Below are 60948 nucleotides of genomic sequence, written 5' to 3' on the forward strand. Positions count from 1 at the left end.
TGAAATGAGACATGTGGAACTAGAAGTTGAGCGTTAGTGTACCTGCAGATCAATCTGATATATGGGGTCTTTCAAGGCATCTGGATCATCCTCCTCATCATCCTCGTAATAATCATCATCTGTAAGACAAGAACACAGCGGGAAACTTAGCGACCTCAAGACAAAGTTCTACGCTAACAGTATCAGCCAGAAGTGGAAACTGAGGACGAGATGCAGAAATAGCTGAGGCACTGGGGAGATGCTAGTACCGTATTTGTTGGAAGCGATGAGATCAGAAAGCAGCTGCCCTGCAACGCCTTCATCCTCCTCCTCATCGTCATCCCCGCCGTCTTCCTCCTCCTCCCACATACCGCTGGAATCTGCTACAAACAACAGCTCGTGATTGAAAATGTCTGCCGTCCTATTCTCTAGTTTACAGGCAACAAATACAACTGTGCAATCTTTCAGCAAGTCCAGCGTAGGGATGTGACGGTGAAGAAAATGTCCCACCGGTTAATAAACTTGTGACATCACCGGTGTTACTGATGACACAGGACATTTTACAAGAATAGATGACGGTCAAATATGTGTAGTGCGTTTACTTTGATCTTTAACGTCGGGTGTCTGACCTCTCCAGTCCAGCTTTTGCTGCAGGGGTCTACCTGGTGCCACTTTGCCTCGGACACCGCCTGTGCCCGCTCCGTCCTCCTCGTGGCGATTACCTCATTAACGTTATGGTTCCCTTATAGCATTGAGTTTAAATCTGAAATATTGCCAGATAGGCGCTTTTGCTTTTCGCTTCGACACAAAATCTCCGGTGGGTACGTAATGTAACCGGTGTGTGCCCGACCACCGTGTAACACCAGTAACACCGACACCCATGTTTTGGAGTTCATAACTGAAAGCATTTGTGTTATTTGATTTATCACCTTGACTCCAGTCGGCGGCGTTCGCCCTGCTGGCATTTGCCTCCACTACGGTCGACAGCTCATTGATGATCAATTTAAAAATTTTCACTAGCAAAGGAATGTTGGTCCACCTCTCTGGATCTGTGGAGGAGAGATAAACAAACAGTGAAGAGCACGAAGACACAGGGTTCAATATAATAACAGCACGTACTGTCCTGCAGTACATCTCCTAATATCGCTGTGTGGACGTAATGTGATGTACAGATTCAACCGTCTCTAGATCATTTGACGCCTTACTCTTGGCAGATTTGGAGCGTGTGCGGATACCGTCTTCAGGGCCGTAGATCTCTTCTCCCTTCACCACGATGTCCTGGAGACGTTTGTCGTCAGAGTTGAGACCTTGCTGCAGCAGCTTACAGAGAGCCACCGTGCTGCAGGAAGAAAAACAACAAAAGGTTGAGATATGAGGCGCGGGGGGAAAAAATATAGAAATAGGTAGAGCTGTACAGGAAGCAGGAACTGTTATTATTAATTAATGCCGGCTGATCAAAGTCCCGGTGAAACGGAATATTTGAACGGTGTACAGTTACAAAAGGGATTTATATCAATCCTTAGCATTTGATTGGACCGCTAAGAAGTGGGCGGGCTTAGAATGTAGCGCCATACAGAACTACACCACTGTGGCTCCACACACACCTCCCTCGTCACTAAAGGTTGCAGATTGATTGATGGATGGATGATGTCATGATATTATTGGTTGAAATTGCTTGGTACTAGCTTACGAAAGCACACCGTATATTTTTTTTTACAGGAAGAAAAAAATATTTGATTTAAAAAAAGAAAGAAAAATACAATAATTTTTTTGGTATATGTTTTTAAATAGGTGCACAATATGACCGGGGATGTGACCTACAAGGGTTAAAAGGGCATTTTCATTTAATTTCGACTTAAAACTAGTTTGTATAGTACGTGTTGTTTAACCTCGTCAAAAACCAGCTGTGATAAAAAGGGGACGGTGCATAACTGTGCACATTTGCAGCCAGTCTCTCTTACAAGGCATTCATAGTGTTGCACTCATTTGTACACAACAAAAGTGACAGAAATAAAGAATGAAAAAAGAGAGCCAGAGAGACGTGCCGACACACACAGCTGGCCAATCACTGCATCAAGTGGGTTGATTAAGGGATTGTCAGTTTTGGAAAGATGTTGGACTGTAGACAGCCCCCCCCCATAATTCTGACATAAGAAAGCCCTTTTCATGGAGCATGCTGTAGACGTAGACATGTTGATGTCGCCATCTACAGGCTAGAAAAATAATCACAACTGCAATTTTGACAACGAATAACTGCAGTTTTGTCTTTCACATTTAGTGTGTGCACACATTTTTGTAGCAAATAAAACAACTACTTAATGATTAAGATGAAAATAAATGTTAAGGAAAATGTGCTAAAACTGCAACAGTTTTCACTTTCTTTGCCTATAGATGGAACAATGGCCCCTTTTTCTATTGTGGGGCTTTTCCATGGGCAGCGCCAATTTGCGTTTCCATTACCAGATTTTGCTGCTTCACAGCAAAAGAGTTTAAATAAAAAAATTAGGGGGGACTTTTATTGTGAAGAATTTATAGGAAATGAAATGTATTTATTACCGAATTAGCAGAGCTCTGTTAGCGGCTGTTCTTTAATAAAAACAAGTGAACTTATACTGCAGGGACGAACAGTACAAGTAGCAAAAATGATGGGGGACTTTTATTGTGAAGAATATAAGGAATGAAATGTGTTTATCCACCGTTTTACAGCCGCTCCTTTGAGTGGGTAGCCCTGTTGTAATGGAGATGCAAATCCCTGCATCCCATACTGTATGTACGGAAAAGGGGCTTTGGTGGTTCAGGTTAGCATTTGTAGATTGCTATGACGAGCATGATGTGACTGACAGAGCGAGTGGTGTTATTATCACTAGCATTAGTGAGCAACCGACACACCACTAGCTTATAAACAAACCTTTGGCTGTAGGTTCAAATTGTTTTATCGGTTTACATTTTAAAATGTTGTAAATATAAATGACGAATGAAAATGTTGTCTGACCTGACTTTACCCTCGTACTGCCCGTAGAAGAGGTGCTGCCTGCTCATCCACTCCGTCATGACGAACTCCAGGGCAGGTTTCCCCGTCGGGCCGGGCAGACTGCACAAGAACTCCAGCAGAGGATCCAGCTGGGAGTGAACCAGGTGGGCAAACACCATGATCAGAGACTAAAGAGAGAGAATAAAGACTAGGTTATCAAACACACATCAGGAACAGGTTTGATGGTTCATCCTGTTGGTGAAGTGTCCCCCTCCTACCTGCATGACGCTCAGAGTCTCAGCTTGCTGCATCTTGCTCAGAATCGCTCGGAGGATCTGGTCCAGCTGTTCCCCGAGCTGGGTTCCCGCCCGAGAGATGAGGGTAGACACCAACCTGCCCACGAAGGCGGCCGTGAACTCGGAGGTACGGGGGTCCAGCAGCTGGTTGACCACCTGCATGACGTACCAGAGGCCGCTGTTCCCCTGCTCGTCCCTCCACTGAGCGATCTGCTCGAGGGCAACAGAGACGTACGCCCGCAGACACTCGCCTCCGTTCTGGAGAGGGGATGAAAGCGCAGAAGGAAAAGGAGAATGAGAGGAGATCGGTGCTGCCACATACTATAGTTTTCAAATGCAATATTTATTCTACATCAATATCAATGAGCTTGTGTCTGGACAAAATGCAAAAACGTTGTTGGGTTTACCTGCATTATCGTGTTGTCGTCGGTGCGTAACGTGCACTGTGCCACCACAGGGAACGCCTGGCACACCAGCATCTCTGAGAGAGGGGGTTTGGTGTTTCGGACAACTGTGGTCAGGATGTCGATAGACGTCTGTAGTGCAGACGGAGGGGGAGAACAAGTGGTCAGATTCTGTTATGAATCTCATGAAACTACTGATGATTACATTGCAAAGCAGAACTGATTATTTGGGTTTGGTCCCATAACACTTCCAGAGGTGCCATATATAGACAAAGCGAAGTTTCAGATGATTAATGTCAACGTGCCAGTATCTACTTACAGCACAAAGTCCAGTGGGGATCTTGTCGGAGGGAGCCTGCATGATGCTGACCAGCGTGGGGATGAGACGCATCTGCATGGGGCCCTGGCAGCCTTCGATCTGTGCCAGCTCCTTAAAGATGTCCTGAGCCAGGGACGCCACCACAGGGTCTGAGGAGAAGAGAGGAGACGGGGCATAAGATAAGAGATAAGAGACAAATCAAATCTACGTGTCTCTTAAATTAACATGTCTATGTCTTCTCTGGAAAAGTCTGAAAAGCTGCTACACTTTGCTAAAAGGAACTGATTCTGATGTCAAAGTATTAGAGACAAGCTGGTGTCCTCTAGTAAAAGACAAAAGGATAAATTAAGTAAGAAAAAAACATAGAAAGGAAGTTGAAATGTAGAGTAGGGTGTAATAGTAGTAAAAGTCTGATAAAGGACTTGGTTAGAGGAGCTACAGTAGTACCATTGTTATATTTAAGGAAAATAGCAATGGTGAGGGGGCAGATTTTGTTCTCGGCGCTGGTGGTGAAGGCCGGGTCGACGGTGCAGACGATACACAGAGTCTCCATGACCAGGGTGAGCACCTCGGAGCTGAACTGGGCGGCCAGTTGGACCAGTCCCTCGAGGATGCTGGGTAGGAACGGCTGAAGGACATGGGTGCTCTCTGACAGCTTCAGCTGATCACAATACCTGGAGAATGATAGTAGGCAGCAATGAACAGACAGTACTATCCACCCAACATGTCTATGATCAGCAACGATGATCATCGTAGAGTGTAGTAGAAAATACATCTCCCAGCATCTCTAAAGCTCAGTAATTAACAGGTTACATCTCGTTTGTTTAATGCGTGTAAAAAAAACGACGTGAAAAACGTGTCTAATATAGTTTTTGAGTTTTTAAAACTTTCAGCATGAATAGTGAGAAGATCCAGGTGTCTTGATGGCTGTACTGTGGTTTTCTGGATTTCAGATAAAGTTGTTCATGCTCCGCTGTGTTAGATCACTAAAATAACAGAACAACTCTGTGTTTGTGTGTCGGCACAGTTAAAAAACACAGCTCGCTCACCCCCAGATGGCCCTGACCGCGGAGATGCGGACGGAGGGCGGCTGGCTGTCGTGGAGGCCGCTGACGGTGGCCTGGAGGAACTGCTGGATGAGCTCAGGAGACATGGCTGCCGTGAAGCGACTGGCCGCCCACAGAGCCCGGCCGAGGAGGAACGGAGACGCCGCTGGTCAAGGAGAAAGAAAAACAAGAGAGAAGACGAGTAAGAGAGACAAACAAACTAATATGGTCTCATTTTTGTTCAATAAATACATGTTTTGTAGCAATGTGTTCTGTATGAGGAATTGAGGCACGTACAGAGGAAAAACCAATACAGATCACCAGAAAGCTCTGTGGTAGACAGATGTTAGGGTTCTTTGTGCCGTGTAGTTGATCACTTCCAACTGTCAGTTTAGGACTCACCTGGCAAGTTGAGATCAGCGAGGATAACGCTGGCCAGGAAACCATGCATGTCAAACTGGATACGACCGTTTTTCACGTTCTCTGTGATGATGGTCTTGACAGAGCCGAGGGCCAACATGCAGGCCTCATGGATCTTCCACCTGGTTAAAAAAATACAAATAAATCAAATTTCTGACTTTAAAGCGCAGGTGAAATAACAGCAGGAATGTGGCTCAAATTTGGCAACGGTTTAAGACCAGACACTGAGATGTAGTCAGAGAGAGAGTCAGGGAAGTGTTAGTGCAGAGCCTCTCCTCACCAGTGCTCGTTGCCACTGTTTTTGGCCTGCTCTGCCTCCTGGAGGTGTCTGGTTGCTGCCGCCGCCAGCGCTGCTGCGCTCTCATTCTGAAACTCTGCAGCCACGGCCTGCAAGCAGAGGTCAAAGGTTACCATCATTATACACACTCTTCAGAGGCCCGCAAAGTGAGCCGATGAGCTATGAAACCACTGCAAACTTATAAAGGCTGGACATTTATGACCCCTGTTTTTACATGTGACCGCCTTGCTCAGCGTTTCTACGATTCAACACTGCGTAGAAAAATCACTGTTCATAAGTCGTTTTCAAAGACTACTAGGGCAACAGATGCCTCGAGTGTTTGTAGGAGAGGAAAAAGGAGAGCAAGAAGGCATATTTCTCCGAGACAATGTGTAGAAAGTAACAGTGAGCATTATCAGACCAGACTGTAACTGGACCTTGTTTAACATACGTTTACATGCACATTAATATTCTACTATTATTCTGAATTTGATACGGGTCGTGTAAACAGCATATTCTGTTTGGATATTCTGAATTAGGCCTTATTCCGAATGGAGACATGTGGGATATGCCGATATTATTGTGGTATTAGGAGCATTATTTGGACATGTTTACAGTATATTCAGAAAATGCGTCTCAGTTGGGGTTTTTACGGCGGCTTGCAAACACGGCCTCTTGCCCGTTTACGGCCAGCTCTGTGCGTTGTACTCAAACCAACTAGCCGACAGTTTGCAGAGATGCACGCCTAAAAGAAAAACCCACATTTCTGGTCGGAAGGAGAAACACACCTATCATTAAACATTGTGAAAGACTTGGATATCGACAGGTTTTTGGATATGTGCAAATATCGCAACGGCAACCATTTCAAGAATGCGGTTGAAGGAATAAAAGGGGGAGCCTGTGTTCACACAGTCGAACAAGTCTGCCACCGGATACGTTAATCTGAGTATGCACAGCAGCATTTAAACAGGAATATTAGAGGAATATTCATTTTCATTAGCATTTTTTTCAGAATAAGGGCAAAAAACTGAATATTTTGTGCATGTAAACATAGTCAGTGACTGACAGATAGAAACAAACGGGTTCCTTTTATGCTAAATGTGATTTTAAGGAAACTCTCAGCTATACAGTTACACAAGACGGGATTTCACCCAAAAAGAAGAAGAAAGCACAAGCCGTAGTGGTGTTATTTTAATTTGTGCTTTAAAATGTCACACTTTGGCCATCACATTCTTCTACACAGATTTGTTGTGAATTTACAATGAGAGAGGTAGGTTTGTTTTTATCTCACCAGCAGCAGGTCCTGAGCAGAGATCCTGACAGAGTAGGAGAAGGTGTCATCATCCTCGTCCTCTACAAACTGCTGGGGGTTCGCTGTCCACACTTTGATCTGACAAAAAAAAACAAGAAAACAAACACTATTTATACAGCTCATACTTCCATCCATGCAACCACCCACTCAACGGCCATTTCAACCTCATGTGTTAATAGAGAAATTGGCCACTTTTTATGTGGATGTCCAATCAGTGTTGATGGCAAATGTGGTCGATTGAAGCAATAAATTCCTCGGTGCGTGCTATATTGACCGAGAAAGCTGCAGTTTTCCAGCTGTTGTTCTTCCGTATACCAGTGACGTGACAGTGGCGTACGTGGTGTATGGAAGAACTGCAGAGTGCTACTCCAGCTTTGGTAGCTGTGGGGCACAATGCTGCTCAAAAACGTTATTGTTCAAATGAAAATGAGCATTGACACAATGGTGTGCTGTTGTGTGGTGTGATGAAAGTTTCCTTCTTCAGGGTCTTGAAGATAAACTGGAAAAGACAACTAAGCCCAGTAGGGCGATTTTGTGGCAAATTTTGTCACTGTATTTAGCAAATGTAATGGTCTGCCTCCGAAGAAGGAGTGAGAGTCGCCAATGAGCTGCTGCGGCGGGGCACCTGCTCCACGGGCAGCCACAAGGCAGAGAGATACAGCCGGGAAAACAGTGTGTAGAAGTGGCATATTTTCACATCTAACTCGGTGAATTGAGGATTTATTTTGCCAAAACCAGAGTTGTTGGTTGGTGGAACAGTGGAAAGACTAAACAAGATGTGTTTGGTGGGTTTTATTTATTTTCTGTCCAGTTTGAATGATTTTATGATTAACAAGGCAATTAAGCCTGTCTTAGTTCGGTGTAAGAGAGAAACATGAATTCAGGTGTACAGTTATATTTTTATGTTTAGGTCTAAGAATATTTCCTTCATTGACATTGTGTGAGTTTATTTTGTTTATTTAGCAAGCGTAGAAAAAAGTTTGCACGCTATGCATCCTGGTAAATGCAGTAACAGCCGGCACGGCTCCACAGCAGGAGAGATCAGCTTTCTCTGTCAATCTAGCACCACACACTGGGGAATTTATTTCTTCAGTGGACTACATGTGCCATCAGCACTGACTGGACATCCACATAATAGGGATGTGCATTCCAAGCAAAAATAGTATTCGAAAATCACAGGTGAATTAGTCGATTATTTTTCGAAAATCGCAGCATACCACTCCAACCACCCCCATCCCACCACACCAGCTGGTCCGTGGAGAGACACACAGTGGGGGAAAACGACATGTAGCGTCGGCACATTTTCCCATCTAACGCTATGGATTAAGAGATTATTTCGACCATATTGTTTGAACAGTGGAAGAGGCCAGTGGAACGACAAACCATGATGGTTTTGGTGAGTTTTATTTTGTTTCTGCGCTGAGAGAAAAGAGGCGAGCTGAACGTGCCACACACGTTTTACTGTTAGTAACGTTACTACCAGCGCCTGCGACGGTTAAAACAAGGGAAAAAATATATTTTTGAAGACAGGACAAATAGTCACATAAACTAGTCAATTTTTTTTAATTTAACGACTATTCGAAAAATCATAACCCATCCCTACCACATAAAAGGTGTCAAATTTTCCCTTTAAGGTCATTCCTCCTCACCTGGTCCTCGGTGATCTGCATGTACAGGATGACGTAGTAGATGAGTTCGGGCAGGGCTTTCTTCACTGTGCTCTTAAACTTGTTGTTCTCCAGCAGCGTGTGGACAAACTCAAAGATGCTGAACACCAGATTCTCGAAACCCAAAACCTCGCCTGCAAAAATGAGCCAATAAAAAAACACAACAGACAGACGATTGAAAAGTTGTTTCAAATGCTGCAAACTCTCAAACCAATGTTACATGTTAGCAGTGAAGGCATTCTGCTCACCATCCGAGTCTACGGGGTCATCCACTTCCTCCGTGTAGTTGACTTCTGTTCTCACATAAGTGAACGTATGGTTAAGGAATACTCGCCTACAAAAACACTTTCAGTCTCCTTAGCTTTTAGTTGTCATGTTTTGTTAGTGCTCATCTCACAGGATCTTTTCATTATTATTATTATTTGGTTCACTCAGTCGGAAAAAATCGGATGAGCGACGTACACAAGATTCATTTCAGTTCTAGTTTCTGTGTTTTTCTCAACATGAAAGTGTTTTGATCTTGCTGAGTAAGCAGAGAGGCTGATTAGTAGGTCAGAGAGGATATTCTGCAATCAAAAGGCCACAAACTCCAGTCTCACAAGTGTCCAAAAGGAAGTAAAACCTCTGGTTATATATCATGTTTTTTTCACCTCAAATGGAAGCTGGTTTCACTCACTGGTCTAAGCAATACTTTGATAACACAGACAGCAGTAGTTTAGTCCAGCAAGAAAGTATTAGCTAATACGCAGTTTGGCATTGTGAAGGATATAAAGCAGCACTTTCAGTCAGTGTATTCCACACAATGGGTAATATCTGCTGCATGGAGGACACCATGGGTTTGGGGAAGTTCTTCACTAACGCTGTTACTGCCTGGGGGAGAGGATGAAAAAGAAACATAATTACAAACCACTTCTCTTATCTTGTTTTTCTTGAGAGAATAAATATAATGTGACTCACAAACTACTGCATGTCATGATCACCCTTAAAAAAAGGACAAACACCATCATTTGTGACTCTAACTGCAAAATGATTTACTGCTTAAACAAAAAACATTGTTGAGACATTTGAAGGTTACGCTAAGCTACTGCTCGATGACTCTTTGGTCTGACCTTGAGGACTTCCATCTTGAGACCGCTATCAGACGAGAGTCCATCAGGCATCTGCAGAGCGTGCACAAACGCTTCTGTGAACTGCTGCACCACGGGGAAGATCAACGCTTTGGCTGCACCCTACACACACACACACACACAGAGGAGGTACAGTTACATTACAAACACGGTATTGACAGGTTATACGTGCATGCCACTTCCATTCTGTAAAAAGTACAAATATAAATGTGACACAACATGAGGACAATTTCACAAACACTGATTTAAATAAATCTCCAAACAGTCCCTCAGAAAAATGATCTCAGAGATGCAACGATTGCAATTTTTTTTTGGGCCAATTCGGATTCAGTGCCTGCCAATACTAATTTCTTTTCTTTTGAAGAACTATAATTGAGAGCATACACAAACATTTTTTTTACTTTTCTTAAATGGAAAATATTCTATACTGTGTATGTAGGCCTATTATGAAGAGTCAAAACGTATCTAAAACTATGTATTTATTTATATAAACCTATTTAGAAGAATGAAAAGGTGTATGTATTATATTATATTAACTTCCACTCCCGCGGCGAGCAGCGTCCTCCTGCCTGCCCCACACCTACCGCTCAGGAGCAAGAGGAGAGGGAGTGACGTTGGCCGAAGCGCCGATCACCGCGAATGAATTACAATATAATAAATATATGAATATATTTCTTGCCTTTTCCCCGATAGCCTGAATAAGTCGCTTTTTAAAAAAAAAATTCGCTAAGAGGGTCTGAAAAGTCAATAAATCTAGCGAGAAAGTCAGCAAGTTGGCAACACTGTGTGTGTGTGGCTGCAACAATAGTCGGATACCGTCTGTGCCGCTGTGCGCGCAACGTGAACCACAATGCAGTGATTGCATGTAAATTTGACTATCGGCTATATCTGAAACTGATCGGCCGGTCAAAAAATCTCTGAAACTGCAACTCGATAAGATGAAACTTTTTCCATGTCAAAAGAGGTTTAATCAAAAATAAAAATGTTCAATTATATAATTAATTCAAACTAAATCTATTATGTGATTTTTCATGTGATAAAATCATCACGTCTTGTTGTGACTGTCTCACCTTCTCAAGCTCTTCAATAGCACAGATGAGGTTGGCACAGGTGGTGAATATCTCCACTGCTCTGGATCGGGTACGAATACTGTAAACCTGTAAAACAGTGAAGGAACATTTAAAACTTCATATCAGACAAACACAGTGCAGAACAAATAGGGATATTATCAGTAACATAGGACAGTTCCCACTGGTGGATGACCAAATGTGTGGATCCAGAATAAAATAAAAAGCTCAAAAAAACAACTGAAGAATAATTCAACTGTGTTTTAAAACAATGAAACATTGTGGTGTGCAGAAGTACACTGTAACCCTCTTGTTGACCAGTAGAGATAAGAGATGCAGCCATACCTCGGCCATGGTGAAGATCTTGTACATTTCAGGTAAGATGACTGGAGCCACCAGCGGCATCTGTGTATCAGTCACCTCCCGAGTAAACTCTGGACACAACAGACAAACAGGTTGTCACATACAAATATGCATGGTTACTCTCTGGTTATTGTTTTTCAAGGGGAGGATTTCTACCACAAGTGTTTACTTCTATTGAAAAATAGACAAATAGGGCAGGTTGGCAAAAGCAATCTGATGGTAGACATGACAGTTTGGTGTTTCTTATCTACAGTAACACCCAGCAGTGACGCATGTTATTTTTAAAACTCAATGTATTGAATAACGAGGAAGCAATGATCCCAAGTGTTCTCTCCTGATACCTAAACATGAGGTCTTGGTTGATACCCAATACCATTGCTCTTTTATACTTTTCCATTTAAATATTTTATAAACACATCAGAATCTGATAAGATCAGATCCAGCATGGAGTACAAAATGGTTCAAAAACTCATCTTTTGGCACTGATGATATTGCTAAAAACTTTATTAATGTTAAATAAACTGCCTCTGCCCTTGGAAAAAGTAACTTATATTCTCATGAATGCTCTAAATCTCCTTATAAAAATCTAGGTCCTTTTTTAAGGGCGTTATGCATCATGTTTTAAAGGGTGTACATGTCCAGCTTTAGCGTAGTGTTTATGTGCATCGTATTACATACCTGTGAGGACCCTCATGGCCCCGTGCACAGCATTGACGTCCCCGCTGACCAGCATCTCCATCAGCAGGGTGAACAGTTGCGGCCAGGCCTCGGGCCAGTCCCAGTGGGCGATGGCCGACACGGCGTACGCGACGCTGGAGCGGACTTTGCTGATCGCCTCCCGCAGACCGCTTGGCAGCAGCTCCCTGATGGCGGCTTTGGCCTTGAGGGGGGATGACAGGAGTTTGACAACATCAGCTCAAAAAAGCCCTCGGAGGTCAAATTAAAATTGTGCGCAAGAAGAATACTTTCGAAAAAAAAAAAATCTTCTGCCAGTAGCAGCATAACTTGCCAACCTTCAGACCATAAAAAAAAAGGGAGGATTTCAAAACCAACGTGGGTCTGGGGATCCACCCCCAGAAAGATTTGGGTACACTGCAACAACATTTTTATGTTAAACTTTTGATTTTACCTTTAACTCCCAGGAAAGAAAACTAAATAATTCACCCCTCTGGTGTGAACTTGCCATTTAAATCTCTGGCACATCCGTTTTTATTTATTTTTGCTCCTGCTTGACTATTTCTTTCTCTTAGTACTCTCCATTTCCCTCTCCTTCTCTCACTCACTGAGTGCAGTGAGTAACGCCCAACTTTGGGCGCTGCACACTGTGGTGAGCAAGGCTTAAACATGAGCTCAAACTGCGCTGTGTCCTGAGTGTAGACTGCTCTCTTCTCCCGAGAAACGACAGTTGGTGTAGCTCTACTGTCGTCTGTCTTGTCGAAACTGTAGGGATTATACACTTTGTTCAGTTCCAGAAACAGGTTAAGATAACGAAAAGGAAAAAAAAAGTGTGAAAATTTGTCCTAAATCGGGAGAAATACCGGAGAATTGTGACCCCGGGAGGAAACCGGGAGAGGGCAATGAAGAACGTGAGTCTCTCGGGAAAATCGGGAGGGTTGGCAAGTATGAGTATCAGGCAAAACTGTATTTACTGTATTTACAGGTAGTTAAGTATGGTTTACCTGGTCTGTAGTTTCAGGAGGTCTGAATTTCTCTGACTGGGAACACCAGTGAGTCTCCACATACTGCTTCAGGATGACCGATGCTAACTGCAAACACAGACGACAACAACACAGCCATGAGGAAAGGAACAGGTTAGTCACAGACGGGGACACAATCAGGACAACACATGTGCAGATCACGATCAATAACTGTCTGAAAGCCCTCCAAATGTCTACTTTTTTTTTTAACACTCACCTGACGGATTGCGAGTGCTCCCTGAGGATCAACTGTGAGTTCTGCCAAATGGACGCCAAACTCTGCAACATGAACATGTCGGAAAAGACAAAAAAATGTATTAATCAATGAATGTAAAAAATCTGAGAGTTCAGAACATATATTATACGATAAGAGCAGGCTCATCATATCACTAGGGCTGTCCAGAATACCATTTTCGCGGCTTTGAAGCTTCAGTGAGAAATATTTGAAGGTATTCGAAACTTCACGTTGCAGCGCGGCGCGGCGCGGCAGGCTGACATGTTCTTCTGTCTGTCTCCATCTCCCTCGTTTCAGTGCCCGGGGCGGTGCCAAACAGCGATATTCGTCTGAGAATAACTAATAATGACTCATGTTGAATATGAATAATGAATAATGTTGCGGGATTATTCCTTATTTCATGAGCTATTTGGGGATTTATTCATTATTATTACATAGTTATATATATATAAAAAATTACTAAAAAACGAAGCATTCGAATAGTGAATTGGAGGTCGAATACCATGGCAACGGTCAAAGCTTCGAAGCATTTGGGTCAGCCCTACACAACACAGAATTAAAGCGGTTCATTTGGGCTGGTGTGAAAGCTGTCAGTCGAACTCTGGTGCAGACTAAACAAGTGACAGTCCGTGTATCACGATACCTACTGGTCGTGTATCACACCAAGCGGACTCTGGCGCGGTTCGTTTGCGGCGTGAAAGCAAACAAACCCACCACAAGATTTTAGCTTTATAGCAGATATGTGGTTTTAGCATGATTTCAAAAGCTAATCTACTAATAAATCCATCTGCTGATTGTGAAATCTGATCAGGATCTGTATTTAAGGCCATGTATATAAGCACGTCAGCACAGGTATTTTCCTTTAAGTATAGGTCAAAAGTTGTTAAAACTGCTGTGCTTGTATCCGACTCAGTCCATTAAAAAGTGTGTGACAGCAATACCACAGTACGTCGATTATGTGCGCGCCCAGACGTTTGGACAATGCGTTCGCACCAGTCATCTGGGAGCGTTAAAGTGCTGCATAAACTTCTGTCAGTCACCGGAATAAGATTTCCTCACGTGGGTCCTGATTATGCAGAATGTCAAAGGTCAGTGAGTTACCTGTCGGTCTGTATAACTTCATGTTTACTCTCCTTGGATCGTTTGTAAAAAGGCAGTGTGAACAGGAACCGGACCAGAACTAAAATCCAACAATGTACCATTTTCCCCCCCTTGGTTCGGACCAAATGATTCCAACTACAGGTGTGGAGGCACCCAAAGACACTGACAAACAGGAAAACTTGTCTTTCAATCATATCTCTAAAAATTCCAGTGTCATGAGTCATGACACAAATCTCTCCAGACTCAAGAATGTAACTGCTGCCAAAGATGCCTCGACTAAATGACTTCAGCTATTTTGTGTTTTACGCTTGCTCTTTTGTGGTAGATGTTGTTATTGTTCAAGTTGTGTTTAGATCATTTGTTTTCACTTCAACATTAAAGAGTTTTTTCCTGTGTTTTTTCCTTTTATCCAGAAATCAAACTGGATGCCGCTTCTGGATCATGAAATAGCTGCTGCAACATGATGACCAAAAGGCACTGTGTGTGATGCAAAGTAAACACATATAGGCAGAACGAACGAACAAACAAACACGTAACAGTCTCTTAACTGGAGCTAAATATGACAAATGTCTAGGTATGTTGTTGTGAGCCTGTGTGCTACAATAACTGACAACATTGGTATAATTTGGTTCCAAGGCGAACAGCATTGGGCAACACTTCATTTTACAGGTCCGCACATTTTATGGTGATTAGATGATAATAAGCAAGTAACCTATTTGAAATGTCTTTGGAATTACTGCCAAATTACCCCAATATTTACCTAATTTATCGAAAATTACTTTATTATAAACATGATTTAATAATGATTTATGATTTATATGCTGAAATAGCATATAATGGTTAAAATAGGGCCCTTAGGCTTGAGAAGCGGCTGTGTGCTGCTCTTCATCAGAGGTGGAAAACCAAAACTAATAGAAGACACTTCTGATCAGCACAAATCTCACCACTGTGTGACTTATTGTTTACACAGATGTAGCCTGGTAGCTAATGTAATGATTCAGGGAGTTTTTTAAGACATTTAAAAGACAATTTTTTGCTAATTATGATCTATTTACCAGCAGACATGAAAATAAAGCATATCAATTAACTTTGTATTCTTTTCCTGGAAATGTATTAAATAAATTACCAGCTATTTATTACTGCTTACTGGGAAATAGCGGAATATAATTGTTAAATCATGTTTATAATACATATAAAATAATAATAAAATTCCAGAGTCAAGTCCCAATTAAAGACAGCCAAACAAAGTTATTTTTGAACAATTTTGAGGTAAATATTGGGAGTAATTTGGCAGTAATTCCAAAGAAATTTCAAATACGTAACTTGCTAATTATCACCTAATTACCATGGAATTTGCGGACCTGTAAAATGAAGCGTTTCCCAACAATGCAACAACCGATGAGCTGTAAAGCTAGAAGAGCCCACTGGTTTGAACCTGACAGGCATGCAGAGTGTCTGTGATAAATACAGTACAGGATCAACCTCAGCTCTGATCCAGCTCTCTCTCTCTCTCACTGGGTTTGTACTGAGAGTGACATCAGGCGCCAGAAGACAATGTTAGTGCTGACAATCCCACAGAGCGTCTGCCTTAGAGAGGGGCCAGCGGAAAGGGTCGGCCTCGCTGCGACGCTGCGGTGCAGCCGACAGACAGCGTGCACAATTAGCCTTTCACCAGACAGGGGCACGAGGATCGCAGGAAACACAATGGGAAGTCTAGTGGAGTGTGAGCTACAGCCACTAGGTACTGTATCCATCTGTCCCAATGAGATCTTTATCAACATATGGGGATTATTTCCTCAATACACCAACTGTCACCAATTGCTTACATAAGATATATTGTCAAGTTCATGTCCAAGCTGCTTGTAAATTCCATCAACTATATTTTGAGACCTTTAAAAACCATTTAATGGAAATTACAACAGAAAATAGACCAATTATGTCACAGCTGAATAAAAATAGAACTGTTTGTTCAACTCTTTTTTTGCCTTCCAGAGAATAGAGTACTTAACTGGTTTCATTTTGTGCTGTGCTAATAAATCACGCAATTATATTGCTTATATGGGTCGAAGGTACACCACAAACCATTGCCGGGTGGCATAAACTGGTATTTGAGCTAATACCAATGGAATATCTAACATACAGATTTAAATGTAAAATTGGTGATTTCTTTAAGGCTTGGACATCCTTCTTTAAATATGCTGGTAAAAGACCTACAAATATTGTACTAAAGGGTCTGATAGATTGCAATATTGAAAATTGGCAAAGTGACATTTTTGGGTCACGTAAGGCGAGCTATTTATTTACTGACTTTTATTTATCTTGTTTTTTTTTATTTTTCTTAAAATGTTGTTATTGCATCATTGTCGTTTGTAATCAACTGTAACGGACTGAGCGCCTCCGTATCCTCATACACGTATAGATGCTATGACATATTAATGTGATTGTGTACAATCATCTCTTCGGTTGTGTTATGTATATCATGTGTCAGGTATCGAAGTCTGGCGTTCTTTTTTGCCACTGTGTGTTGGTGTATTGTTGGTTTTGTCTGCGTTTGTGTTTAAAGGGACCGTTTGTAACTTCTTACGCGTATAAATCACCCGGGTCGGTGTCCCATGCACGCATATGCGCGCTCGCGTGTGGTTACGCTGTTCAGACTCAGACTCCAACACAAACTACACAGAAGCACCAAAACCGCAAAGTTATATCTAGTGAAGCCCGTGTGTTAAACAGTGTTGGCAGCGGTCGGAGGACGCGGGAGAGACCGTAGCTTTGGTCTCCAGGGCCGGAGTCTCTGCTGTACTCTGTTCCTCTGCTCCTCTGCCTGCTTGCCTTCACTCAGCTCGCTCCACCTCATGTTCATGCGCGCACACTCCACACTGCAGAAGAGTTAGTTTAGCTCTGAGAATATCTAGTGACGTTTGTGCAGAAATAAATGCTGCAGCTCCTCCAGACCAACAGAGGTTTCCCGTGTCTTGTGAAGTGACGGAGCTCTGCAGCGAGAAACGTTATCATCTCTGACCGGGTGCCGGTGTCTCCCCTGTTCCCTCCGGCCGCGGTCGGAGACGATAACGTTTCTCTGAAGCAGGAAAAGCCAACACTAGTATCAGCAGTGATTCATGGAGAGACCTTCGTCTGGTCAGCTAACATTACTGCCGAGCAGCTGAAATATAGAGTGATATTGTGGTTTTAGCTGACGTGTGTCGCCTCACTGTTTTGAGCGATGCTCGTTCATGTCTATGTAGAGCGAGCACAAGCGCGAACCCGACGCTGACTTTCGTTGACTTAACGGCCACAGGTGTCGCTGCTAACAAGCATTTCTGATTCTTACAAACAGTCCCTTTAATAGCATAATACAAAAAATGTAAAAAAAACAAAAACATGGATGTATACATGTGAAAGTATTAACTTTAACTCAAGCAACACAACTTGGACTGGGAGGAACAAGAAGGCTCTTTGTTACTGCAGTAACGGTCAGATAAAATGTGTTTTTGTAAGAATACTTTATAGTAGTATAAACTTTATATATATATATATATATATATATATGTATGTACTCTGGGACAGTTGGTCCTCTTTGTCTTCCTCTCTGTCTCTCATGGCATCCTGATGGAAGAGACATCTTCGCGGGCATTGGTTGCTATGGTTGCCATAGCGACCGTGGAATAAATTAATGAGATTCAGTTTTTGGGGAGTAACGTTAGTTAACATTAACATCCGGGACATGTGGGAGTCGGTTGCTGTAGCTACCAACTGTCCCCCTCTCTTTAACAGTTAAATGAACGGTTGGCTAACGGCTGTAGATAGAGCCGTTGCTGTCATAACTACACTTGTGACACAGTTAGCTAGGACTTGTCCGTTGGCGTCAGTTGGAGCAAGGCATGGCAACCACGTTACCAGTAGAGACAGCCCGTTGTCATGAGCTTTAACTCGGTACATCACTAACTATAACTTGTGTTAAACATGGCCTTAGCAGTGCGAGCTAACGTTGTGACTGTGACTACTTATACAGACAGTTAGCAGTGATATGTCCTCATGGTGCTCGTCTCTGAAGAGACCCACGTTACAGAGTGAGAGCCCCGGTGATGACTCCCTCTATAACTCTACCACTCACCCTCTGTCACTTCCAGCACTTTGATCTGCTCCTCCGCGGCGGCGCGCACCTCCTGAACCGGAGACAGGATGGCAGTCAGCGTCTCGATCAGAGCCTCTTTCAGTCCCTGCTGCACCGGGCCGGCGGCAGAACCGGACCGAGCCGCAGCACTCATATCCTGGCTGTGTGTTCACCCGCTACAGAGTCAGTCAGGCAGTCCACAGACCACCGGGAGGAGCAGAGAGAGAGCAGCCAGAGAGCCACAGAGGCGAAACGCGCCAAGGCATGGAACCGAGGAGGCGGAGCTATGAGGAGGAAGCAGCACGCTGTGGTCCGGTGAGGAACCACGTGGGTACTTTATATCTAATGTGTCTGTCTTTGTTTTTAACACGTGGCTCCCTCTAGTGGAGCGGGGGAACGTGATGCCTTCAACTGCTGGGTTATAATTGTGTTTAATACTTTTTTATTTATTTTTATTTCACGACTTCAAATTGACTTGAGGCCACATTAAAGCTGAAGTAGGCGATATTGGAGCAAATATGATTATGATATGATTTTTTGAAGCCTGAAAACGGAGCCATGAGGAGGTGCAGGAGTCTAGTTTTCTCTCAGAACACTTGAATTGCAATATGCTGAAAGGTTATTATGGAATTTTAGCACAATGATGCCAAAAATATTCTGCCACTTCAAATTTTTTCAAAATAAAACACGTCAATCAATGAAGCACGTAGGTATTCGCTTGCCTATATGAAATTAAAATCGTTGTGGCCATTATTTGCTTTAAAGCTGAAGTAGGAGAGATTGGAGCAAATATGATTAAAATTAAAATTGTCGCTATATCGTGACAGTAGTACATGAAACAGGTAACCTGAAAAAAATCATGTGCCTCTGTGTCCTCCGGTGCTCCTTACGGCATCTGCAAGATTTCACAGACCGGAGGAAAACAAGCAGTAAGAGCTGATCTTAGAGCCGGCTGTCAATCACTCGTGAACTCCGACCAAACGGTCAAGCTAGGCAGCGCTGATCAAATACGAATCATTATTATTTTATGTTAATGCCTATTTCGGAACCATGTGTTAATTTATTTATTTTGTCTGTCTTTGTTTTTAACCAGTGGCTCCCTCTAGTGGAGCAGGGGAACATGATGTCTTCAGCTGCTGTTTTAATTGTGTTTAACTTCAAATTGACCTGAGACCACATTAAAGCTGAAGTGGGCGAGATTGGAGCACATATGATTAAAAACAAAGTTATTTGTATAAAATGGTCACTATATCCTGACAGTTGTACATGAACAGGTGCAATGTAAATGTGTAATAACACGTTGGTCACTGTTTTGTGTCACTTTTGCAATGTAAATACTGTAAATCTACTGTTACGGATATGTGCAATAACATGCTGATCACTCTGTGAAATAATTATATAATTATCTGACGGACACTTTGTGCAATAATCTGGCAAAACTGTAATCTGGCACAACTGTCATCTCATCAATATACATATTGTATTTTTATATTTTGTATTGTATTATCTTTTATATATTTTTTTATATTGATATTGCACTATCTCTTTTTTTATTAAATTATCTTTTTTTAGCACCTATGGGATTGTCACAATCTAATTTTGTTGTACTACACAATGACAATAAAGGGCTTGAATCTTGAATCTTGAAACAGGAAACCTGAAAAAAATCATGTGCCTCTGGTGTCCTCCGGTGCTCCTAATGGCATCTGCAATATTTCACAGACCGGAGGAATACAAGCAGTAAGAGCTGATCTGAGGTCTGCTGTCCAGCTGCTGTCTATGAGAGCCGGCTGTCAATCACTCTCGAACTCCGACCAAACGGTGAAACTAGGCCACGCTGATCAAATATGAATCAATATTATGTTACGTTAATGCCTATTTCTCTCCTCATATGTTTTCAGAATCATCTTGTAGTGCACGGTTTAGCTGTAAAATTCGAAAGTTTGTGACGCCGCCGCCATTGTGAAATATGTTGAAGGAATGCCAAGTACCGGTAACATGACCAGAGCACAGCCAATAGGAACGCTCTCTCTCTGAAATGACCTGTGATTGGTCAAAGTAGATTTTTTAAAGCCTGAAAACAGAGCCATGAGGAGGTGCAGAAGTCTAGTTTTCTCTCAGAACACTTGAATTACAATATGCTGAAAGGTTATTATGGAAGTTTTGCCCAATGATGCCAAAAACATTCAGCCTACTGCAGGTTTAAATGTGAGTTCAAAGAAAATGTTGCTGTCTTATAGAAAAGGCTTTTGTATAGTATAGAAATTCAGTTGCATTATACTGAAACAGGACAATTGACAATAATGTGTAAATCTACATCAAATCGCAAGTTAAAAATCTGCTGCTGTAGTCCTCTCTATGGATCAAAACTTGCAGGCATGGTGCTGTTGTGGCCATACCCCAACAATTGCAAAGTCTTGCATTTGACAGGCGTGTAAAACACCTGCTTTGACATTACTGATTAGGTTGTAGCCGATGTACACTATACAGCCAAAAGTATGTTGACGTCCCAGTTCACACTTTTGGGCTGTTTTTCATGGCGTGTACGAAGCCCCTTTAGTTCCCATTAAATGAAATCTCAACGCCACCACACACAATGGTATTTTAGACAAAAGTGTGGATTTGTTTGGAACAGTTTGGGGACTACCCATTCTTGTTTCAAAAAGGCAATGCCCCTGTGAGGTTCATATACAAATGGTTTTCCCAGTTTGGTGTGGAAGAACCTGCCTTCACAGAGCCCTGACCTCGACTCCATCCAACACCTTTGGGATGAATAAGGAAGCCGACCAGGCTTTATCGCCTAACAGCAGTGGTGGCCGACCTCAATGGGAGCAAATTCCTGCAGCCAGGCTCCAAAATGTGCATGTTAATGCCCATGGTTTTGGAAATGAGATGTTCAACAATCACATATAGTTGTAATGTTCAGGTGTCCCACATACCTTTGGACATATTTGAAAGTTTAAATCAACAGAAACAGATGCTCAGTTTTCTACTCTGTGTCATTTACCCTTTAACATCTCTTAAATGGCTGAAAGTGACTACCCATTACTCCCACACACAGTGGGTAGAGTAATACTATGCAAATTAACTAGTTGCAACAGGTCCCTTTTCAGCTGCAGCCGATTGTTAAACCTCCCTGCACCTTATGTGAACAGGTCTTACCTGAGCTTTAGCTTCCACTTTCATTACGGACTTCCCCATTCTTCACATAGACAAGAGTAACATTAAACCACTGTGAAACAATAGTTGCCATTATTTGTGAGGCGTGGCCGTCAGTAACTCTGGAAGTGTCAATGGGTTTCTTGTTACTGGACGAATTACCAGCTTCACCTCATAATCCTGTTGCTCCAACAAGGAAACAGATTGAGTATCAGCAAGGTTTCCACCAACGTGAGACGAGCATGTGACACGCTTTGTTTCCTCTTGAACCTCCACGATTAAGATGCATCTTTTCTGTGTGCTGCAAATATATTCTAGTTTAATTTCTTACATTTGAATCTTCCGAGCGATCTTCTCAAGTGTTACATTTCTTCATCCAGGAGCTTGTCAGTCAATCTTAACACCATCGTATTGTTTGAATGGCTTTTGAATGATATATCACATAATGTCACCCCATTTGCAATAAACAGTGTGCTATAAACAATAAATTGTGCATGTACAGGCCTGGCTGTAATAAAACTTGTTTCCTAGATATCTTAGACACACCAGCTAAATGAGCAATAAGACTGAACTAATTGTAGATTTAACTGCATTTAAAAACTGATATTTATGTACCTGTGTGTCTCTCAAGAGTTGTTTTTACTCAGTGCAACAGGTCGATTTCAGAACATCTAATTTCAGTATTTGTACAGATGTTCAGGAAAAAATATACACATGGAGAACCAACAAATACTGAAAACACTTAATGCCAAAATATAAAAAAAAGCGATTTCTTCTTTTTGGGCTAAAATGAAACCCTCTTATTGCTGCAGCCTGTGCTGCATTAAGGAAAACACAGGCGAGGAGGTGTTGACATAAAAATAAACAGTGAATGAAATCGCTTCTCTCACATTATCACTGCTGCAGATCTTGAAATATTAAGCCAGAGAAGTAAACATGTGGACTCAGAAGTCAAATAATTATATATTGAATATTACTTCAATAAAATGTTCCAGGAAGGCCAGTCTCTTTGTTTTGGGATATAGTGTGTTGTATATAAAGCTGGTACACAACCTCATGTATCCTTTACAAAGTGGTAAAGGCTGAAAACCTACTTTTCTTTAATTTAATTGTTTGATTATGTCCCATTTCCTTGGCTGGTGTTCTTAGTGTATCAAGACCTACAGTATACTGATACTCAGTGTTGTCTTTCAAAGTATAGTGAATAATAAGTGTCTACGAGACTTGAGAAATAAGGCCCTGATGTCATCTGCATAGCAAGGCCATAGTGGAGAGACCATATTTGTATCTTGGACAAATAAATGATCGACAAAGTTTTCAGTTTAGGGAACAGCAGAATTTCAGCGCCGATAAAATACACCCCTTGTGTTGAGAAAAGTGAGTTGTGCAGGATGTGACTTTTGCAAAAGTGTCAAGGTAAAAAACGTGATATTCCTCAAGACCGATGGGTGTCTGAGACACAGATTACTTTACATTGCCAGTTTATGAGGCACACCTAGCTAAAACTAATGCTGTCTAATACAACAGGGCGCCAATAAATCTTACTTTCATTAATAGTATAATGTTGTTGAAACTGTTCAGAGAGGTGTTGATTAAAACTTATTGTCATTTTGGAGACTGCAGTGTGTGGTGCCGTTGATCCTCTTTTTAACATATTTTTTATCAGAAGGCTTCTTTATCACCTTATTTAATTTGTTTGCATGTGTGACATGCAGGTTAGGTTACGTTGTTTATGTATGAATATATCTACTTTTCCCACATTGTATTTGTATGTGTATTTTGTCTTTTTTTCCACCTTGTAAAACAATTTGTATATATTTGCTATAATAATAAACTTTATTATTATCGACTGCATGTTTTACTGAGAGGCGTGTCTAATATTTAGTCTACCCTCACTGATGGAGTAGGCAAAATATAAGAAAGACCTCTCCCAGAACCTGAAGGGAGGATTTACTGCAGGACTGTTGCTTAAAGACAGGCATACCTAATAAACTGGCAGCACTGGAGTGCATGGTGTGATGTAGTTGTAGAGAGCATCTAATATACTCAGCCTAAGAATGAACCAAACACTAATACAACCGTTTCTTCTTGTTTAAGCAAAAAGAATTTGGTTTATGTAGAAACAAGCAATGTTTTGCAACTGGATTCCCCTCTCCTTCAAAAGAGTTAAAGCTAAAATGAAAATAAAAAAAACAAATGAATACTCATCCCGTTGCACCCAGAATCACCACCTTCCGAAAAACGTATGCAGATGTTACTGACAGAAAGCAAAAGGAAACCTGGGGGGGGGGGGGGGACAGCTCACAAGGGAGATAGATATAAGTGTACAGTACATATATATAAAATATAAAATCTGAAATATATTTTATATATATTAAATTGTGTTAGGGTTCAGTCTCTTTTACTACACAGCATTAAGGTGGTGTGTCTGATTATCTTTTTTTTTCTTCTTTTTTTCTTTTTCAAATCCTATTATATAAACCAGAGGAGAGTCAAAGCAAAACAAACGAATCAACGAACAAACGAATGTGGGGAGAAAAAAAAAAAACCTAAGCAGAAAGACGTACTTAAAGCCACAGACGAAAGGCCTCCGCCCCGATCCGATGCCCCTCCCCCCGGCCTCCAGCGGAGGGGCGAGCCAGCACGGACGAGGTGGGACAGACCCGTCCAGCTGTACAGCGCAGTGAAACATAACTTACATATTAGCTCATTTTTACACGTACAGTCGTGATCAAGGCACAGGGATCTTCTACAAGTTATTTTTTTTTCTTCAATAAAGTTGTACAAAATAATACATTTTACAGTCTGTACAAGAATAATAGTCCAGCAGTAAAATAAAGACAGACGTACTTAAAGCCGGGAGGGACGGGAAGTGGGACGGGGAGAGGTGAGAGAATAAGACGAAAGGTGAGGGGGGAGGACATCGTGTGGAAGGGGAGAGGGGGGGGCTAATGAGGGCTGGAGAGTGTGTGTGTGTGCGTGTTAGTGTGTGTGTGTGTGTGTGTGTGTGTGTGTGTGTGTGTGTGTGTGTGTGTGTGTGTTCCAGGTAAAGATGTTGCATCCAGTCTTGATAAGTCATTTTCTTCATGCTTTCCTTTTTGTGTTAGGGTTTTTTCCTTATTAAATATTTTCCATATGTTGAGTAGTTGTCAAATAGCAGCAGGGGCAGGGGGGGCGAGGATGTGTGTGTGTGTGTGTGTGTGTGTGTGTGTGTGTGTGTGTGGATAGGGGGGGTTTAAATGGTGCACAAAGGCAGATCACACACAGTGTACACCGACACACAACATGGGGTAAAAACTAACAAAAACTTAAAAGTTGATTTGTGTTATTACAGGAATATATAATATTTATATACATATACATATATATATGCACATATATATATACACATATATATATATATATATACATATATATACATATATATATATATTTATATACACACATATATATATACATATACATATATATATAGATATTTATATACACACATATATAAATATCTATATATATATAGCTTGGATTTTTTGCACTGCATGAAGTTCACTGGTATGCACGAATTTATGCATTGTATGGTATTTTTTTCTTCCTGTTTTTTTTTGTTGTTTTCTGCCATCCCTCCTTGACTGGTTTCTTGAAGAGCGGGTCATGTGAGCCGCGTCGTCTTGTGATCGAGTCACGCTCATGTCCACGGGCAGCCGTTAGTCAATTAGTCCGTCTGTTCGTGGCGACAAAAAGGCTCACAGCCCTCCTCTGTATCAGTTCGCCACCCTCCGTGTCCATTGTTCTCTTCTTCTTCTCCTCCGCCGCCGTCGTCTTCGGCACGCAGAGAATAAACTCCTCTCCCTCAGAATGCATTATTTAATTCAGCCTCTGCCAACTGTTAAAAGCAAGAGGACTTGGTTTTAAAAGGGTCTGTGTGTGTGTGTGTGTGTGTGTGTGTGTGTGTGTGTGTGTGTGTGTGTGTGTGTGTGTGTGTGTGCGATATGAGACATTAAAACCTATCTGAGGGCTCTGAATGTCTTATGCTGTAGTGTGTGTACCTGCAAAGTGTGTGTGTGTGTGTGTGTGTGTTGATATATCTGAGAGAGAGACAGAGAGCTAAAAGGAGGGATAGCCTGCACTGAGGGATTCCAGTCTTGACCCTCTTTCCTGGGTCAAAGTGTAGCTGAGTACAGCAGTCAGTCCCGGCTAATGGCTGATGAAAATGTTAACTGTGTTTCCTTTAAAAAAACAAAACAGACTTTCCACTGTTCTGATTTTCTGAAGTCGTGTTACCGGGAGAAGTATCATGATGGAGGGGAGGGCTCGGCTGTTTGGTGAAGTTGGTGGAAGTGGAGGGGGTGATTGACTAACTGGTCGTGGTGGAGTGGAGTGGGGAGGGTGGGGGGGGTCAGATAGGTAGATAGATAAGTAGGCCGGAACGCTGCTGCCCATCACAAGAGCTCATACTGCCGTAGGTGCATCCTCTGTATGATGTCGCGACAGTCATTGAAGACGCGGCGGATGTTTTCCGTGTCGACCGCGCAGGTGAAGTGGGGGTAACAGTAATGCCGTCCGTCCCCGCTGGCTGTGCTGATCCTCTGAAGAAAAAAAAGACACAAAAGCACAAACAAGTTAGTGTCGCAGATTCTTTGTTCTGGTGTGCCTCCACAGCCCTGTCAGATGAACTCAAGAACCCCCCCCTTCATCGACACCACCGGTCATGTTCCTAATACAGTAGGTTCTTTTGATTGGATTTAAAGGGCGGGTCCATCTGCGCTGGGTTCCCTTTTTTTCAAATGGAAAAGTCCACTCAGCTTTGCAAAAATCAGTGACGTAGGTTACCAAAGTAAGCTAATTGAAGCTAATCAATAAGGTTATGAATCATGTGAACGCTAGCACTAGCTAAGTCAAAGTCAGCTGTTTTACGTTTTGAAATAACTGAAAGGGTTAGTTTTTGAAGTGGGGTTGTATGTATACTCCCGCGTTCTGCGAGGTAAAATTTCTGCTTTTGTGAATGTTGTCTAATGGCTTTGAAGAGAGCGATATAACGGCTTCAGTTCCCCGTCAGAAATAATAATTCAACCACTTATCCATTAATTTAGTTACCTATTTCCACCATACTTTTAAAACATTTTATCCAACATGTATCCATTACCTTTCACACCATTTAATGAATACTTATAGTGAACTATTTCAACTGTTAATCCAGGGTTTATCCAGTACCTTGGTTGAACCTTCCACTGAAACTTGTATGCAAATATCCTCTATGCAAAGTAACTGAGACAGTAACATGAGATTTCTGTTTTGATTTTGGTGACATTTTGGTGCTGAGCTGCTGCTGTCTGCTAGTGTGGTTTATGCGTGGCACGTCCAAGAAGAACATTTTGCCAATTGCACAGTTTGGATGAAACTGTGATGTCTTTTACTTTGGACTTTCTGTTAACTAAAGTGTGATCTTCACTTACTTTGTCAACTCTGGATGAGTTGGATGATGTTTCTTTTGTTGGTGAAAACCATCAAACTCATCTTAACTGATGTTATAACAAATTAAAAGGAGGAAATACTTTTCAGAAAAAGTCAAACAGAGGAATGAAATGGAGTGGAGTGAAACCACATCCATGAAAATCAGCCATTTAACAGCCCAACGAGGATGAGACGAATAAAACTGACAACAGCAAATTGTCAGATGAACCAAACAGGTAAAATTATAAAGAAAATATGAAACCTACATCATCAAAATGATCTGATTCAAACAGGTAAAACATGAGCTTTTACATACCAGAAACTCATCCCGAATGAAGTACTTTGCCCTTGTGACGCGGGGATCCTCACCTGGCTCTGGTATTGCTGTTAGAGAAGAAGAAATCTAGTCACAATAAAGTCATTTTTGCACCGTGCCATTAAACACATCGTTCCTCCTGCTGAACAGGAGCTACAACTGGTAAAGCTGGCAAGGATGATGATTACTTAATAAAACACTGTGACCAACATTATTTGTTAGGCAGTTAGCTGATGTAATAATGTAAACTTATTGGTTAAGATGGCGCTAAATGTAGTTTAATCCTCCAAATATTTTTAACTAGATTGATGTATTCAGACTCAGCGTGGCTCACCATCCACACTAAACCATTTGAATGTGTCGGTTACAATCACAGAAAAACGGATATGTGTGTTATGTACTGGACACCCACAGATATCAGTGTCGACCTCTTACCATCATCAGGTGTAGTGTAGCGTGCAAACTCCGGGAAATACTCCTCAATTTTAGATTTCCCTGCCAAAACCTTCTCTGCGAGCAGGTCCTGCTTGTTCAGGAAGAGGATTACCGAAATGGTCCGTAGCCACCTGTGGAGGGAAATGGAGAACGAGTTCAGTGCCAGATTTCTTTGGACTTTCGTTTAGGAATCCAAATATGCTACTGTTGCTGGAAAGTCACAGCTTTTCAAGTGGCATTATGTTTTAATAGGCTTTGGCTGTAGAACAAGGTAATAATTTACTCTCTGGAGTTGTGGGCTAAAAAGGTCTTAGAGCGCCATAAACAGTCCATATGCTGGGGTCGTGCCAACAGTCATCTACTGTAGTTATACACTGACTACGGATAAGCACCTCATACAACCCCACTTCAAAACACCCGAACTATCCCTTTAAGGTGCACACTTAAACTGAACAGAAATGTCTTAATCTGTGACCAAAGAATTAGACTTTTGGAGTCTATCTTAACAGAGGAAAATGAACAGCCATAAAAAAAAGAGTGGCGCGTGTGGCTTCATTCTCAAAACAAGAAGGCATTAAATATTTCTTTTACTATGTTACAAAAAACAATATAAAATTAAAAATGGGTTAAAAAGAAGAATAGTGAAAAAGATGGTATTAAAAAAAAGGTATAAAAAGGCATGGTGTGGCCCCAAACACACGTCCAATGACACCTCTACCATCAATAGGAAGGACATGATTTGCTGCACAAACTGTATAACTTTACTTCTGTACAATCTGACAGATAAATACTGTACCATTATTACATTAACTATGGCAGTGTGTATGGGGACTTCAGCTGTGCTCATCACATGCTGTGTGAGTATGCCACACACTTGTCTTTAGATTGACATCAGAAAATTCCACAGCATCAAAAACCAAGCTAGCGGTAATTCTGTCTTCATCACTACATTAGTTTCTCACCTGTTGTTCCAGATGTTCTTGAAAAGGTTGAGGGCTTCCTGTAGTCTGTTGGTCTGATTGTCTTCTCTGATCACCATGTTGTAGCTGCTACTCGCCACCACAAAGATGATGGCTGTCACGTCTGTGTCACACAAACCAAAACACCACAGGCTACGATTAACACACACCGAAGAGTAAAAACTGCCAAACACTCTTGATTAGCTTTAGGTTTAAATACACATAGACATGCATCTGGCAAAACTAGAAAATAAATGGACACTGCTTGTCACTGTTTTTCGGTAATTCATAAATAGTTTCATCACTACAATAAAGCAGATTAAGCTACAAACTTCGTACCGTTAAAACACTGGATCCATTTCCGACGTTCATCCCTCTGACCTCCAACATCGAACATGCTGTGAGACAGAGGAAGTTAAAAGTTTAATTTGCATTGTACAGAAAGTACTTCAAATACCGAAACACAAAAAAATCACGTGACAACGACGTATAATGAAGCAATACAAGACCCTCTCAATCAAATAAAAACATTTCAGGAAAAAATCATGAATTCATGAGGTTTATTATTTCATATCAATAAAAATATTTTATTGTAATTTTAAACAATTTACTCTTTCGATGTTCTGCTAGCAGAGAATGTGGTTCTTCTTTATAATCTGTGGATACACTTCAACTACTTGTTTTTCGACTGTTACTTTCTTACCCGACACCGCGATAAATAAACTTTGTGGTAACTCACTGGAAATTGACTTTGTCTATTTGAAATCGTGTCTCGAAGATCCCAGACGTCAGCACTCTGCATCTCAACAGGTCCTGAAACACAGAGACACAACAGGATGGAGTTAGATATAGAAAGGGATACAGACATAGCATGTAGGATGTACTGTAGAAGAGAGGTGTCAGGAAGACAGACATAAGAGGAGGATAACAAGGTGTTAAAGACGGGGTTATTAACAGGAGAAGAGGAGGAATATGGAGGAAATAAGCTCATGGACAACAAGTACTGTTATGATTTACAGATGAAATAAACTATTCAGCTCATCTATAAACATAGCATACTTTAAACTTCCTCTTAATTCAGGTCATAGTTAATAATTAATAAAGATAGCTGCTTTATGTTGAATATCACAATTTATTACAGAGCCACAAATATTTTCATTATTGTTTAATCTGTCAATAATTATTTTCGATTGATTGATTTATTGTTTACTATATTAGATGTCAGATAACAGTGAAAAATGTCCTGCTTTTGTACCACCAACAGTCGAAAAGTCAAAGATAGAACAGAGAGAAGAAGCAAATCCTCACATTTGAGAAGCTGGACACATAAACTGTGTCTGAAATCACACCCTATTTATTATATAGTGCACTATATTTACCCTCCGCCAGTTTATCTTACTGTGAACTCTGAGTGTAAAATATATGGGCTATATAGGGCTCTCAAAAACTCAAGGATGGAACGACGGCATCGACACCGTTTCCTGCTTACAATCCCAATGCCTCACATTTTCTAGATGTAGAAAGTTACAGTTGTGTGAAGAAATCAATAATTTGACACAAAAACAGTCCTCCACAGTCCGACATCAGAACAGCGCCCATAGCAACGGTCTGTTATACATAGCAACAGTCTGTTATAAAGAAATAGTAGACCGCAGAACGCCGTGATTAACCAATCAGAATAAAGTATTCAACAATGCAGTGTAATAAATCGATTTAATTATCAAGGATCCAATATCATCGATGCAAAGTGGAAACATCGATATATCTCATCATCTTTAAGACACGCCCTTATTTTGAAATTCTTAACTGATAAAAAAACATCAGCACTTAAACATGAGAAATGTGGCACTTTATAGTGAACAGGAGATCTATTTTTATTCTTTTTATTAAAAAGAATAGATTGTATTTCATTTAAATGTCTGGAAGAGCTCAGTAATAAAATTGTCGAATCATATTTTAGTTGTTTTTTTGTGAGTTTATATAAATGTAACTGATTGTGTTAAATGGGCATTTGATATCGTCTCATATTGATTCAGGCCCCTGAATTGAATCGGATCGAAATTGTATCGTGGCAGACTTAGTGTTAGTAGCAAATATTGGATCATTGTCCAAAAAAATCTATATAATATCGTCTTGTGATGAAACTTGGGATTTACACCGTCACTACTGAGTGTTTGTGATATAGGAAGTAGTGAGTGAGTGAATGAGGGAGTGATTTCGGACATTGTCAGATTACTGATGACTGTCCCAATAAGCCATGACAGTGTGACAGTGAACGATCATTCGCAGTACTTGGACCATGAAACTGAAGAAGCTAAACGGTGTCTAGAAGGTAACACGCAAATTGCAAAACTTTCGCGAGTTGGTTATGATTAGGCATCACTTTGAATGGTTAAGGTCAGGATAGGTCGTTGGGCAGTGAGTCTTGCGAGAGTTTTTTGCATGTTTTCGCAATTTGGGGGTTACCTTATAGACACAACCCAGCCAAACAGAGTTCAGCCATCGTTAATCGTATTATCTACACCTGTGCTCTTCAAGCTGTGATATGTCAAAAAGGCCTGTGTTTGGCATTTTTTCTTGATAGACAAATTAAACAATTAATCAATTCAAAAAAATTGTTCACATGTAATTTTCTGTCTATCAACTAAACAATGAATTGACTTGTTGTTTTAGCGCTACAGAGCACAGACGCAGGCAGAGAGTGCTTCAATATAACACTGCAAGAAGTGTTTGTGTGTTGAACATCTCACCTGATCAGTGGGTGTGTAGTCATTCTGCCTGACCACATCAATCCTGTCTAAGAAGCTACGAAAAGAACAGAAAAACACAAGCGGTTAGATCTTAGCTGCTGTGCTACACAGGCACATAATAACAATATAATAATACAATAAAATGATAAATACACAATAACACATGTCAACATTTCCACTGGCTGAATGCAACTTTGAAATACATTTACCAGCAGTGAGTGCAACCACACTGGACACTTTTTTAAATCCTACCATACTGTCTAAGTTATTACACTGTGTTATTGCACATGGTAAGAACAGTATGGCCTCCCAACACACACACACACACACACACACACACACACCGGTAAATCCAAGTACATTAGTGGGAGCAGGAGAAAGATTGAGGCCGGCAGTCCCTGAGCGGCCACCAGGGGGCGTGTGTTTTAATTCACAGTGAGATCAGAAGCAGCCAGTCTGAGTCACCAGCAGCCGTTTGCTCTGTCAGACCAGAGAGAAGCCTCGTCAATGGAGCTGCTGTAGTAGTACTTGCATAGGAGGAGAGGTGTGTGTGTGTGTGTGTGTGTGTGTATGTGCGTGGGCGGGAATGCAGCAGGCCTACGGTGAGATCAGATTTGCAGAGAGCGCCTACCCAAATGAATGTTAATTGTTCCGATGAACTGGCCTACATAACTGCTGCTTTTCAAGGTGTGTGTGATGCTTTCATGATGACTGTATCAGGGTCACCTGCTGGAGGAGTTCTGCTGCAACAAGTCGGGACTCAAAACGAGGCTAAAGAAAGACACTTTGACACGAGCATCTGTCAGCATTTCTCTCACGTATATCCCCTTGCTGCTGGATGATGTTATATGACTTATACAAAATGTACTGTCTGCTGTCCTGACAGTACTTTCAGATGTACAGAACAGACATTATGTAGGAAGAGGAAGAAGAACAGGAGTTGCTCCGTTCCTCCAGTGGAAAGAGGAGTGGGCTGAACTCGGGCTACACTGAGAGGAATTTTTGGTGATTATCTCTAAGCTAAAGCGGCGACTATCATAAGTGTCCCACAAGCCTGCATCGATCAGACACGACTACTGCGGGTTTTCCCACAACAATTCCTCTGAAGGGTGAAACAACAACAAGTCAGCAGCAACGGAGGCTACAGAAGCACTTACAGTATAAAGCATGTTTTGTATAGGTCTTACCATACTATTCACTACATTTAAGTCACTATTATTAATTGTTTCATCTTAAACATTTACAGAGAAAGCTCCTGCAAAAAGACCCTGGATTCAGTTTGGTCATGTGTTATCACAGATCCCTAACTTTTGCCATTAGAAGTAGGACTGTATATTGGCAAGAATTTGGCGATACGATAGGTATCATGATACAGGGGTTACATTCAATATATTGCGATATTACGATACTGTAAACAAGGAGATGTATCGCAAATTTTGAATTCTAATTTCATGAACACTATCATAGTATAGGCACACAGGAACACACCGCCATATGCATAAAGTCTGAGTAAAAACGTTTACTTTTTTATGCTATCAGAACAGTGCCGGGATCTGCATTTGCATTTAACACAGGGGGCACATGAACTAATGTATTGATGAAGTTAATCTTGAACTGTTTATTAAAAACCGATAGTGTTTTTGGGAATCGAGAATATGAAGCCCCAAAATACAATACTTTTTTTTTTTCTTAAACAACACATTTACAAAATACACCATTAAGACACAGAACGTTAAAAACATTAACAACAAACAAAAAGTGAAACAACAAACAAGTGTTATTGATATGTAATCTACCTGCCTGACTGCATTTTCAATTCCATCGTGATCAAAAGTCTCGGTAGACAGACTGGGAGGCCATGGAGGATTGGGCGATAAAACATGTTTGAGACGCATTTATTTATTTATTTGCTTTACCTATTTAACAATTAATTTTTCTGATTGGTTAATTTAAGAAACACTGAATAATATGGGTGTGATAAAATATCAAAAATATAGAGTATTGCGATATTAATTTTGTGATACTGTATCGACTCTCAAAAACACTGTCTTGATTTTTTTAAAATAGTTCACATGCAAAGATGAACTCAATCATTGCTTTATTTAATTTGCAAAGACATGCACCCTCTCAAAGTAGTGATGTTGCAAGTTACAGGGACTGTGATAAATGCATATCCCGCTGTTTTGATTGTATAAAAAAAAAGTACTTTTTCATTAGAAATACAGACTACTAATGTCAGAAAAAAAAAGTCTGTTTTTATGAAATATAAATCCAAGCAGAGGTGCTAATTTGCACAGAAAAGGACACATATTTAATGAGTGAAGTGACTGTTTACATGGTCAACTAATAACTAAAGATGCGTCAGGGGCAGCGCTTACCAACTCTGCTCATTAATTTCCTGGAAAAAACCCTGTACGGTTGCTAACGTAGACAAACGTACTAATGTCCCACCCTGTTTGATTCCTGCACGGCTGTCTGTTTTGACTGATCGTCTGCCCGGCGTTCTTACAACTAGAAAGGCAATACGTTCGCTAGTAGCTGCCTCTCGGGGCAAAGGTATGCAACCCCCTCTGAGATAACTAGGAATGTGGCAAGCAAGGGTGAAATGTGACAGGAGGGCTGCAGGTAACACACTGAGAGGAACAGGGGGGCTGGGTCTGCGGAAGCTATACGGTATACTGGACGGACAAAGACACCGAGTCAGGAAGAAGAGAGCGTCGGTATGAAAGAGAAAACAGAAGAGGACAAACAGTTTGGGGAACAAAGAGACGCCCACGTGCATATCTCTGCACAAATGCACACTGACACAGATATTCATATAAAAACACACACGGAGGCAATTAAAGCAGCCGAGCAGTCTGGTACCGTCGGCTCTCTGCAGGGGCCGAGTGGCTCAGCTGTTCCCACACCACAGCGCCTCTGCTGTGCCAGCACACCCAGAGCCCTCAGTGGACAACTGTTCAGCCCGTTACTCTCCACCTCAGACCCTGCAGAGCGTCCTGTAACATCCCCACACTGAGCTCCAGATCACATAAATAACCTGGATGTGACAGAATCTCAAAAGCTCTAATGATGACAGAGTTAACATGGCTGCCGCCGACATCTGCCTAGGCCAAACTCGTGTTTATCCACAGCTCTGGTCTGAGGCGGCGACACGCCCAGCACAAACACACACACAGCTCAATTTTTAGCAGTTCTGCCTATTAATAGGAGAAGTGCCAATAATAACCGTGCCCAGTATAAGTTGAACTAAATAATAGTGGCTGCCCCAGTAACAGAGAGGTCTGCGGTGTTATGAATAACCTGTCAGGGTTATTCCGGGGTTGCAGACAGGCTGACTTAAACTCTGGATATACACACAGGACTCTTGTCTGGTGAGTGGAAATAACACAGTATTTACAAGAAAAGATAAAGTGTATTTTTAGCTTTTTAGTGAACTGTTCACTTTGGTTCTGTTGGTTTGTAGGTTCAACAACTGTGGGGGGTTTAATGTAGGACAAGCAAAAAATGAACACATTATTTATGTACTTAAATCCGTTTTATTTAAAATAATATTTTTTAGTTTTATTGCTATATAAACATAAAAAAAAACTAATTTAATTTTAGTAAAATTTACAACAAATACACCAGTTAAGACTTGAAGAAAAAAGATGTTTAAGAAAAACTTAACTTTTAAATTTTGACTTTTTCTGACATTTCCAAAAATAAAGAGGTAAAAAGAAAATGTACTTTTGCAATTTTTCCTTTTTATTCATGTAAAATCTAAAGCTTCATCCTGGTATAGACTGCTCTCAGAATATTTATAGTACTCCCACAAACAGCAATGTGTTTAAACTATATCCCCTTCGGACACTCAAAATCTAAATTGACAGTAAATATGACTTTTTTTCTTCTGTGGCAAGAATTCCCTGAGAATCAACAATCAAACTGAGATGATCTTTCCATGCTGGAAGGACATGAGAAGCTCCAGCATCAACGGCAGCGTACAACAAAGCTGATAACCTTCCATCCTATAATGCGTGAATTCATCTTGTTAAAGAGGCAGTATTAGGACAAAGGATTACCCAGATTATGAACAAGTATACATCTTCAGCTCTACGCAGGATTAGGCCACTCTGAGCCGCACAACTGCGTTGACTCGTCTGGCCTTCACACACACACACACACACACACACACAGATGGACTGGAAAACATGTTGAGCTATTGGCTTAATTTACTCGGATAAAAAACATCTTTATAAACAACTTTAGAAATGAGATAACACGAGCAGGTTCCAGAGTTTCACATGATAATTTAATATTCTCTTCATGTGAAAATAACAAAAGTTTTTTGGCAACGTCTCTCATTTATTTAAAAACAGACTGCTTTTATCGTTAAAGAAGAAATAAACTGTGATGACAAACCAAACAATATTTAGTTGAAATAGTGGTATGAGTCTTGACAGGGTTTAATATGATACAAACGCAGAACATCTGGAGACCGTTGCCCTGAATCTGAGCAACTCGGCTGATCGGCTGTGTGACACACACACACACACACACACACGAGCTGGCTGGCACGATTACGTCCCTAAAAAGTGCCTCTTTCCAAATCTGCCAAAATCCATTTACGTCTCCCAGATTTTCAAAAGTTCAACCAGCATTTTGTTTTCATATTCACATCACGTCCTGTTAAAAGAATGCTAAAATCATCTCAAACAACGGCTTGTTCATTAACAAAGAAAACAAATTCAACAGAAAACATTCATATTTCTGTCTAACTGAGAACTGAGAAGTAAAAATTGGCTGAAAAAGCTCGACATAAAAAGTGAAATTGTTTAATGTTACATAAATTGAATTTAGGACCAGGTAGGAGGGTTAAAAAAAAAATAGCAACAGAAAATATAGACCCTCCTTAGATATGTCTGTGATGAGTCACTATTAAATTAAAAATAGTTTACCACTAATATTACTAATTTTTATGTAATATAGATACTTAATTAAAATGTCATAAATTTCACAAGTAACAAAATGTATATGTAAAAAACAAAAACTGAAACATGTAACAAAATGCCCCAAAAACGCAGCTTTTACTACATCTTTGTCAACAAGAAGTGCGTTAACCTACACCATTATCCTGAGGTATTCAAGTTAAATTGCACAGCTTGGAAATTCAAAGCAAATTCCAGTTTTAAGCTCTGTAAACATGCGACTTTAAAAACACTTGAATTTGTCACTTGAGGGCACTGAAATCAGACTCTGCACAAGAGAGCATTGAAGCTTCACAAGTCTCCGAAACACCAAGTCAGAAAAGTCAGAAAATGGTCTTCCTCAAAGGGGGGAAAAGACCGAGCACGGCCCGCCGAGGGGAACCATTGGAGGGGCTTTGCTGCGTCTCTGTACGTTAACGCTTCACATTGAGAGCCGACCAAACCAAAAGGCTTCACCAGCCGATCCTTAATCAAACACACACATTCAGAGAGAGAGAGAGCGAGAGAGAGAGAGAGAGAAAGAGGAGGAAAGAAAAGAGAGAGAAGACTGTGTCTGACATTACAGCGCTGCTCCAAAAATAGCTCCCTGGCGCCCTGGCCTCCAGCTTGGTTGTCATGGCGACAGAACCACAGGCGCTATAAATAGACAATCGGCTCCAAATCTTGTGTGACTGGAGTGAGGCCAGAAAGAGGGAGAGACGGACAGGGAGAGAGAAGAAGAAAGAGAGAAAGAGAGAGAGAATGACAGATAGAAGAGAAAAATAAAAAAGAAAGAATGGTAGAAGAGGGGGAGAGAAAGAGAGCGAGCAACAAAGAGATACAGAGAGAGAGAAATGCAGGGAATGGAGTGGGTTAGAGAGAGAGAGAGAGAGAGAGAGAGAGAGAGAGAGAGAGAGAGAGAGAGAAAAAGGAACAAAGAACAAATTAAAGAAGTTAAGACAAGAAAGGGAAAAACTAAAAATGAACAAAGTAAGAATCAAAGAAAAGAAAAGTCAGAAAGACAAACAGAATGAAAGAGAAACGCAAAAATGGATAGATAGAAAGAAAGAAAACAACACACGGAAAAGAAACAAAAGAGAAAGAACAGGTTAAGAAAGGCGAGGCAATTAATGAAAGAACAAAAATAATAAGAAACAAAAAAGAAGACAGAAAAACTAAAAATAAGGGAATAACGTACCAAAAGAAAGAAATAAGACAAAATAAGAATTTAAGAATAGACAAAAAATTACAAGACTGAGAGAAAAGTCGTGAAAGAAAGAAAAACTGAATAAAACAGACAGAAAGACAAAAAGCAGGGGAAGAACATGAGAGCAAAAGAAAGAAAAGAAACAAAAAATACACACAATTAACAAAGAAAATAAATGTAAGTTATAGTAAGGAAAAAAGGAAGGTAATAAAGGAAAGAAAATGTACAAGAGAAAAGAAAGAAAAATAGGCAAACAGTGTTTGAATATAAAGACAGGAGAGAAAAGAGTAAAGCTCGTACTGTACTGGGAACACTGGCCTGTGAAACAGCAGCTGAACACTGGGAGCGGCACAATCACTGAATACACACAGCATTCACTAAATCACAATACAGGGAGATTGCAGCAGCAGCAGACATCTCGCTCGCCTTAAACACTTGCTCATGCTACATATCACAGCACGTTTCACATCTGAACATATTCACAACCACACCACACTAAAGTATTGACACTACAACCCCCCCCAAAAAAATCAGTTTGTCTTTGCCCGTCGCTCATACACACTCCCCACATCCTCGCAATGAGTCAGAGACTCAATCCGAGCCATTTTCTGTCCCTGCAGAAACACAACCACACATCACAGAGAGAGAGAGAGAGAGAGAGAGAGAGAGAGAGGGGGGAGAAAGAAGAGGGAGGATGCCGGAGAAGTAAATCAGGGGGACTCCGGCACATGACGGCACATTATCGCAGGGACAAGATTTCAGAGAGTCGACGGATAATAAACACCGGCTGGTATCGCAGCCCGGCGACACATAACACAAACAGACTCGTCTTACACAAGATACACAATTTTCTCTAAACATCTGGTTAGGGACAGTTCTGCCAAATATATATTCTTCCTCGGGCTGTCAATCGATTAAAATATTTAATCGCAATTAATCGCATGATTGTCCATAGTTGATCGCAAATTAATCGCATTTTTTTTTTATCTGTTCAAAATGTACCTTAAAGGGAGATTTAATACTTTTATCAACATGGGAGTGGACAAATATGCTTGCTTTATGCAAATGTATGTATGTATTTATTATTGGAAATCAATTAATAACACAAAACAATGATAAATATTGTCCAGAAACCCTCACAGGTACTGCATTTAGCATAAAGAATATGCTCAAATCATTACATGGCAAACTGCAGCCCAACAGGCAACAACAGCTGTCATTGTGCTGATTTGACTATGACTTGCCCCAAACTGCATGTGATTATCATAAAGTGGGCATGTCTGTAAAGGGGAGACTCGTGGGTACCCAGAGAACCCATTTACATTCACATATCTTGAGGTCAGAGGTCAAGGGACTCCTTTGAAAATGGCCATGCCAGTTTTTCCTTGCCAACATTTAGCAACATTAACCTCCTTCCCAATAAGCTAGTATGACATAGTTATGGATTCCTGAGGTTTTTATAGTTTCATATGATGCCAGTATCTTCCCTCTAGCTTTAAAACTGAGCCTGCTACAACCTCCGAAAGATCGATTGCATTAATGCATTGAAGAAATGTGTTGTTAAAATTAATTTGCGTTAACACGTTATTATCGTGTTAACTTTGACAAACCTAATGCTTCCATATTAATTCCGATAAAGTTGGTTTGAAGCTTGGTTTTAATAAAAAACTTGATATAAAGGCCTAAAAATAAAGAAAATCCACAGCGCGTTTCCCAATGCTGGCTTTATAATAAGAGTTAAACAAGATCCCAACTGACAACTAATGGTTATTTGTATTATCAAGTAATCGTTTACTCTACAAAAAGCCAAAATTACAGTGCAAATTAATATCTAAAATACGTTTCCAGAGCTCAAGGAGAGGTCTTTAAAAGGGACAGTTCACTCCAAAATCAAAAATACATATTTTTGCTCTTACCTGAGCAACAGAGCAAGCGAAGCAGCTGCACCCCGACTATTAGACTTTTTTGATCATGCAACTTTGCTATTTTTAAACATTTGAGCTAGTTTGGATTACACAGTTATATGTGGGCGTTAGTATATGAATTCAAAATGACATTTTCCACCTAAGCCGTTCCCTCGTATGAACGCCGGGTCACTAGTGTCATTACTGCGAGGGGTCTGCGGCGATGTCAGCAAACCATCCAACCTGTCTTGAAACACGCACCATTACTCGTTTACAATGCTTTGTGGGTGTGACATTTTTAGCCATGTCATCCCCATTCTTAGATACAACCAATGTGTTTATGATTAAATTGTTTACTAGAGCACACTGTTCCTCACAGAAGCAGCCTCTTAATTTTGCTCTCAAACGGCACCAGATTGATGCATTTAACTTTCTGAGGTCCATTCACCACAGTCTCACAGAATCCTGTGGGAAACACTGTAATATATAGTGCAATATAAACTGAGCTTTGTAGGGAAAGAGCAGCTTTATTGGTCATGATTGAAGGCTCTATAATGCAGGAAATGGCACTTTCAGGTGTTAATTAAATGAAATATTTCCTGCCATACCTCCCCTTGTCTGTCACTAAACTTGCACCCACACGAACTAGGCACCCATGCCTGTAGTGCTATTTATCAATCTAGATTGTTTCGTCCATGAGTATATGTGCTAGTGTTGTCAAAAATATCTGAGTATCGATACACGAGTACCAGTTGCACTTTCTTCTCTCTCTTCTGTCCAACAGCGAGTTGACACACACACACACACACACACCATACACATACGGCTATTTATCTTTTAGTACAAATCTAAAATCTTATGCCATCAGTGCTGTCAATTTTTCCCTGTGGTATCGAAATTGGTATTGAATATCGATATTTATCAAGGTATTGTATCCAAGTTAGAAATTCCAGTATGGTGACAACACTAATATGCACGCTTTACTCTGCGCAGTGATACGGTTGACGGGTGTAGTTCGGTAGAAAGAAAATAGTTCCTACAAAAAGCTGCTCACAATAAGGTCTGTAGATTATCTCGAGTAAACAAGTCACGATTTCTGGAAAGAGAAATTGCTGCTGAGTTTTTTTTAAATGTAGTTTATTGGAACTTTGAGCACCACAAGCCGAGTGCCATCTAGATCCATTATAATGGAGAGAAGGCAGACATCTCTACGGCCGATATCTCCAACGCTCGGCAACTCCCACCAAAACCATCAACATTCACAAATAGCACTAAAGGTAAGAGGAAAAATATGTAATTTGGATTTTGGGGTGAACTGTCCCTTTAAGTTACTTGTTTTATTTACTTGTATGTATTTGGGTCAAAACAAAACAGAGAAAAGCAACAAATTCTCACATTTGAGAAGCTGGAACCAGTGAATGTTTTATGATGAATTAATTGTAGGGCTGTCATCGACTAAAGAAATCCTTAGTCGACTAACAATCATACGATTTTGTCGACTAATTGATTAGTTGATTTAATCAACAGATTTGTAAAACTGAGTTTCTCCACAAAGAATCACACAAAAGCACCACTTTAAATTTTGTGTTCATGAAATAATAAATTCCTCTGGCACGCGATGCATACATATACACTGCATACTAAACAAATACATGTCACTCCATTTTCAAGAACATATCACAGGTAGACACTGTTCAAAAGGCAAAAAGGATGCGCTGCATTTGCTTCTATCATACCATCGTCATGTCTGCACAGTAAACATGAAGCAGCAGCGGGTTAGCATAGCTTAGCATAAAGACTGAAAACAGGCTCTGTGTGTGAAGGAACACAATCTGCCTACCAGCTCACTGATTAACACATCATATCTTATTTGTGTAGTTCTTACAAAAAACCAAAGTGTAGTTTGTGTTTTACGGGATGTTGTGTGCCGGACTATATTTGGGTCGGATGCTGTAACTTCCTGAAGCCTCCGCCGGTTGCCTGGCAACCTCACAGTGACAACAAGAGACCTGGAAGCTGGAACTAGGGACTGTTTAAATTTGTGATGGAAAAAAATACTTATGATGAGTCATAAATAGCTAATTTTATATATAATATAATATAATTCAATATAATATTATATAATATCTTTATGACAAAAAATATATATTTTATCCAATAGTTTGTTCAAAGTTAACAATTACTAACAATCATATAAAATCACATTATATATTATATATTAGTCAACCAGGTCAGAATCTGTCAGAATATTTCAGTACAAAGTTTACAACTCTATGATCCCAGTATGGATGAAACAACAGAAACCTGACAGGCCTCCTCTTCTGAGTCAAAACAAACCCTTTCCCCTCCGTCCTGTTAGCGGACACGGTCACGCTGTTTGGACTTTATATGTGAATTGACTACAGTGGACTGAAAACAACACATCCACATGTAATCAAGGACAACAACATCCTCGCAAACAAAGTGTGTGACCATATAAGGCGTCAGGAAGTGTTGATGAAAAAAACAACAAAAACACATCATAGAGGAGCATGACGGAGCAAAAACACATCATAGAGGAGCATGACGGAGCAAAAACACATCATAGAGGAGCATGACGGAGCAAAAACACATCATAGAGGAGCATGACGGAGCAAAAACACCGTCAGGGAAGCTTCGGTGACTTCGCTCTCATCAGACAGAGACAACGAAGCATCACCAACTTCTTCTTCCCTTTTTTATTTTAATCATGACATGAATTGGATGATATAATTGTTTTTTTTAAATGCAGAGACGGGTGTATATGGGGTGGTCCTGACTTTTCACGCGCTGATCCGGGGTTGACGTTTTCATTTAATGCTAACAACCTTCATCAATAATGCTGAAGTTGTCTCTCTCCTAACACACTCGCTCATTCTTTCTCCTTCTGCAGCCTGCCTGGGTTAAAAATAGCTCTCCCCTCTCTCTTTCTCTGCTTCTCCGTTTACATAAGCACACAGTGGGGGGAGGGGAGCACTTCCGGTCTGGCCACCCAGCCCAGCATCTGATCCATAACACTGGGGCTGCTGGGTGTGGGAGAGGAGGGGAGGAGAGAGGAGAGGAGAGGAGACGAGAGGGGAGAAGAAGAGAGGAGAAGACGAGAGGAGATGAGATGAGATGAGATGAGATGAGATGAGATGAGAGGAGAGGAGAGGAGAGGAGAGGAGAGGAGAGGAGAGGAGAGGAGAGGAGAGGAGAGGAGAGAGGGAAGCCCTCTCTTTCCCTATTTCAATCTGTCTCTTCAATCGTTTCTCGTCTTCAATCGTTCTGTCTCTCCGTTAGCTCGCAACTCTCTCGGTCCACAATCACATTTCTAACCAGGAAGGTTTGTCATGATCATTTTGCAGAGAGCCTCAGCAATGAGGAGCTATTGATCTTTCCAGTCTTTACCAGCCGCACACCGTCGCGGCTGGTAAAGACTAAACCAGTGGTCCCCAATCTTCTTAGCTTGTGACCTTTTACAAAAAAAGGCAGTGTCATGTTTCCAATAGGGATGGGGGGAAAAAATGTATTCACCTATGTATCGCGATTTTTTTTACGATTTTGAAATTGATTTTTTTAATACCAGAATCGAATATATTTGCTTCATTTGAGTGAAGGTAGAAGGAAATTACCGCTTTTAATGTTGTAGTCAGAGTAACGTGACGTCATATCCGTTCCGTATCCGTCAACCAAAACAACAAGCAGAAAGTAGAAAACTGCGTAGGGTCCACGTGGATACAAACTGCACCCTCACATTTTAAATCCAAAGTGGTAAACACTACACATACAGTTAAGTATGGAAACATTTTGGATTTCACACATTGCCAGGAAAAGTGAGCTAAACATGGCTAAAGCTGCATGCTATTGTATTGCGATAATGTGAGCATCAAGCCAGTCGTCATTCCAATCTCCGTGGTCAAATCAGCCGATGCTACAACTGTAGAGCACCCATGTACTGACATTTATGTTAATGCATTCAAACGGCCCAGATGTTAACAAAGGGAACTGTATATATACCAAAGAATGATTTCCGCGCTAAACTTTTCAGATGGTTTCATTTAATTTCCCTCCAATATTTCAGCAAATAAGCAAATACAAGAGAAAAGTCCAAAATAAGAAGATTGATCTTGTGACCCTTTGGATGGTCCCAACCACCCGGTTGGAAACAACTGGACTAAACTTCCTAACTTTACATAAAGTAGTTAAAACTAGCTCCAATACAACCAGCTACGACAGTGTAATGTTACTTACAAATCGATTGATCAGCATTATGATTTCATAATGTAATAATATATCACTCACAGGGGACATTTTTCTGCAAAATAGTACTTTTACTTTCGATACTTTAAGTACATTTTGCTGTTAATATTCATGTATTTTCACTTAAGTGGGAGTTTGAATGCAGGACTTTTACTTGTTATGGATCATTTTACTTGAGTACTTCCTTTACCAGTGCATAAAGTTAAACGCACCAAAAAAAACAACTACCTCACACATGCATGTCGATGCACCAGCACATACTGTACACAAACACGCACACGCACACACACATGCGAGAGAGTCGGCAAGCCTCCGCCCTCCTAGAGCTCTGGCTTCATGTGACCACTGCATGCCTTATAACAGAGGCAGGCCTGACTGAGATCAAGAGGCGGATAAGTACAAAAAAAATACCAGAAAAGAAAGAAAGAAAAAGTTTGGAAACAGAGGAGGGAGAGCCGGGACGAGGGAGGTTCGGAAAGCTCGAGAGTTTTGGGGGAAAAGCAACTCGTCTCAGCCTTTGAAACAAATAATTTCGATACGCAAACACCGACATTGACAAGAATCAGCAGGGCTAACACCAAATCACTGTCACCGACCGAAGACATACACCATACACATACACAAACCACCAGGTCAGTGTTTTAGTTGTTTGACAACACTGCTAACTAGACTGCCACCTGATAGAAAAGTCTACTTATTTGCCAGCACATAACAGTGCAACTTTGCAACTTTGCAACTGCTCAATACACAGCAGGACAATCTGCAATCAAGCACCATAAAAAGTACTGTATTTAGCATTAAAAATATGCTCCAATTCTAACATGGCAACCTCAAGCCCAACAGGCAACAACAGCTGACAGTGTGTCAGTGTGCTGACTTGACTATGACTTAAACTGCATGTGATTATCATAAAGTGGGCATGTCTGTAAAGGGGAGACTCGTTGGTACCCATAGAACCAATTTTCATTCACATATCTGGAGGTCAGAGGTCAAGGGATCCCTTTGAAAATGGTCATGCCAGTTTTTCCTCGCCAAAATTTGGCGAAGGTTTGAAGCGTTAGTTAGCCTCCTTTCCAACAAGCTAGTATGACATGGTTGTTACCAATTCACTCTCGCTTTAAAACTGAGCCCACTACAACCTAAAAATCGTTAGTTGCGTTAATGCGTTAAAGAAATTAGTGGCGTTAAAATGCATTTGCGTTAACGCGTTGTTATTATTGCGTTAACTTCGACAGCCCTAGTTGAGACATTTTTGTCAAAGCCACTAATGTGCGTCATTAAGATTCATCATCAGGGCACAATGACTGTCTGTACTAAATTTCACGGTAATCCATCCAATAGATGTTGAGATATTTCAGTCTGGTTCAAAGTGGTGGACCAACTGACAGACCAACGTTGCCATCCCTATAGAGCCACGCCGCCATCATGGCGAAAAACTATTAGAAGCATATCAATGAGCCACACTGTTGCACTGAAGGACATGTTTCTGCATTACAATGAACATGGACACTAGTTTATTCTCTATGCTGTAACACACTACGCACTAGTCAGAACAGACACACTGTGTAGGTAGCGCAGCATTCATGTCACCTTATGAACCTTGACACTTTGCCCTCACAGTAACCACATGCCAAAACGACCAAACACTCCTCAGTGCGAGTATATTATATGCATGTGGACTAAAGATTCACAGAGAGAAAAAGGGAGCACGTCTTTGTGTCTGTCTCCAATTAGAAATATATGTACTGTATGTTTAAATGCAAATGAATGTACAGTATGAAGGTGGAAAAAAGGAAAGAATTTTTTTTTTTTTTTTTTTTTTTAAAAAGAGAGACTTACTACTGTGCGCAGTCGATGAGTTGATATTCGTTGGACCTTTCCCAGCAGGCCCGCACACCGTCGTCCTGCCAGAGGATCTTTGCATGGTCATAAAACACCTGGAAAGAGAAAGAGGGGTCTGGATCAACGGCATACCACAACTAGAAATAACTGCGAGTCAGGCTCTCCTTTTAGGATCCCTGAAATAAAGATATATCACATCACAAAAAGAGCAAAAGGAAAAGTGTGTGTGTGTGTGAGAGAGTAAAACAAGAATCGTATATAGCAATTCTTATTATTTATCTTTTATATTTTTCCGAGAGAAGAGATGAAAAAAGAAGAAGAGCTGTTTCAGTGAAGACCCACTGAACACGACCCCCCATCCCTGGCCTCCAAATTTACAGATACGAATAAAAACGTTCTCACGTAAATTGTTGGAGAAAGTGCAGGTTGCATATTTACTAGGGCTGTCAAAGTTAACGCGATAATAACGCGTTAACGCAACATGTTGTTGTTGTTGGCTGTTGGGCTTGAGTTTGCCATGTTATGATTTGAGCATATTTTGTATGCTAAATGCAGTACCTGTGAGGGTTTCTGGACAATATTTGTCATTGTTTTGTGTTGTTAATTGATATCAAATAATAAATATATACATACATTTGCATAAAGCAACATATTTGCCCACTGCCATGTTGATAAGAGTATTAAATACTTGACAAATCTCCCTTTAATGTCCTTTTTGATAAAAAAAAAGGCGATTAATTTGCAATTAATCATGTGATTAATCGCGATTAGATATTTTAATCGATTGACAGCCCTTAAATTCACACAATGTTTGCTAATGAGCTAAGCTACTCGTCTACAGCACAGAGCACGAAGAGGGAAATCTTCCAGTGGGTTTAATCGTCGATCATTGGTCGATCAAACGAAAATTAATCGGCATCTATTTTAATAATCGAATAATGGTTTGCCTTTTTTTTTAATAAAAAAAGCCAAACATTTGCTGGTTCCAGTTTCTCAAATGTAAAGATTTGAAGCTTTTATCTGTTTTACATAACAGTAAACTGAATATCTTTGGCTTTTGTACTGTTGGTAGGAAAAAAACAGATATCTGAAAATGTCACCTTGGGCTGTGGGAACTTCTAACAGGCATTTGTCTAGAAGAAAAGATTTATCGTGAATACAATGGACTTAATTAAGATTAATTGATAAGGAAAATAATCATTAGTATCAGCCTTAAAGAGAAGAAAAAAGAAAAGAAGAGAGAAATAGTGTCACGATCAGACATAAACTACACTGAATGCAGCACACAACAAATGATGGACTTCACACATGGGTGGACGGTAATATAGGAACAAGTTGGCATCTCTGGATGATATCTATGTCCCTGGCTTGAGAACGTATTTCCCGTCCAAGTCTGGGTGGGTGAAAGAGTCTAAGGACAGATGGAGGGAGGCAGTGATATTCCCTGGCTCAGTTAGCAGTTGAAGGCCGGCTCGGAGAGGAGCGGCAGATGAGCGGGCTCTGACAGAGGCAGGAAACAGAACAGTTCAGCGAGTTCATGAAGAAACGGAGAGCTTTGTACGGACACAAGGCTTGGCTGTCACTACACAGGGGCCTATCTCTTCACTACGATCTGCAGCGGGTCACATACAACACGGTCAAGCACAAATAAGCCATTATGAGTCATAGAGTTACACTGTACAGCCTTAAAAATACTGGATGTGACTGAGAGTAGGCAGGTTTTGCAGTGACCACCACGTTAGTGACTGATAGACACAAGTTTGGAAAAGTAGATGTGATAAATGGGACGAAGTCTGTTTAAAACTAGCAGTTTTGTTTGTCAGTTATTGATTAATTTGCACCCCAAGAGCGATTGGGGATTAAAGTAAAAGGGGTAAACAGAGTTTGGTTTGCAGTATAACTTAGCACACAGTTAAGTTAATGTAAGTTGATCAATGAGTTTACCTAGTAGTAAAAAAAATACTACTCCTTTGTGTTCCCTTTGTTATCCTTTGCTCTTATTTCCTTGAGAGTTAAAGTCAGATTCTAGGTAAAACTAGGAAGCCTCAAAGAGGCAAAAAGTTTCTCAGGTAATTTACAGACTCACAAAACCATGGAAAGAACCAGATTAAAGTAAAAGTAAGTACTAAATGGGAAAACACTTCATTCTGTGAGAACGGTTGTATTTAGAGGTAGGGCTGCAACTAACAATTATTTTTATTATCAAATAATCTGCTGACTTTTTTCCCCCAAATCATTGTTTAGTCTAAAACAAACTCATAAAATAGTGAAAAGTCACCACTTCCAAAGGGCCAAGGTGACCTCTTAAAAAAAATTCTTTGTCCCAACAAATCTAAAAGTATTCAAAAGACAAAGAAAATCAGCAAATCAACACAATTGAGAAGCAGGAGGTAATGAATGCTTCTCAATTGCCATTTTTGCAAGCGATGAATCAAAAATAGTTGCAGGTTCATTTTCTATCGATCCATTAATTCGATTCATTGTTTCAGTTCTATTCAGAGCTGAAATGTTTTGTTGATTAACTCGTTGACAAAACACATTTTAAAAGTGATTTATCAAACAGAAATGCAAAACTTTTGCTGGATCAAGCCTTTTCTTTGTTTTATAATTGAATTTCTTTTGTTTTTGTCATAATAAATCAAATATCTTGAAGCTTTCAGACTCTTAATCAGACTTCGGCTCGGCAGCTCTAGTTATGTTTAACAGTAGCTATAATAACAACATAATTAAGTTTTACATACAAAAGCTAATTTAAGTGATCAGTTCATGAACACAGTAGTTGACTGTCAAAGCAATAATAGTAGTTCTGTGAGGAAACCAAGAGTCTAAATGAGCCGAGAATTTTATTTGAGGAAAGAGGAAAATGTTTCATGAGGAGCTTTAAAAAGTGAAACTTCTTGTTGCTAATCAACAAAATATAAGAATCAAGAACGATGAGAAAACTACTACAGCAAACCAATTACATTATCCTATAAGTGTTGGGCTTTAAATCTCTAATTTCTAACACTAACATGCAACCATTTTCTCTCTCTGCTCATCGGATCGGAGGTCAACAAGGTCAACTTCAGGCTTTTTCATCAGTTTCTCTTTGAAGTGTATTTTTTAATCATAAAGTTTATTCATGGCTACATGTCAAATTCAGAGAGTTTGACAGAAAAAGAAAAAAGCTATTTGCCTCTCATAGAGGCATCATGAAACCTGGTTACCATTCACTTTGAATTAAACTACTTTATAGACTCAGGCTGAGAAAAAGGTATTCTGAGTAATCTGCCAGGTGGTATGGTATGTAGGGCTTGATATGTTAAAATATTGTAAGAATTGTTCTGAGATATTAATCATTTTTGGGGCAGAACTCTTTCAGATGTAGGAAATGCATTTAATAAATTCCCTCCACAGTCTTGAAGCGATGTTCAAGACTACGTTACAGTATGAAGTGGGTTCAGAGAGTGTCTCTGTTTATACAACATCTAGTTCATGGCTGTTGTTGCTCTTAATGACGTTTCTCCCTTTTTTTTTCCCTGTTGAAATGTTGTTTTGTACAGTTTGTCCTGAACAGAGCGTGTTGTATGTTGTAAAAATTGTAAAGCCCTGCAAGGCAAATTTGTGATTTTGAAGTATTTACAGTAAATAAAACAGACTTTGACTACAATGCGTCGTCACTGTACTGTACTGTACTGGGAGCTCAGGAGAGGTGGGCATGGCAGTGATCGGGTCTGAGCAAATAACCTCAGGAATATTTCTTTATCTCGCATCAAAGTTGATCCATTTCATTACTAACATTTTAGCAGAGAAAATAATTTTTTTTGTGAATCATAACTACAAGGATTACTGATTAGAAACGAAGCTTGAAAGGAAATCAAGACTTTGGAGATTCAATCCAGGCCTTGTGCTTATTTTCTCTCCCTCTCTTCCTCCTCTGCTGAAGGCAGAGTCAACCAGTCCAACTGGTTTCCAGTAGGCCCTAAGGCCAGGCGAGGGGGAGCGGGCTGAGGAGGAGGAGGCGGGTGGAGGAGTTGGAGGAGAGGCTGAGCCTATAAAATAGTTTTCTACTGTATTCTCTTCTCCTGAACAACCACTCATTCACCTCAACGGGCAGAATTGAAAGCCAAGGCTTCCGGCGCTTCATTAGTCATTACTTTAACCAGGTAACCAGCTGTCATTGTGCTCAAATCACCATTTAAAATAACAACTGTAACCCTGCTTTAACCCTCCACACCCCACATGAAAACTCTGGTCTTTCCCTCCTCAGTGGACGTCTAGTGACTGACTGACAGTCTGAGGGAAGGGTCAGCTTCAGACAGGTCCGCATCATAAATTTGCCACGAAGTAACAGAGACAATATCAGGAGACTTCCTTTTGCTTACACACAAATACTCTCAGTGCTGCTAAAAACAAATCTACGACCAGTTTAAACACCAAGGCTATATCGTGCTGGAAAAAAACAGGGAGGACACAGTGTTCTTCTTCTCCCTCTATACGTAACCTGTCCCATATCGGGAAAACAGATCAAATGCTATCTAACCAATAGCTGTTTACTTACTAATTTCATAGATTCCAAGTTGGATTAATAATTTTTCGCAGTTTGACGTCGCATCTATTCTCTAAATGTTTGTTCCACTGATTGGTTAAAGCTACATCTCACTCTTTAAATTTGTGAGACATTTAAATCTGCAAACACACGTCTTTTGGAACATCATATCAAATCAAAAAAATCTACTTTGAATGATTTTATACACATTTCCCATTTAAATCAAACAAGGTATCTTTGAAAATCTAATCAAAGAAAATTGATTAAAATTTAAAATAAATCAGAATAGTTTGATTTATTGGGGTTTAGGACTGCTGGTCAGGAGTTTTTATTGATATACTTAAATTATGTTTTAATTTAGAAAAACCGAGCTGAAATTAAACAAACAATTAAACAATTCATTTGATTTATTGAAATTTCCTAAAGTACAAAATGATGTATTCAAATGTCTTGTTTTGTTTGTCCAGCAGTCTAAAGCCCCAAAATATTAAATTTCCAATAATATCAAACATAGAAAAGCAGCAAATCTTCACATTTCAGAGTTTGGAAACAAGGGCTTTTTTTTTATCATTGTTTTTGCTTGAAAATGACTTAAATGATTAAATCGATCACCATAATTGTCACGTTATTTTTGTCGACTAATTATTGCGCTCAATCAAAAAGTTTCATCATAATCAGTTATGGTTATATTACCATTTTTGACAATGCAGTGAGTTTCTGAGCGGCCGCCAGGAGCAGACTGCAGCTCAGGGGGGAATCCCTCAGAGCCTCTGTGTTTCTGGAGGACGGGTCCCTCTAGACACATTTAGGGTTATTACAGACAATCAATGTTAATAGGCGCTGGGGATCTCTCAGGTGAGAGGCTCATTCAATTGACAGCGTCCCCAGCGGAAGCACACCTGCTAATTACTGAATCACTGCGCAAACACACTGGGCGGACTCATGAAGGCCGCCGTGGGAGGTTCCTCACTCACCTACAGCACACCTGCTGAGCCGGCTAGACCTGACACTACTCAACAACGTTTAATAGCACTTATAGTAAGACGCTGAGATCAATTTCACAACAAAACATCTAAAAAAAAAAATCAACAACGTTCAAAAATTGAAGCTGATTTGTATTATCAGCTTGATCTCTTGCGAGGTTTACACAGACAAACCAGACTGTGATTAAGTCTGTTTAAAATATTTAAATTATTAGTACTGTTTTAATTATTTTCATGAATAGATCATATGGTCTATTTAATGTCACAAAAATTGTGTAAAATGCATGTAATGTCCTGTTTTGTCCAACCAACAGTCCAAAAACCAGTTCAGTTAAATATCACAGATGGAACCAGAGAAGTTTTGTGTGAAAAACATGATTTAAATAATAATAAGTTGATGAACAGAATTGTTGCCAAATACTGCCTTTGGTGTAAAGATGTAATACTTTGATGATACAACACTTGCGTCGACCTCCAGATGACATTCGACTGAGAGGTTATTAGTATAAAATGGGACTTGCAGTTGAAAGAAGGGAAAAAATAAGATCCAAAGGTGGTTAACTTACCGAAGGAAACTCGAAATCCTTCTGGTTTACTATGTTCATGACATAATCGATTCGGCATTGGTTTGCAGGACAGGCTAACTTGCATGGCGGTGTGAGCGTAGTCATGGCAGACACAATCGTCTGGATGGAGGGAACAGAAGACGAAGACATAATGCAATAATTCTTTAAAAAAACACTGCAACACGGTTAATATTCAACATTTTTTACGTCTTAAAGCTCCTTTACATTGACACTATAAAAGAGCCTCATTTCAATGTGCTACGTGCTCATTTTGAAGGCAGAGTGTTGCCTGAAGTTCATTAAGAGTTCAATCAAGATTTTAAAAGCATTCAAAAAATCAGTTGTTATTCTATTGCCTAACATCAGTAATAATTTATCATGACTTTGAGGCAAACAGATTGTATTGTGGACTCCAGGTTTTAACCTTTTCCTCTTGATGCTCAGTTTTATTACCCTAAATATTAGCAAATCTCTCATTATTGCTCCAAATGTGGTGCTAGAAATCATTCAAAAGGGGTCAAAAGATCAATTTCTTACCTCTATAGCTTCTTTAATGTTGTTTTTAATATCATGAATTTTCTGTTTTTTCTCCCTGTGAGGAACAAACAATGGTTCATGTTAGTTTTTGTACACAAAAGCATAAATCACAAGAAAAGAGCATTATCACCTCGAGCCAGGAAGGTTAACAGTGACAGTAACAGTCCCACGCTTTGCTTAAATGTTAATAAAAATATGATTATTTCCAAAGCACGGCTCCGTGGGGAAGTGGAAAAAACTTTAGCCGGAAATATATCAGCTGTAAATCTAAATATGGATGAAATATATGGCAGAATGTTTCATCTAAAATATAAAAGAAACAGCTTGATTATTCCAAAACAAGTAAATAAATGTTTTGTTTCTTCTGAGTTAGAGCAAGTAGGTTTTTGCTGTGTAACATTAACTTCTCTTTGTCAGCCTGGAGGTGAGTTATATCAGACATCAGTATTATGGCTGCTCCAGATGCACACATTTTGCTGACCAAGTGCAACTTCTGAATTTTGTGTACTTGCTGATACCAAATGAGAACAGCAGATCTAAGTAAGTAACTAAGTAACAGTTACTGTCACTGGTCAAGTCCAATACTAACAACAGCCTACCATGAGGACAAAGTAAGATCCAAAGTATTAGCAAATACAACGACATGCTCCATTTATTTGTCCACTTATTGTTGTAAAGACAAACACACACACACAGCATGGCACTCAGGTTTATGCAATCTGTGGGTTCACTGATACCAGTAGTACAGGTTTAACGTCACACAACTCTTTCAGAAACCAGACAAAAGACAAGTTTGACAATTGAAAGTCAGATTTGATTCCAAAATTCCCCAAATGAAACGACCTCAGAGCTGCTTACACAATCAGGTACCTGCACATGGTGTGATTTCTTCTGAGTGACCCCGCGCAGTGTATTTTGTCGACAGCAGCCTGTGTTTCTCTTGTTGAGCAGAAAGATTTCAAATTAAAAGCATGGATTCATGTGTTCTTTGGTGAAAATAATCAAAACTTAATTAAAACTTTAATTGTCTATTATTATTGGCTGGCATGATATTTAGACCCGATACCTCAATATCAATCTTATAAAAATGTTTCTGGATGACGATTGGTGCTTTCAATAGATATTTGAAACTTTAGAGGAATGATCAATAATGGTAAGGACACGATGACCAAAAAGTTACAGATATTCATTAATTTCACTGAGATTAAAAGCCAGTTTACACATCTATCTAAATATTTCTTCTATTATCGTGAAAAACGTTACGTTAACTGCTCCCAATAATCGCTACCACAGCTTCCGTGTTGAAGACTACAGGCTTGTGCCCAGGGCTGGGCAATATGACGATATATATCGTCAAAACGATACAAAATGTCTATTGTATATATATTTTTTTCTATATTCTACACTTAATTTTGCACTCTTAAAATACTCAGTACTTTTCATTTACAAGTATTTGATTCACACAGGAGTATACATAATTTATTATGTATATTAGGTTATTTCATAAAGACTATTTATTTATTGAAGTACCACAAATAATGCAATATCATGATCGTAATTGAGATATGAAATTACCTATATCAGGATAGAAGATTTTGGCCATATCGCCAAGCCTTACTTATGACTGGTTCAGGCAAACCAAAACAAAATAACCTCCCTTCCAAAACAAAAAATGAAGATGATGTGAAACGGAATAACAATTTAGTCTGATTATAAGGATAGAAAATGTTATCCATTTACTCCCAATACCACCCTTAAAATCAGGCTACAGCAGAAGCTTAATAAAGCCAAAATCGGGCCAGATGTTGGTGCTGGATTGTGTAACAGTATATTTATATATCATTCTACTTTTGCTGTTATTACCAGATACAAGCGAGAGAAGTTCAGTCAAAGAAACATGGAGACTGACACTAAAAGTGAGCAGAATAAATGATGACAGAGGACCGGTGGTGAGTGTTTAGTCGGATAAAGGGAATACAAGTCTTGTTGAACTGATAATACTGCTGCAGTGTTTTGGGATAAACATGGGGAGATTTTAGACAACTGATTTCACTATACTGTACGTCTGAAACTATTTGTTGATTAATCTATTAGTAGACTGGAACAACATTAAATGGAAACAGTTTTGATAAATAATTGAAAATCATCATCAAAGACTAATTCCAGATTCTCAAATGTGAAAATCTTTATGGTTTTCTTCACTTTTTATGATAGTAAACTAAATATGTCATCGGAGGATGTCACCTTGGGCTCTGTGAAACTTTGATGGGCATTTTCTGACATTTTTATAAACCAAATGATTAATTGGGAAAATATTTAGCAGATTTATCAATAATGAAAATAATCGTTATACCAGCAGCTCTATTTTACAATATATATTTTTCTACCAATAAACAGATATGTTCTAAGACAACAGAGGGCCTTGGTTATCTGGCTTCTAGCAACTTTGATGAAGTTTTTTTTATGTTTATTAGTCTTCACTCCACTGTAAAAAGTTCTCAAAGTCAAGGGAACCAGTGATCCCACTTTAAAATTGTAGATTACTAAACAAAATGGAAAAGGAACATCATCTATCTGATTATTTCCTCAAGGGAAGGAGATGTTTGAAGTTTAGGAGTGGCATCAGAGAGCTTCCCTCTGCTCCTTTATTTCACTCAGATTGACGAAAAAGAGAGAAATACTACATTCCTCACCCACTAGGAGCTCCACAACAAAATAAAAGAGAAAAAAAACACTGCCCCTCTCACCCTCATCCCTCCTATATTACTGCGTCTCTCCCCCATCATCTCCTCCCAGCACCCTGCGTTGACTAGGTGCTGCCTGCACCCAGAAGGGAACCCCAGCAAGGTGAAACCTTCCGGGGCCCAAAGAGAGCAGCAACAACAAACCCCCGGAGATAAATGCGACTGGGGAGTGACAGCCGACTGCGGATTTGTCATTACACCAGAGCGTCTGGGTCTGTGAGGAGCATCTGTTCGACCTGACCCAAAAATAAGCACATGATGATGCTCCTACCCCAAAACCCCTTTCTAGGAAACAGATGATCAGGAATAGAAAAATGTGACTATCGTTTCCATTGCATCAACTTGGGATTGAGTTTTAGGAAATTCACAAGACAGGGTGGCTTGAAAACACCCAGGGCAATGTTTCCATGACAACCTGAAACAGATAAAGGGTTCTTCTTGTGTCACGGAAACTTTTTTATTTACTCCATAACGTTACAAAAATCTGCCCAAAACATTTGACTTCATATTGGATCGCTGTTTTTCTTTTTAAACAATGACAGGAGATTATCCCTCCATGCCAATACAAATGGGAAAAATAAATATTTGTTCACTAGCCAGGCGATCAGTTTCAGTCGATTAAGATCCTCTCATGTGTTTATGTGTAGTTAGTTTTCCTTCTGATAATCAGTACAATTATATATCAATATCAGGTCACAAAAGAAGAGGAAAATGCTTCTTTTATTCTCACTGACTGAGGAAGACACTTGCTATTAATTCTTATTACACAGATTTTTGGTCATTATTTTCCAACTTGTTGACAATTAACTTCCAAACTAACCAACTCATTTCACTGTTGTAGCTGAGTGAAACAGACCTGCATGCCGTTAGTGTAACTAAAGGTCAATCCCAATGCACCAGTTGTCCTCCCCAAAACATCCCATAATCACATCATCAAGGTCTTTGGTCAACAAATATGTTCAGATCTGATCCTGTAAAGTATCATCCAATCACTCCTAATTATCAGTTTCTGACCTTCGTTCTGTAAATAAAACCACCACAACCATCTGTAGTGGTTCGGTGATGAGATGTGCTGTAGGTGTGTGTGTGTGTGTGATCAACAACAGAGATACAGATTAAAAGCAACACTTACTCTGCGTTGAAGCCATTTACGTGCAATATTCGCATCTGTTTGACTATCGTGCTTTTGCCGGATTCACCGGCTCCTGAAAGCAGAAAGAAGACAGAAGAATAACAGTTTATTAAGAGTTGAACAAAACTCCTTCAGAGGCACCGACAACGGGGGAAACCAGAGGATGACGGTTTGAAAGCTTCGGTCTTAGGATACTGGATCTGTGAAGGCATTTTGTTGTCTTAGTATACTATTAGTTACTCTTCAGATTAAGATTTTACATGATAAACTTATAAAATATAACACGTTGCTACAGATTAAATTTGCAGTCGCCAACGTTTTCAGCTGGTGACTACAACGATTTTGAAAAAATATGTAATTATGAATATTTTGACTGATATTGCAATTGTGATACGATGTGCGATATTAGAGGGAATGATCATTTTTACATCATTATTCTCATTTTTCATTGAAAAACATATGATAATGATTTTTGAAAGGATGTTATCTTAAATCTGTAGAATATGATGTGTAGGCCAGGACATCTCTGCAGCACGACAATATTTATTTAAAATTATATTTTGACACATATTTAGCCTTAAACTAATATTGCACCTCCTGCGATTTGAAAATTGCAGTCGGTCAAATTGCGATTTCGATAAAAATTTCCATTAATTGTGCAGCCTTACTCGTCACCGTTTGAATTACTCGCAGTTCCACCAAACAGAGATTTCACCTCTAAACTGACTCGTGTCAGAAAAGGTAAAATGATCTATTATTTCACAAAGTCCAAGAGAAAAGTCAAAAAAATTAATACAAAAACTACCTCGAGCAGCTACAACTGTAAAATGCTACCAATATGCATTATTGCATCGGTGCTAACAATCAAACAATGTGATATATTTTCTCTAGAACGAGTACTTTTAATACTTTAGGTTGGGGCTGCAAGATTATGGCCAAAATGATAATCACGATTATTTTGATTTATATTGATATCACGATTATTTATCACGATTATTCATTGACTTTAGCGACAACATATTTTTATTTGCACTTTCACATTAAAATAAACAGAGTACTGTTTTCACCTCCATGCTGTGCTACATACCTGTTAATGTACAAATTAGGGCTGTTATAAAAAACTGACATTGCAATATGTTTTTCTGATATATATATATATATATTGCAATATGAAAAAAAATACAGGGATATTCACCTTACTCCTGTTAGCTACATTTTAAAGTTAAAAGCTTCAATCTGGTGAATTTCGAGAGCAAAATTAGCAACATTAAGAGCTAGATAAACAATTGTATGCTCTCAATGTAATCATAAACACATTGGTTGCATAGATAATATCTATACCCAAAAGTGAAGCCAAAACATCTCGATCAACGGCTAGTGGCTAGCTGTTAGTTTAGGAAACGCCTGATTTTGTATATTGAGCAGAACGCATTTTAAACGTCAATATCGCAGCCGATCATGTTCATTTAATCATGGGAAGCCAAAATTCACGATTAATATTTGATTAATTGTGCAGCCCCTTCTTTAGGTTGCTGATAGAACGTGTGTCACTTTAGGTAGGTAGGTTGAATGTAGGACTTTTACTTGTACGTTGTTGTGTTTACTGGAGTAAAGGATCTGAGGATTTCTTCCACCACTGCTTCCAGATGTGAGAGGGGCTCTCAGCATCAGGGATGTGGACAGGAAGAATCCACTCAGACTGTTGTCGAAGTGTTTTTTTTTTGCTTTAGCAGAAGTGAGATGTAATTAAACAAGAATCAAGATAAATATCACTCTCCATAATTCTGGCATGATAATAAAATACATTAGACGGTCCCACATGTTCATGAGCAAAAGAGAAAAGCTCCTATATGTGTCCTATAGCAAACTGAAAATGAAAGAAGCCGGGACCACAACGTCTCCTAACCTGGACACAAGGAGCTAAAGGCTATACAGGCCTGCAGTTTAGAGTGTAAGTGTACAAATCTGGGATCAATTTCAGATTAGCATGAGCAGGACAGTCTTTTCAAAGGGGAGGCTAGTAATCCTGATAGTAATCCTAATTTGCTCTCCGTACTCCAAGAGGCTTGGCAGGATACTAGTAGCCGTGGCCTTGAGGTTCAGACTGTATCATGACATGGAGGCCTGGATGATGAAGCCACAAATAGCTTCATCACATTCAAAATAGTAGAGTTTTTCATCCAACATCCATTTCCAGAGTAGCTGGCGTGGAGAGGATTACGAAAAGGTGAGCGTGTGGTGTGAAACATATCAAACATGGAGTGTATAGGCCTAAATGACTCAAGGTGAATCTACACTCTGCTGTCCTGTACGTCTAAAACACACATATTGGTGTGGCCTCCCTGCTTCTTTCTGCATGCTGCTCCATGTCCACTCTCTCTCTCTCTCATGTCCTGTTATCATGCTCCATATGAACCCATGAATGCAGCAGCAGACAGGCTCTCCCCGTGTCAAGAAGACACTGTAAAAACCTGGTGACATCATGTCATTGCATCATATATTGATGCTTATAAAACATCTTTTTTCATGGGTATAATCTGAAACAAGAGCTATGGTGAAAATTGTGTTAGTGGGTGCAACAATGGAGCACAAATGGGACACATACACACATATTAAAATGATGATTTTCACAACACCTACCTAATAGTAGTAGCCGGTGAGTGGCTCGGTATATCTGTTTGTCTTTCTGGAGCTGCTTCTCTATCTTTTTGTTGGCTTCCCTCTGTGCCTTATCCTCATTTCGTTGGTCTTCGGTCTTACTATTGCCAAGACAGCCCATCTTCCCAAAAAACCCAGTGATAGGTTCAGGATGGGAGGCAGGATGGATGGGTGGTTGGGTGTAGGTAGGTAGGTGTAGGGAAGGATGGAGGAAGGAGGAAGGAGGGTGTTGATCAGAAGAAAAAATCCTAAATTCCTAGACTGGCCCAACAGAGGAACACCTGGCTCAAAATGGGTGACATTTATGTTGCCAGATGTAAAAAAAGGTAAAGTAGGCTCCACCAGGCTTTTGGCACAATATGCAGCCTATATGGATGGATTTACTGGCAATTTATCAGCACTAAAAAAAAAAGAAAAAAGCAGCAGAGCATCGATGCCGCCCTCTCAGAGAAGCTTGATTCTTGTGTTTTTCACTGTAAATCCGCAATGAAGTCATCAACATTGATATGAGAGAGTGGATGTGAGATTCTCCAGCCTGGCAATGCACATCAATGACAGTCCTGTATCCATAAAGGAGGGTTTCAATTTAATTTATATATATATCCAGACTATTAGGGTTAAATATTCTCAGCAAATGTCTCCTCCGGAGCCCATCTTCGGCAGATTATCTCTCACACTGCCATTCAATTCATTTTCTACTACACACAACACCTATTTTTTCTCCACCTTTTTTTTTTTTTTTTTTAAAGATATATTTTTTTAAGGGTTGTTTGCAATCCAGCTACCCACAGCACACCAGAGGGGGTTATTAAGGTGGAGGAAAAAAATAATATATAAATATTTCCTATATTAAAATGACGGCATGTGAATCACCATCAAGCTCTTCTTCTTCTCTCTCTATCACATTATTATTATATACACCGTTTATTATAGGCAGCAGCAGCAGGATGATGTTATTATAGCAGCCTTATCAATAAGATCCTGTTTGATGATTTCCTCTCCTCGTCAACAGATGCTGGTGTGTTTTCTCGTTGGGTTTGACCAGACCCAGAAGAAGAAAAGGCCTCTTCTCCGTCTCCGTCTCCGTCCTCTTCTCTCTCTCCGGTAACGTTACCGTCTCCTCCTCACACCGGGAAGGCAGCTGGATGTCCTTGATGAATATGAGGTGATATCCAGGTGATTCTCGGTGTTTATTCCTCCGTTTATCTCCCGGTTGGTCGCAGGTCCAGCTGTCTGTCAGCTCTCTCAGCTGGTTGTATTCCCGGTGAGTCGGTGTGGTGGATTAGATGTTACATGTGTCTGAGACATGAACAGACCGCGGTGGTTCAATCACTGACTGGTCCACACGTTTACTGTTGTTGTTGCACCGACAGTGAACCGGTGGTCGGTGTGTCGGTGTGTCTTGGAGCAGCAGAGAGTGGTTTCTTCTCGGTGTTACTGTGGATGATTGTGTCCCCCTTGTTTGTGTGAGGATCGTACATGTAGAGAGAGAGATAGCGGTGAGAGGTGGGGTGGGGCAACACGGCTCTCACGGAACCCTGAGAACACACCACGGTGGTCAAGCTGCAGGGGACGAGGATTACAACTTCCGCCTGGAGCTTTCACAATAAAACCCTCATTTAAGATTCATAGCCCAATGTTATAATTATAATGTTGTATTATTATTATTATTATTATTATTATTATTATTATTATACACAAGTAATAGTAATAATATTAATACAATATTTATTTATTTATTTTAAATATTTTTTATTTAAAGGTCCCATATTATCAGAAAGGGATTTTTCATGTTTTTTTTTATTATAAAGCAGGCTTAAGTCCTATATAAACACTGTGAAAGTATCGAAACGCTCAAACCACAGAGAAATACACACAGCCCGTATTCAGAAACTCTGCATTTGAAACAAGCTGTCATGATTTCTGCCAATTTGTGATGTCACAAATATACAATATTTAGACCTTTTGTGTGTCCCAGTTTATTCCTGGTTGCAGTATATTTTGAATGTCATCAGCTGACAGGAAGTACACATGGACCCAAGCTGTTGCCTAGCAATGCAATTCTGTGGCAATTCCGTCAAAATGCGCTAAAATGGAGCGTTTCAGACAGAGGGTAAATACAGGTTTATTCAGGCTGACAGTATGAGGGAATTCAAGTTTTTTTTAACATTACAGCATG

At 40.1% G+C, this 60948-nt stretch overlaps 2 protein-coding genes and 1 long non-coding RNA gene across 5 annotated transcripts in view; 1 reads left to right on the plus strand and 2 right to left on the minus strand.

Moving 5' to 3' along the window:
• ipo9 (importin 9) overlaps window positions 1-18694 on the minus strand; it is a 19733-nt gene extending 1039 nt beyond the window's left edge. The window contains exons 1-23 of one of the 2 annotated variants that reach the window (XM_074642222.1): window positions 18393-18694; window positions 13163-13224; window positions 12928-13014; window positions 11927-12128; window positions 11231-11319; window positions 10889-10975; window positions 9801-9920; window positions 9461-9561; window positions 8940-8998; window positions 8674-8825; window positions 7004-7102; window positions 5716-5822; window positions 5418-5557; window positions 5019-5181; window positions 4417-4643; window positions 3970-4118; window positions 3654-3782; window positions 3229-3504; window positions 2972-3138; window positions 1185-1318; window positions 909-1028; window positions 249-359; window positions 43-119 (exon numbers count right to left, since the gene is read on the minus strand). In XM_074642222.1, the coding sequence (XP_074498323.1) occupies window positions 43-119; window positions 249-359; window positions 909-1028; window positions 1185-1318; window positions 2972-3138; window positions 3229-3504; window positions 3654-3782; window positions 3970-4118; window positions 4417-4643; window positions 5019-5181; window positions 5418-5557; window positions 5716-5822; window positions 7004-7102; window positions 8674-8825; window positions 8940-8998; window positions 9461-9561; window positions 9801-9920; window positions 10889-10975; window positions 11231-11319; window positions 11927-12128; window positions 12928-13014; window positions 13163-13224; window positions 18393-18546 (3012 nt within the window). In that variant the 5' untranslated portion in view covers window positions 18547-18694. Of the gene's footprint in view, window positions 1-42; window positions 120-248; window positions 363-908; window positions 1029-1184; window positions 1319-2971; window positions 3139-3228; window positions 3505-3653; window positions 3783-3969; window positions 4119-4416; window positions 4644-5018; window positions 5182-5417; window positions 5558-5715; window positions 5823-7003; window positions 7103-8673; window positions 8826-8939; window positions 8999-9460; window positions 9562-9800; window positions 9921-10888; window positions 10976-11230; window positions 11320-11926; window positions 12129-12927; window positions 13015-13162; window positions 13225-18392 lie in introns of both variants that reach the window. The other variant, XM_074642212.1, reaches the window with a different exon arrangement.
• A 6674-nt stretch (window positions 18695-25368) lies between these two features.
• Window positions 25369-25619, plus strand: LOC141771708 (uncharacterized). The gene is made up of 2 exons (XR_012594756.1): window positions 25369-25510; window positions 25543-25619. It is a non-coding gene; the product is annotated as an uncharacterized LOC141771708 (long non-coding RNA).
• Window positions 25493-60237, minus strand: LOC141771697 (guanine nucleotide-binding protein G(s) subunit alpha-like). 2 transcript variants are annotated; one of them, XM_074642235.1, is made up of 13 exons: window positions 58752-59040; window positions 56112-56184; window positions 52236-52290; window positions 51699-51818; window positions 50843-50944; window positions 45619-45716; window positions 31460-31514; window positions 29449-29522; window positions 29049-29107; window positions 28713-28833; window positions 27751-27881; window positions 27316-27383; window positions 25856-26134 (listed from the first exon to the last, which is right to left on the minus strand). In XM_074642235.1, exons 1-13 carry the CDS (start codon window positions 58888-58890, stop codon window positions 25988-25990), a joined length of 1242 nt encoding a protein of 413 aa, XP_074498336.1. In that variant the 5' UTR covers window positions 58891-59040; the 3' UTR covers window positions 25856-25987. The 2 variants fall into 2 exon arrangements, with proteins under 2 accessions (XP_074498345.1, XP_074498336.1); XM_074642244.1 differs by lacking the exon at window positions 50843-50944 and having other exon boundaries at window positions 25493-26134; window positions 58752-60237.
• Window positions 60238-60948: the final 711 nt, after the last annotated feature.

Source organism: Sebastes fasciatus, chromosome 1 (assembly GCF_043250625.1).
Source record: "Sebastes fasciatus isolate fSebFas1 chromosome 1, fSebFas1.pri, whole genome shotgun sequence".
In the NCBI taxonomy this organism is placed as follows: Eukaryota; Metazoa; Chordata; class Actinopteri; order Perciformes; family Sebastidae; genus Sebastes; species Sebastes fasciatus.

Bases quoted from the DNA above. Each gene is read 5' to 3' on its own strand.
- LOC141771697 (XM_074642235.1), bottom strand. From the start codon at position 58,890: ATGGGCTGTCTTGGCAATAGTAAGACCGAAGACCAACGAAATGAGGAT. The intron at 51,819-52,235 runs GTAAGAAATTGA...CCCTCCATCCAG, and splicing joins ACATTAAAGAAGCTATAGAG to ACGATTGTGTCTGCCATGAC. The intron at 29,108-29,448 runs GTGAGTTACCAC...TCTGTCTCACAG, and splicing joins ATAGACAAAGTCAATTTCCA to CATGTTCGATGTTGGAGGTC.